Source organism: Microcebus murinus, chromosome 31 (assembly GCF_040939455.1).
Source record: "Microcebus murinus isolate Inina chromosome 31, M.murinus_Inina_mat1.0, whole genome shotgun sequence".
NCBI lineage: Eukaryota > Metazoa > Chordata > Mammalia > Primates > Cheirogaleidae > Microcebus > Microcebus murinus.
In genome coordinates, this window is record NC_134134.1 from 4,453,048 (window position 1) to 4,525,136 (window position 72,089).

Consider the following 72,089-nt stretch of genomic DNA (forward strand, 5'->3'; position numbering starts at 1 on the left):
GAACCCCTGGTTTTAGTAAGTACCTAAATACTGACTTTAAGGCCTGTGATTTTCCTCACTATATTTTTATTCATTCATTTATTAATTCAGAAAGCAATGTTCCACAATGTATTTAGGACTTAAAAACACAGTGTGGAACATATGAGCTCTGTAGACATTTACGCAGTTTTAAGAGTCCAACAATCTATTCCATAATTCCTCCCTTATTACCTCTTGTTCTTTTACCTGAAGGCTTCATACCTTCCATTTTTAACATCTGTCTGGAGAACAAACAACAATGGTTTCCAGACTTTATGGCCCACATTTTTATGTTTATTTGTGCTATGCTCTACCTGAAATCTATAGGTACTTTATTAACTGTATTTTTGAATGTAAGTTACTTAAAATCAACAAATATGTCTGATCAATCTCTGTATTACTAATGCCTGACACAGTATGGAGATGTGTGTGTTGGGTAAATGCTTGCTGGCTGACTGTGTGTGTGACAAGTCAGCACTGTACTTTTATTCTTCTGCTTATATCATTACATAAACCAAGTGGTTAAAAAAATCAATAAATTAAACAAAATTATCTTTTAATAAAACTAATACTTTCATTTTAAATCATTTTTATTAAAAATTTTTGTATAGATTGTTTCCGTTTCATTCCATTGATACAGTTTAGTTAGCTGTTGATTGTTTAAAGCAGGTATGGTGAAGGCAAATATTTTTCTATCAAATATTTGCAAAAGGATAGTAAAAACAGTCTTTTAAATTTATTATTATCATATGCCAATCCTTAGCCAAAAACCTTTAGATAAATTTTAATATCAGTTCCAGTATTTATAAGTCCAACAAAAGATTTGTCATTTAGCTTAATTTCTAATTGAGGTTTTTGGTCATTAATAAAGTTTGCCGGCCGGGCGTGGTGGCTCACGCCTGTAATCCTAGCTCTCTGGGAGGCCGAGGTGGGCAGATTGCTCGAGGTCAGGAGTTCAAAACCAGCCTGAGCAAGAGCAAGACCCCGTCTCTACTATAAATAGAAAGAAACTAATTGGCCAACTGATATATATATATAAAAAAAAATTAGCCGGGCATGGTGGCGCATGCCTGTAGTCCCAGCTACTCGGGAGGCTGAGACAGAAGGATCGCTCGAGCCCAGGAGTTTGAGGTTGCTGTGAGCTAGGCTGACGCCACGGCACTCACACTAGCCTGGGCAACAAAGCGAGACTCTGTTTCAAAAAAAAATAAAAAATAAAAAATAAAATTAAAAAAAAATAAAGTTTGCCAATAAACTTTTATTCCAGTACTTCCAAACCCTCCTTGTCTTAAAACATTAGATTTTTTAATTTGCATATTAATAGCAGAAGTTGTGCAATACATTCTCTAGCCTGAATAACATAATCAGAAGTGAAAATCATCATAACTGAAATTTCATTCGAATAAGCTGAATCAATTATATCTAAATGTATTATTACTCTTTTTAATGTAACAGAGATATGACCAAATTATTAACTAATATTAATGTGCTTGTAGGATCAGGCCAAATATATCTATAGGTATGTATATCTCAGTAGATGGTGTTAAGAGTCCGTTGTCACAAGATGATCTTTGTTCTCTGAAATTACTTTTTGGGCCAAGAGTCTCAGCCAAAGTTGCATTTTAAATGTCTGATAAGACCTTTTGGTAATTTCTTAAAAGTTTTTTCCACAGCCAGGTGCTCCCCTTGGGCCATAAGGTGCCATTGGGTTGCGGCGGTGGGGAGCTGGTGCTGGGCTGCCTGGCTGAGCACAGCCACAGCCTGGGTGGCTCAGCAGCCATGGCAGTGGTGGCACCATGCAGTTTAATTTTGCTGGACATAAAGCTGCTGGCATTTAGAATTAACATTATTAAAAGCCAGTATATGTAAAGTGATACTGCTTAAATTAGGAGGACTTACTATTTCTTGAACCTGATATTTCTTGCAATTTAGCAATTAAATCTATATAAGTTTCATTAACATTTTGTTTAACATTTATATGGAAAGATACAGCCAAAGAGAAGCTATCTTTTCCCTACTTTAATACAGCACTGTTGAATTTGAGAAATAGCCTGATCATATTTTAATTGCACATTAATATCAAACCAATATTCATGGCCCATAATTTGAGTCAGAAATTTTTATTCGTGGGTCCATAGACCCATTTAGCTAGGGTTGCTGATGCATCTTTTCCCTACACCAAGTGGCAAACTATAAAATTTAGGCAAAGATTTGTTTAGGCAAACAGTTTAGGCACAACTGTTTAGGCAAACAGTTGTGCAAACTGTTTGCACAAAAGATTTCCAATCACAAGGGATTAACATTTCTAATTGAGCCAATTCTTTAATGGAGTTCTTGGTATAATGACGGTTTGTGTTGGCTGGGAGCAGTGGCTCACACCTGTAATCCTGGCACTCAGAGAGGCCAAAGCAGGAGGATCACTCAAGGAGTTTGAAACCAGCCTGAGCAAGAATGAGACTGTCTCTCTACTAAAAATAGAAAGAAATTGATCAGCCAAATAAAAATATATAGAAAAATAAGCAGGTCATTGTGGCATATGCCTGTAATCCCATCTACCAGGGAGGCTGAGTCAGAAGGATTGCTTGAGTTCAAGAGTTTGAGGTTGCTGTGTGCTAGGATGAGGCCATGGCACTCTAGCCCAGGCAACAGAGTGAGACTGCTGCTTTTGTCATTCCATTCGTCAGTCATAAGCAAGGGAACTCTGGTATTTTCCAATAAATTCATAATCCAGCACAGAACATGAAAGGGCTTTTAATGCTTTTATTTGAAGCTCAATACACCTGGACTTCCTGGTGCTGATGATTATGGTATAGAAGAGACTGAAGAGGTATGTGGTGCTCACTGTTTCACCTCTGGCCACTGTGACCATACAAAACAGGATTGGATCCAAAATCACTAATGAAATATTCAATCAAAAAGTGGCCATGAGGCCGGGCGCTGTGGCTCACGCCTGTAATCCTAGCTCTTGGGAGGCCGAGGCGGGCGGATTGCTCAAGGTCAGGAGTTCAAAACCAGCCTGAGCAAGAGCGAGACCCCGTCTCTACTATAAAAATAGAAAGAAATTAATTGGCCAACTGATATATATATAAAAAAAAATTAGCCGGGCATGGTGGCGCATGCCTGTAGTCCCAGCTACTCGGGAGGCTGAGGCAGAAGGATCACTCAAGCCCAGGAGTTTGAGGTTGCTGTGAGCTAGGCTGACGCCACGGCACTCACTCTAGCCTGGACAACAAAGCGAGACTCTGTCTCAAAAAAAAAAAAAAAAAAAAAAAAGTGGCCATGATCCCTGAGATAACCCTAGAGAGAATCACCAAATTGTTGGCCAAAGGTAGATGACTAAAAATGAGAACTGTGTACTGCACCCTGCACCTACTAAAATAAAGGAAGATAAAGTTATGTAAATTAAATTCTCTAAGATTGAAATATCAGAAAAAGATTATTCCAAATATTTTCTATCCAGAGAAATCATTCTATTATATTCTAAGACTGAAAATACACATTCATAAGTAGATTCTAGATGGATGCATATGTTGTACTATAAGTAATTCATAGAAAATTAAATTCAATCCTATTTACCTAAACTCCCTATTGAGATATTGGCAAATTCTCATATTTTTATATAGTACTTAAGATATGCATCGCACACTTACTAATGCCTCACTTATTGTAATTATTTTCATATTTATGGCATTATATGTTAGGATCTAGTAACAGTTTGCTTTTAAAAAGCAAACAATGCTGAGTTCTTCATTTAATCCTCTGGCCTTCAGAATTGTTTATCTTTCATAGGACTAAGGCTCTTAGATTAAACTTAGGACAATGAATTTCTCTAATCTTAATTACATAACCAGAATGCTATATGTATAGCCTGTAAATGGTCTCAAGCTTTCTAGTTAAAATGTTTTTTTCCTGCCGGGCGCTGTGGCTCACGCCTGTAATCCTAGCTCTTGGGAGGCCGAGGCGGGCGGATTGCTCAAGGTCAGGAGTTCAAAACCAGCCTGAGCAAGAGTGAGACCCTGTCTCTACTATAAATAGAAAGAAATTAATTGGCCAACTGATATATATATAAAAAATTAGCCGGGCATGGTGGCGCATGCCTGTAGTCCCAGCTACTCGGGAGGCTGAGGCAGAAGGATCACTCAAGCCCAGGAGTTTGAGGTTGCTGTGAGCTAGGCTGACGCCACGGCACTCACTCTAGCCTGGACAACAAAGCGAGACTCTGTCTCAAAAAAAAAAAAAAAATGTTTTTTTCCTCCAAATTAAAAATACTCTACACTTCTCATCAAAACTTTTTAAATACTTTGTGAACTGGCTGTTGTTGAGTACAACAGTGAGAATATCATAGCCCAAGAACAGTCAGAAATAAGAATGAGTTAGATACAGTTGTAGAAGGGAATGAAGATAAAAAATGGGAAAAACTGGAGATAATTATGAAATGAAAGAAGCAGAATTTCCACTTATAAATTTCGAGAGTTGGTTGTTCTGCTCGTCCCTTCGCTCCACATGAAAAATCAATGACTTTTTTTACCCTGGACATTTTCAATCTCTTCTCTGGAGCCACAAACTCACTCCCACAGAAGTATTGACTGCTAACACAGTCCTGTACTTATTTCTCCTATTTAAATATAAAATCAACTCCATAATTTATAAATCCTTCTAATGTTTACCTGAACAAAGATGCCTGATAAAGTCAATAAATCACATACTTCTATGACCAAAAGTAAAAGAAAAAGTAACCAAAAAGTGCTTTCAATGTGATTCCCTAATTAGAATGAAAATATAGAATGTACTAAGTAAAATTAAATTACTACATGGTGGAATTATTCATATCTTCAGGTAATTTTATGAGCACCATTAAGTTTTATAACAATCCTTGTTGTAATTTCAGATCTGGTCATATAAACAATACTTAATGAACTTTGAAATAATAAAATAACATAATAGGCCTAGCATGAGTAATAAGCATGTAAGAACCGGGGATTGGCATGGGAAAGTTCCCATTCAGAAGCTTTAGGGTTTTAAACAATTAATTCAAATAAAGCGAACAAAATATCTCCTTTCAGAATCTTTGAAGTTTCTAATTTGCTAGTAAATCCTCGACACTTTTGAAATTACCCATTTTGTCTAATATTTCTTCTTTTCTGCTCAAAATAAGTATACATCCACAGTCACACAAACATAATTACTTATTCTGTAAATATGCTACAACTCTAATTCAACTTAACTGTGATGTATTTATATATTTGATTCAATGTAAATAAAAAATATGCTTATTTCTGTTTCACTGACAGGAAGGTCACATGTTGAAAGAAAAATGTAGGACAGAATGTAACAACTACTCATTCCATGTTCAGAAATGTATGGATTTTCATTAAGTGCAAAATCTTTATTATAAGCATTACAGCAACAATGTAATTATAAATATAATGAAAAAAATCTTTGGAAACATTATTCTTCAAAGTAGAGCCACTGATAAAAAGGATCACAAATGATGTCTTTGTACTGTGTAACCCAACAGTACATTTTTACAATTCATGATCTCCAACTACGACTAACATGGGATAGGTTAAAGTTGGTGCAAAATAACACTTCATTCTATCTACAACATGTTTGACACATTAAAAGTATTTTTAATTTAATGAAACACATTAAGTTTACATGTCATCTAAAAACATTCCAAATATCATTCTATTTTATTATTGTAATGTGCAATTATAAAACAATTTATTTCTAATATTGTAATTTTTTCATTCTGATCATAATAAGAATATGGGTCTGTATACCTACATCATACATCACTTGAAATACTGTTTGTTATATGAAAACTCCATAGTACCTCTCCATTTCATAAATCTTACATTTCAGTGTTTTAAATTTTCCATGGAAAAGTACATGAATAATGCCTACTTAATATAGAAAGACTGTATTCTTAAGATAGAATAAATGTGATGTAGCTATCATTAACCACACACATTCACATACCCGCAAAGAATGAAAGCATACCATCTACTGTATTTAAAGTTGAATAACATCAGTATTTGCATGTCAAAAATAGCAAAAAATCATGCTTTATTACATTTTAACCGCACCCTGACCAGAAAGTATATTTTACATGTAATTATAAGTCTCAAAAAATATCCCAATTTTTTAAACCTGACATACAAAAAAATCAACTATTTTAACTGGGTTGTTCTGTATAATAAAAAACTTGGTTTAAGGAAATGTGAGAATATGTTAATGACTCAGTGCATTGCTCTGTGAGTCCTCTGATATCTGTTTAGACTTGATTCTTGATTAAGTGCGTTCTGAAATTTATTATATCTGTTTGTAGTTTTTTTTTTTTTTTTTTTTTTTTTTTTTTTTTTTTTTTTTGAGACAGAGTCTCACTTTGTTGCCCGGGCTAGAGTGAGTGCCGTGGCGTCAGCCTAGCTCACAGCAACCTCAAACTCCTGGGCTCGAGTGATCCTTCTGCCTCAGCCTCCCGGGTAGCTGGGACTACAGGCATGCGCCACCATGCCCGGCTAATTTTTTATATATATATCAGTTGGCCAATTAATTTCTTTCTATTTATAGTAGAGACGGGGTCTCGCTCAGGCTGGTTTTGAACTCCTGACCTTGAGCAATCCGCCCGCCTCGGCCTCCCAAGAGCTAGGATTACAGGCGTGAGCCACAGCGCCCGGCCTGTTTGTAGTTTTAAGTATCAATTCTTTGTTGATCTCTAAGGTATAACTTTTGCATAAATATATTTTCACATTCATTATATTTGTAAGATTTCTATTCCTTAAAATTTTTGTGATGTTGAGCAATGTTAGATAAAATATTGGAGCATTTCTTTCAGTGTACGTTCTCCCATGTCCGATAAGATATCTGTTATAACTAAAGCTATTGTCGCTCTCTACATTATTATAGTTTACTTTAAGTACTGTTGTGCATTTTAAGGCTAATACTTTGGGAAAGCACTTTCATAAACATTACATTTATCTAACTTTTATCTAGTATGATTTCTTTGATGTTGATTAAGATGTGAGCAGTTATTAAAGATTTTGCTACAATATCCACATATGTAGAATTTTTCTCTGATATGAATTCTTTTATGTAGATTAAGGTGTGAGCACTGGGACAATGTTTTGCCACATTCCTCACATTTGTATGGTTTCTCTCCTGTATGGATTCATTTATGCAGAGTGAGGTCTCTTAGCCAGGTAAAGGCTTTGCCACATTCTTCACATTTTCAGGGTTTTTCTCCAGTATGAATTCTTTTATGTTGAGTAAGGTTTGAGGAGTGGGTAAAGGCTTTGCCACATGCTTCACATTTGTAGGGTTTCTCTCCAGTATGGATTCTTTTATGTTGAGTAAGGGTTGAGGATTGTGTAAAGGCTTTGCCACATTCCTCGCATTTGTAGGGTTTCTCTCCACTATGGATTCTTTTATGTTGAGTAAGGTGTGTGCACCGGGTAAAGGCTTTGCCACATTCTTCACATTTGTAGGGTTTCTCTCCAGTATGGATTCTTTTATGTTGAATAAGGTTTGTGCACTGGGTAAATGCTTTGCCACATTCTTCACATTTGTATGGTTTCTGTCCCATATGAATTCTTTTATGTACAGAAAGTTTTGTACACCAGGCAAAAGCTTTGCCACATTCTTCACATTTGTAGGGTTTCTCTCTAGTATGGGTCATTTTATGTTGACAAAGGTGTGTGCACTGGGTAAAGGCTTTGCCACATTCTTCACATTTGTAGGGTTTCTCTCCAGTATGGATCCTTTTATGTTGAGTAAGGGTTGATGACTGGGTAAAGGATTTACCACATTCCTTACATTTGTAGGGTTTATCTCCTGTATGAATTCTTTTATGTTCAGTAAGGTATGTGTACTGGGTAAAGGCTTTTCCACATTCTTCACATTTGTAGGGTTTCTCTCCCATATGAATTATTTTATGTACAGTAAGATTTGTACACCAGGTAAAGGCTTTGCCACATTCTTCACATTTGTAGGGTTTCTCTCCACTATGGATTCTTTTATGTTGAGTAAGGTGTGTGCTCTGGGTAAAGGCTTTGCCACATTCTTCACATTTGTAGGTTTTCTCTCCCATATGAATTCTTTTATGTAGAGTAAGGTTTGTACACCAGGTAAAGGCTTTGCCACATTCTTCACATTTGTAGGGTTTCTCTCCAGTATGGATCCTTTTATGTTGAGTAAGGGTTGATGACTGGGTAAAGGATTTACCACATTCCTTACATTTGTAGGGTTTATCTCCTGTATGAATTCTTTTATGTTCAGTAAGGTATGTGTACTGGGTAAAGGCTTTTCCACATTCTTCACATTTGTAGGGTTTCTCTCCCATATGAATTATTTTATGTAGAGTAAGATTTGTACACCGGGTAAAGACTTTGCCACATTCTTCACATTTGTAGGGTTTCTCTCCACTATGGATTCTTTTATGTTGAGTAAGTATTGAAAACTGGTTAAAGGCTTTGCCACATTCTTCACATTTGTAGGGCTTCTCTCCAGTGTGAATTCTCCTATGTATAATAAGTTTGGAGCAACAGTTAAAGGATTTTCCACATTTTTCACACTTGTAGAATTTCTCTGTCATATGAAATTTCCTATGTCCAGATACATTAGAGATGTGATTAAAAATTTCGCCATATTCATTAAGTTTGAATCTTTTTTCTCCAGTATGTCTTGTCTTCTGTCTATTTAGATTTGATGATTTACTAAAGACTTTTATACATTTATAACATTTGAAGATTTTTCTATGGCAACTTGACAGACATTGGATAAGACCATCAGAACATACTTTCTGCTTCTTACACTCAACCACAAAATCCCATTCTCTTTTTAAGTGTACATTTTCAAGGCCACAGCTTCCATATAGTCTCAGTATTGATTTCTGAAATGGGCCTTTTATGCCCTGCTCTGGCAATAGGTCTTTGGAGCAATGGGAAGAAAGTTCTGAAAGAAATAAAAATAAAAAAGTATCTCACTAACTAGACTAGTATATTCAGGTGAATATACTTCACAGTTTGAATATATAAAACTGTAGAAAGCACATTAGCAATAAAGCACAATAGAATACCACGGTATTACTTCCATCATAGATGTATGACCTTAAAAATATACTGACAACCATGATTCTTTTAGCAATAATAACTGGTAATTGTTCATAGAAACCCAAATTAGAATAACCCCAAAAACCACATGGAAGGGGAAGGAAACTTTGTTGCATTTACCCACCATAGCCCTTCCTCCATGCTGATACTGAGTTATCACTTTAGTAGAAAAATCCCATGTCCTGGATTTTCTATGTAAAGAGAAAGAAACTATAGGCACATGTCCACACGTCTGTTTATTTATAGCCTTTCCAAAGGCTGGTTTCTATCTCCCAGGAGAACTACATAACTCTATGGGAAAACTATGCACATATCAATAATAAAATTCTGCATTATCATAATGTTGGTGCAAAATATTTAATTATGCTATAAAATATGAAAGGAAAAATAAAAAATATTATTTCCTTATGTTAATTTGTATACAATATAAAGAGATGTAATTATTGACATCAATATCATAAAGGTGAGGGCAGAGATAAAGATTAAGGATTTTTGTATGCAACCGAAGTTAAGTAGTTATCCATTTAACATAAGTTGCAAGTTCAAAAGATTTTTCATAGTTTTCACAGTGAATATCAGAAAAAAATGTTTATAGAGATAAAAAAAGAAAGCTAGGCAAGAAACAAAATATGTCACTAATAATCAGTGAGGTACAATGCAGGACAGAAGGAGAGGAAAGAAAGAAAAGATAGTGACAAAAGTCATATGAAACAATTAACATTATAAAAATTGTAAATCCTTTCTTTGAGAAAATTATGTAAATATTTATGTACTAGTGTTTCCAGTCAGAAGGCACAGTTAAATAAAGGGATTTTAAAAATCCAACTCTATTCCATCTAAAGCGACATGACTTCATACCTGGTAAGAAAATAGACTAAAACTAGCAGAATATAGCAAGATATATTAGGAAAACATTTAGTATCTAAGAACAGTGGAGTTCAAAATTATATTAGGCATATTATTTTGAAGTGAAAAACATTATAAGTTTTAAAATATTAGTTTAAGTCAAAACTGTCACAAGAGACAAACGAGGGCATTAAATATAAAAAATGGTCATTGACTGAGGGCTTATGAAAATAATACATATATATAATATCTATCTTTATCTCACATCAATATTTTCAAATATATTTTAAATAGCATTGACATAATTGAAGCAAGGAATGGACAGCAAAACAGGATATTTTGATATTCCACTTTCAACAATAATAAAGCCAGTCAAATTATTAATAAGAAAACAAAAAATTTGAAAACACTATAGAGCAATTAGACCTAATAGATGTATTGGAAACACTCTATACAATAATTGCAGAATATACAATCTTCTTGATAGCTCACAAAACATTCTTCCTAAAAAACTACCTGTTCAGCCACAACTCTTACCCAATTTTAGAAAGTTGAAATTTTACACACTTTAATTTTTGACTAGAATGAAATGAAACTGAAAATGAATTATAGAAGAAACATAGAAAAATTCACAAATATAGGAAAATAAACAACATACTCCTGAGTATGTTCTTCTTCAAGGGAAGTAGACCTAATGTTGTGAAGATGTCCAAATTGATCTACAGATTAAATGCAATTCCTTTCAAATTCTCAGTTTTAGTTTTTGAATAATAAAAAAAAAACAAACTCTTCCTTTAGAAGTTGCATTAAATATAAGTTGTTTAGACTCTCTAATGAAAAATAAGATGAACGTATCAATAAATACAAACAGAACCCTACAATATGCCACCTACAAAAGCCTTCCTTTACCTCTAAAAAGTCAAACTGGTTGAAAGTAATTGTAAAAAAAATCTACATAAAAAATAAAAGGAGGATATTTTGGCCATAATTAAAGACAATACACTTTAAGTCAAAAACCTTCGAAAGTGACAAAGACTTTTATAAGGACAAAATGGCTCATTTAGGAGAAATCTATGGCACAGAATACACTTAGATAATATACATGGAATGTACATATTTTAGCATAGAGGTTTTAAAAATATATATCAGGGCTTCTAAATATATTAAGAAAATATGAACAAAAGTATGGACAGAAGTGTGGCAAGAAACACCTAGTAACACACTAGTTATAGAGACTGCAAGACCTCACTTTCAATGGTGAATACAAAAATTTCACAGAAGATAAATAAGAAATCAGATAATGGGAAAAATTTGTAGACCAGTTAGATGTCAAAGATGTTTACAGAGCTCTTCAGTAAAAAGCAGCAGAATACACTATAGTTTCAATCATTCATGCTAAATGCTGTTAGGACAATTAAGTCTCATGAAGTTGAAGAAACCTAAAAACATACAACATATATTTTTTGACATAAATGAAGTGGAACTAGAAATCAAAAGCACAACTGAAACTGGCTAAAACAAAAATATGTCAAAATTAAACACACTCTTTAATGCATTCATGCTCAATGGTCAGATGATTTTAAAAAGTTAAGATGTCAATACTATCCACAGTGACATACAAATTTAATCAATGTCTATAATACTCCTATCATACTTCTTTTAAAGAAATATAAAAATAAATTCTAAAGTGTATTGGAACAATAAATAGCCAGACTGTTTTAGAAATACAAACAAGGAGGAATAGCACTTCTTGATATGAAAACAAATCTACAGGAATGAAAAAATGAGCTACTGCCACAAAGACAAACAATGAGATGAAACAACAGAATGGAGAACCCAGAAATAAACCTTTGTATCCATGACAAAACTTAGGTTCCTGAAGATTGGAATGACCATGCAATGAAAAAGAAGAGTCACTTCAACGAATGTTGTAGAAAATTGAATATTTCTGAGAGAAAATAAATGATGTTGGTACCTTCCCTTGCACTATATAGAATATATCTTAAATAAATTAAATATTAAAACATTAGAAATACATGTATAAAACTCTTAGAGAAAATATAAAGGAAATATCATGATATTGGTCCTGGCAGTGTTTTAGCAGATGTACCATCAAATGCATAATCAAGAAAAAGGAAGAGAAGAAAAATGGGATTCTATCATTCTTCAAATTTTCTGCACAAAGGAAAAACTTAGTGGAGTAAGAATGCCTCCTACAAAATGGGTTAAATAGATGCAAATCACATATTTGATTGAAGTTAACATCGTGAATAAATGAACAATGGTTAAAATTCTAAAACAAAAGTGAATAACTTGACTAACTAATGGACAATAGATTGATCTGGCATTTCTGCAAAGAAGATATATTAATAGCCAAACATAATTTGAAAGCAACCTAAAAGTTGTTAATCTTTAGATACATGCAAAACAAAATCACAATGAGATATCACCTCACATCCATTACATTGATAACTTTTAAATAAATAAAAGCATATGCAGATATATACATATGGTGAGAATGTAGAGAAACTAAAATGCTGCTATGTTATTCTGAACCTTTGATTTTAAAAATTATAAAAATTGAAATACAACAGATCACAAATTTAAACTATATAAGGAGGAAAATAAACAACACACTCTTGAATACGTTCTTCTTCAACAGAAGAAGACCTAATGTTGTGAAGATATCCAGATTGATCTACAGATTAAATGCAATTCCTTTCAAATTCTCAATTTCAGTTTTTGAATAATAGAAACAGCAAACTTTTCCTTCAGAAGTTTCATTAAATGTAAATGGTTTAGTCTCTCAAATGAAAAATAAGATGAATGTATGTATAAAAACAAACAGAACTCTACAATATGCCACCTACAAAATCCTTCCTTTAAAAGCTCTAAAAAGTCAAATGGTTGAAAGTAATGTAAAAAACACTACATAAATAATAGGAAGACGATATTGTGGCCATAATTAAAGAAAATACACTTTAAGTCAAAAACCATCAGAAGAGACAAAGACTTTTATAATGACAAAATCGGTCATTTAGGAGAAATCTATAGCACAGAACACACATAGACAGATGATATACATGTAATGTACACATTTTAGGTTAGATATTTTTAAAATATATATTATATATCAGGGCTTTGCATGATATGTGATTATTTCAATGATGAATATATAAGGCTATGCCTCATATATATGATTTCAATGATGAATACAAAAATTTGACAGAAGATAAATAAGAAAACAGATAATGGGAAAGACATTATAGACTAGTTAGATGTAAAAGACATTTAAGGAGGTCTGCAGTCAAAAGCAGCAGAATACACTATGGTTTCAATCATACATGGTAAATGCTATTAGGACACTTAAGTCTTATCAAGTTGAAGAACCCTAAAATCATACAACATATATTTTTTGACAAAATTGAAGTGGAACTAGAAATCAAAAGCACAATATAAACTGGCTAATACAAAAATATGTCAAAATTAAACACATTCTTTAATGCATTCATGCTCAATGGTCAGATGATTTAAAATTGTTAAGATCCTGACACTGTTTTAGTAGATGTAACATGAAATGCATAATAAAGAAAAAGGAAGAGAAGAAAAATGGGATTGTATCACACTTCAAATTTTTTTGCAGAAAGGAAAAACTTAGTAGAGTAAAAATGCCTCCTTTTAAATGGGTAAAAATAGATGCAAATCAAATATTTGATTGAAGTTAACATGGTGAATAAGTAAAAAATGATTAAAATTCAAAAACAATGGTGAATAGTTTGACTAATAAATGGACAATAGATTGTTCTGGCATTTCTGCAAGGAAGATATACTAATGGACAAACATAATTTGAAAGCATCCTAAAAATTATTAAACTATAGAGAAATCAAAACAATATCACAATGATTTACCATCTCACATGCATTACATTGAGAACTTAAAAGTAAATAAAAGCCTATGCAAATACATACATATGGTGAGAATGTATAGAAAGGGAAATGCTGCCATGTTATTCTGAGCCTTTGATTCTAAAAATTACAAAAAAATTGAAATAGAACAGATCACAAATTTAAAATATATGAGGAATCAAAATCAGCTCTATGGTGGGTAAAGAAGGATGCACTTGTTTTTCCCCCAAAGAACAAAAAAATTTGACAGCCATCCATGGAAAATTACAATTATCTGAATTTGGGGACTTAAATGGAAGGTCATTAAACTCTAGTGGAACCATAGATCTGGGAAGGTGATTTAGAATATTCAGGCTCTCATCCAGCTGACAAACTTAAGGACCCATTGTCCTGAATACAGACTGCAACATGGGTCAACCATCTTAGATATGCAGTCTCCAATGGTTCCCTGTGACAAAGTTGGAGTGGTGTTTCTCATCCAGAGACTTTGGGAGAGACACAGCTATCTGCAGCCATGGAGGCAGACTTGAATAACTTGGTCTTGCTATCATCTGTAAAGCAGAACTGTGACTCTGTTACAGCAGTCTGAACTATAGTCCATGTCCAGTTCTTTCAGTGCATAGATCCACACAGCGACCTGCAGGGACTCTTCCAAGGTACTCGTTGGGAGCCACACTCAGCAACACATATAGTATCAGCCCTAAAATATGCAGACTGAAATGCACAACCATACCCTAGTATGTGGCATACACATCCTAATCCTGAAGGCAACCAGTTTACCCAGAAACAAGAGAGGATTGGAAACTATCCAAGCCCTTTGGAACTGGCCCACCAGATGCAGACTCCACTGCAGAACAAGGGGCAGCCTTGTGACCTAGCTACAGAAACTCTTCATTGTAAACCCAGTGGAGATTCCTTTAGCCCAAATACTCAAAAGAAAAAAATCTTTACCTTCCAAAACCAGTTTATAAAATCTGGGAAAGCTATTTAATCCTTCATATGCACAGATACCAATATAAGGTTAATGTGTAACCTCTCTTAATGCTTCTATTTTATCAAATTAGTACAAGACCTAAGCAGAAAAATTAGGCAATAACATGACCAGATCCACTCAAATTAGAAAGGAAAAAATAAAAATAACACTATTTGCAGATGACATTATCATATATATGAAGAACAATAAAGAAGATAGGAAGAAAGCTTTAAAAGTAATAAAACCCCCACTTAAGTCACGGGATGTAAAATTTACATACAGATATCAGTTTCTTTTCTATACACCAATAAAGTACACAATAAAAAAGGAAAATACTCTCATGTACAATACCATCAAGATAATAGATTTCTGAGAAAAAAAAATTAACATTTGGTTAAAAAAACCTCTTACACTGACTACTCTATGATATTAATAAAAGAAATTGAAGATGACATGAGGAAATAGAAATACATTATCCAAAAGAATGTATACATTCAATGCACTCCCTATCAAAATTCCAGGGGCATTACTTGACAGTATTAACCAAAAATTCTAATATTTATATGATCTCACAAACACCATTGATGAACCCTATACATAATTAGAAAGAAGAAAAAAGGTTCCAGCATCACACTTTCAGATTTCAAAATAAATTTTAAGGTGGGAGTAATAAAAACAGCTAAATATGTGCCTAAAATCCAACACAAATAACAATGGGAGAGAATGGAGAACTCAGAAATAAACCAAAACATATAAGGTCAAGTAACATTTATGTGGGCACTAGTAATGCACAATGCAGAAAGTATGGCTCTTCAATGCTTGGTGCTTGAAAACTGGATACCCAAAAACTAATGAATAAAAGCAGACTATTTTTTTCTTATATGACACCCAAAATGTAACTCCATATGTAATAAAGATTTAAATGGAAGATATAAAACTGTAATATATCTTAGAAAAATTGTATAAAGAAAAGGAGAAATATGAGAAAACCTTGACCTAAGACTTGCAATTATCTTTTTTTTGGATATGACACAATAAGCACTGGACCAAAATATGAACAATTTTGGCTGCATCAAACTTAAAATCCTCTGCACAGCAAGGAAAAAAACAAAATAAGAAAATATATAGGATGGGGGAAAATATTTTCAATGTTTATATTGTATAAAATGTTAACACCCAAAATATATAGGAAACTCATATTTTTCAAATGCAAAACAATGTCATCACCCACTTAAAAATAAGCAAAAGTTTATGTAGATTATTTTCAAAGAAAACATACCAGTTTTCAACAGGAAACATGAAGAGTAACACAGCATAACCAAAACATCATGTAAACACAAATGAAAACTATGATAAGGGATCACCGCACAAGTGTTAAATGGCTAATGTTTGAAACAAGAGACATAACATGTGAGGACAAGAGTGTACAGGAAATCAATCCCTATAGACTGTTACTGATTGTAAATGGATAGTGTTGTCATAGAGATTTGTTAAAAATATAAATAACACAACTGCCTTATCATTCACCAATTCTACCTATAACCATGTAATATCAGTATCTGAAGAAGATTTTGCACCCCATATATATCGCACCATTATGCACATTTTCCAAGAAAATGGAAACAAACTAAATGCCTGCTTTGATGAATAGATTAAAAAATGACTGCACAAACACATACCATATAATATTACTAAGACATGAAAATGATAAATATCCTGCCATTTCAACAACATAGATGGACATAGTAGGCATTATGCTAAGTAAAATCAGCCATTCCCAGAAAGATAAATACTGCTATGGATAATTATTTTTAAAAAGTTGAATTTACAAAAATAAAGAGTACAACAGTGGTTTCCAGGGTGTAGAGTCAGGAAAAATGAGGAGATGTTTAAGAGTAAAATCTTTTAGTTATAAGATGAATAGATCTTGGAGATCTATTGTATGGCAACATGATTAGGGTTATTAATAATGTTTTATATGCTTAAAATTTGTTAAGACCATAGACCTCTCTATTAATAAATTTTCTCAGTATAATTAAATGGTAAATATGTGAGATGATGGAATAGTTTATGCCCTTTATTATATTGTTTTACTATTTATACACACATCTGATCACTACAGTGTGTACAATAAATATATACAGTTATACAATTCTTATTTGTGGAAACTTCCACCCATTAAACATCCCATACACAGAAATATATGCACACATACACACATATGAATGGCACAATTCTGATGCTACTAAACAGGGGGAAATTATGGAATATAAGTTATCAAAATAGTGTGAATCAATTGGGAATATAAATATATTCATGTATGTGAAGCACTGAATGAGACAGATTATTTTGGAATTCTATAGGGTGAGAGTGCAAAATAAACTATATTATAGTTTTGGTATTTGACTATAATAAAGTTGAAAATTTACTCTTATACTAGAAAAAGATTAGTTAGAAGTGAAATAACATTAGATTTTCTTACATTTAGGCAGAGGCTATGCATTTGTACAAAGTTAGTGAGCCTCACTTTCTGTAGACTTTCCTCTGAAAACTTAGAATTGGAAATCATGATGCAGAAAATATGACTATCTGTCCCTAGGGTTTCTGGTATTACAGAAACAAATCCAAATATCCCCACTGTTCCCCTTTACACATTTCAGAAATGACGCATCAAAAGGAACTTAAAACAGGGAGCTGGGCATGGAGGATCACACGTATAATCCCAGCACTTTTGGAGGCCAAGCAAGAAGGATCACTTGAGGCCAGGATTTTATACCAGCCCTAGCAACATAAGGAGATTCCATTTTTACCAGATAATAATAATAATGAAAAATAATGGCTGGCCATGATAATTCATACCCATAGTTCTAGCTACTTGGAAGACAGAGGTTTTAGGATCCCTGGAGCCCAGATGTTTGAGTTTGCAGTGAGCTATGATCAGCCACTGTAGTCAAGAAATGGCAGGAGAGCAAAACCCTGTCAAAAGATGGTTTAATGTCGTGGTCTTCAAAATATGCACAGATAGTCCCATAACTCATAAACTCCGCCTGCACAGATAGTCCCATCTATTAGCAATGCTAATAGATAATGTAGTCCCTTATAAGCTATCACAAGAAGTATGGCTCTCACTGACTTCTAAGGATGATCACTTCATGGGTAGAATTCTTAGAGAGTTAAAGAGCCTGGGACAAAAGATTTCCTTCTGGAAGATAAAGAGCAACGTACACAGGCTTCTAAAAATCATTTCCAACTGAACAGAATATTCCAAGCCACTTTTAAATATCTGCCTTCCTCTTTGAGATATACCTCTCTGACATTAGTTATGTGCTTCACTGAATCTCACCTACCTGGATATTTAACTATTGTTTCCTCTTTCTTCATAATCCAGGGCTCTATCCTTTGCTCCAGACATGCAATCAGCTCTGGCTTTGAGACAGCAAAACCTGTTTCATTAGAAAAATTTCACATGACTCTTACTGAAGACTTTCCAATTACTAATGCAGTACTATCCTTAGTAAACACAACATTACAGAAAATTCTATAAAATTCATTTGCAACATATTGTTTTCTCACACACCCTGTAGAATGATAAAAAATTATTTCTAATTTATGATGAGGGCACCAATTCCCACTAGCACTAAATAAATAAAAGGTGGAAATTCTATTCTAAGGTGCAGGCAACAATTATATACCCTGATTTCTAGTGTAACTACTAATCTAGTGTGAAATATACATATCACTCCAAGAAAGGGTAAGGTTCAACGTAACATGAGACATCTACTGATTTTATTTTACACAACAACAATCTTCCAATTTTCTGTAAAAGCATGGATATAAAATTCATTCATGTAAAGTTGATACTTTTAAGGAACTATCTACAAAAATATACTAATGGCCTTAATGTGGAATAGGAATTCTGTACATAAGTGATCCTCACCAAGTGAGACCAGGTTTCCATAGTTCTCCAACATCACATCCCTATACAAATTCCTCTGAGCATTGTCAAGGCATGCCCACTCTTCTGGAGAGAATTCTACAGCCAAATCCTGGAATGTCACCATCTCCTGTAAAAAGACACATATTTCCCAAGTGGCCATAGAGAGAGTTATTCATTTGACTACAAGGAAAATGAGTTATGAGAACTTTTTCTGACATATGAGTGACTAGAATTATCCAATGAGATATTTTTTAGCATATTGATATTCTTGAACATATTCTCTTATTCACACGAATGAGGATCAGAAAAGATGTATGAAACTGTGTGCATATGATTCTGCTTTAGAGGATAAAGTATTTAATACAAAATTAAAGGCCTCAGTACAGAAATATAAATTTATGGGTGTTATATTTACATCATATCAGTAAATTGTGCATATTTCTCACATAGGGAAACAGAGATTTAGAAAGTATCACATAATTTTGATCAGTACAATAAAGAACTGGAGATTTTTTTTTTTTAAAGCAGGCTCTGATTCAGTAGATCTGGGGTGTAGTCTGAATCTCTGCCTGTCACATAATATAACTACTGATAACAATGCTGCTTGCCTAAGGAGAGTATATTGTCAATATCCAATAAGTGGTAGACTTTGAATTTATCTCAGTTCATCTGAACAGAACACAGAGAATAGCCCTCATTTTTCAAAGCAATGTATAAGAATAAATTAGAGCTTCCGGATTTAATGTGATGCCTCATGCACATCAGTCAGTAAATCTCCACAAGACACTTAACAATAAAGAAAAAAAACAATTAACTTTATATTGGATGAATCTGTCAGAGAGCATCTTAAGCAAGTGAATGAAATTAACATAACTTTAGCTGCACAAATTGGTGTTAGGCATCGTTGCAAAGAGGAGGACACAAATCACTGCTGGGATGGTAGTGGCCAACAATATGTAACCATGAAGAATCATCAATTTATGCAAATTTCAGATACTGATACTTCCTATATTTTGTTGTCTTTAATAATGTATCTAAATAGTTTAGCATCATACAGAGCAACTCTTCTAGTTTCGTTTTTCTCCATAATTTTGTGGTTATTCTTTTCAATCAATGCTATTTTCTTTCGAAATTTTCCTAAGGATATTTTATGTAGAGCTAATGAAGCATCCAGATCATACATTGAGAGTACATGTTTCCCTTCCTCACTCAACTCCAAAGACTCTATCCCATCCCCAGGACGAATCTCAGACATTCACACTATTCCATCTTGACCTGTCACAATGGGAACATTTTCAATATTACATGTCATACAGTTCTTATGAAACTTGATTATTGTAGTAAGAAGCTTGTAGGAGAGAATATAGAGCAGGTTCTGTTATATAGGGAGGAAGGATATTCCAGAGCTCCTTGACTATCATAAGAAGAAAGAAAAAACATGTAGTTACAAAACTTTTTAGGCATATACATCAGAAGTAAAGAAGTAAAGGTTTACAAGTTCAAAAAATTGAGGTTCTACATGACTTTCTAGGAGAAAGAGTGGACACAACCCCTTAATTGGGACACACTTACCTGAAAACCAGCCATTTCTTCTCCCTCTTCTTCTACTCTGATATTCCTTTTCAGGTGAGATTGTGTAGAACGATTATAATTAAATCTTCAGACTACGCTTAAAGGAGTCAGCACAATTTCTTCCCTTTTTTCCACAATATTCACAAGCAGGAGGAACATAAAATGCAGAAAGGCTACACTCACTTGTTGTTAGTCATAGAAAAGATTCAGCTATGATCAGCTCCTTTATGGAGACCAAAAAGTGAGGTTCTTCTATCTTTTCTTCTGGTTACCTTCTCCTGCTACAATTGCCAGGAGTTTCTGCTACAGGAATGGGAATCTGGACCAAACTGATCTGCCTCTACCAAACCCAGAGAGCAGAACCTGTGACTTCCCTCTAAAATAAAGGCTAAACTCAATTCACATGAATATATGCAGAAGTCCTAATGCTTGACGCTGGTATCAAATTAGAATTTTGTGGGGCACAATTAATACCACATGGATGTTCCCACCCAGCCCAACAGGCAGGTGATGGTGTTTCTTCAATCTAGCCAGGTTATCCTAACTGAAAGCCTGGGCTGAGAGGTAATTATCTTAAAATTGTCTCTGACACATCACTGTGAATATAAATCATGTGGTACAGTGGGCCTCACTCTAAGAAATGTGGTCTGGTGGTGTGGAAGACGGACATTAATTGGGTTCTTTGACATGTCCTCTTTTAGTGGTGATGTTGTTCAATCTAGATCCATTATTATTGGAACTCAGGTAAAGACAGCAAGCACAGCATACATACTGCCTTTTGCCCTACACTCATCACAACATATACTTAATTTCCAAAGTGAAGAGCAGCATAATGCAATGTCTACTGAGCATGTGCTATGTGCTCAGAAGTATAGTATGTTGCACTGTAAAGAAGCCTTTACATTGTGTGATTTAATCCTTGCTGTGCCAGAAAAGGTGAGTACTAAGTGTCCAATAATTTACAGAAAATTTTAGATGTGGTGTCAGCCTTTCTATTCTTCTAACACAATTATAATACGACATTACACAAGACATTATAAGACATTATAATACGATATTACAGAAGATCTAGAAAATTGTCTACACTCACCCCAAAAAGGTTTTTTCAAACTCAACTTACAAGTCCATGTTGATCTCTAACACTGCAGCATATGTCTCCCCTGAGTTTTTGGTACATCCTTATTCCAGAGTATGTCCCTGTCTTGCGAATTCTAGGTTGAGGCCAGGTCTAGTTTCCTTCCCTCTCTGTAAAAGCAAAGGATACACAACATGTGTATACAATGTGTGTATACATGTGTATACACTTGTGTATTCTTTGCTTTTACAGAGAGGGAAGGAAAACAGGAAGAGAAATTCCTCTTTGCAACCTGTCTAATGCATCTTGAGGAACCTTAGACCTTTCATTCAGAATTCAAATCTGCAGATTTAGGTCTCTAAAGAGGCATGGATTCAGTAGCACTCATGCACACTTCCTGGCATTTGGGCAAAACAGAAAGCAGAAAGGGAGTTTATGTGTCACACACAGTGCACAGTATCTTGTTCCCATTTCTGTCTGAGCCCCATGGTCTCTGAATCCATTTCAGTTCTAAAGATGTGAGATGCATTTAGAGAAAGGACAAAACTGATTTTTATCCTATGAGAGTGTATTCACAGGAATCTGGTCTAAGTATGCTCCGGAGGGACAGTAGACACCAAAGAGGCCTAGAGAACTTACTGTGTGCAGATGTGGGGACAGTGAAGCTCTGTGCTTCAGAGTTGCAGGTTACAGACTGGAAGCTCAAGAAGGAATCTAGTGTTCAAAGCCCTTCTAATTTAGAAGTGGTGGGCACATTTTATGTTTATGTTGCATTTTTAATTCTGGAAAGTGTTCAAGAAGTATTAAAAGTAAAGAGTCTCCAACTCAGAAAACCTATCCACAAAGTTAAAAGAGAATTGAAAGAAAACCCTTTTATCTCTCAATTAAAGCAGAATGTGATGTGCACAGTACCAATCCACTGAGACATTTCAAAGGCACAACATAAAGTTGTTACTGGACATAGCTAGGCAAATCCTTTTACATACATGTTATCTAGATAATAATTTTCTGTGAACAAAGAAGAAAGAAGACTGGACAGCCCTATTTGTCATAAACGGTGCACCCTAAACTTACTTGGTTATCAGTGAGACTTTCTTTTTTTGGTAATTGGTTAATTTCAAATAAAATACATGGGGGTGAAGTTATTGCAGGAGGAGATAATTTTGCAACTTAAAGAAAAATGCAGGATAGAATGTAATAAGTAGTCATGGTGTGTTAAGAAATGTATGGCTTTTCATTAAGTACAAAATCTTTATTATAAGCATTATAGTAACAATGTAATTATACATATAATGAAAAAGAGCTTTGGAAACATTATTCTTCAAAGTAGAGACACTGATAAAATGGATCAGAAGTGATGTCTTTTTACTCTGTAACCCCACAGTACATTTTTACAACACATTATCTCCAACTCTGAGTTACATTGATAGGTTAAAGTTGGTGCAAAGATAACACTTTGTTCAATCTACAACATGTTTGACACATTAAAATTATTTTTAATCTAATGAAACAAATTAAGTTTACATGTAATCTAAAAATATTCCAAATTTCATTTGATTTTATTATCTATCATAATGTATAATATTAAAACAAGTTATTTCTAATATTGTAATTTTTCATTCTGATTATAATGAGAAGAATATTAGCCTGTATACCCACATCATACATCACTTGAGATACTGTTTGTTATAAGAAAAATCCATAGTACCTCTCCACTTCATAAATCTTACATTTCAGTGATTTTAATTTCCCATGGAAAAGTACATGAATAATGCCTACTGAGTACACAAAGACTACTAATAAATGTGATGTATCTATCATTAACTACACACATTCACATACACGCTTAGAATGAAAACATACCATCTACTGTATTTAAAGTTGAATAACACTAGTATTTGCTTGTCAAAAAGGAAAAAAAAAATTATACCTTTTATATTTTTACCCTACCCTGACCAGAAAGTATATTTTACATGTAATTATAACTCTCACAAAATCTCTCTCTTTTTAAAACTGACATACAAGTAAATCAACTAACTATTTTAACTGGGTGGTACTCTGTAATCAACAACCTGGTTTAAAGAAATTTTTGAATGTGTTATTGCATTAGTGTATTACACTGTGAGTCCTCTGATATTTGTTTAGACTTGATTCTTCATGAAATGTGTTCTGAAATTCATTATATCTGTAGAGTAATTTTAACTATCAATTCTTTGTGGTTCTCTAAAGTATATCTTTTGCATAAATATTTTTTCACATTCATTGTATTTGTAAGATGTCTATCTCTTAAAATTTTTGTGATGTTGAGGAATGTTGGAGAAATTTTGGAGCATTTTTTTCAGTGTAAGTTCTCCCATGTCCAGTAAGATCTCTGTTGTAACTAAAAGTATTGTCAGCACTCTACATTATGATTGTTTACTTTAAGTATAAGTACTGTTGTGCATTTTAAAGCTAATACTTAGGGAAAGCACTTCCATACTGATTACATTTATCTCACTTTTATCAAGTATAATGTATTTGGTGTTGAATAAAATGTGAGCAGTTATTAAAGACTTTGCCACAATTCTCACATTCATGGAATTTTTCTCTGTTATGCCTTCTTTTATGAAGATTAAGGTGTGAGGACTGGGAAAATGCTTTGCCACATTCCTCACATTTGTATGGTTTCTCTCCTGTATGGATTCATTTATGTAGAGTGAAGTCTCTGAGCTGGTAAAAGACTTTGCCACATTCTACAACATTTTAGGGTTTACCTCCAGTATGAATTCTTTTATGTTGAGTAAGGCCTGAACACTGGGTAAAGGCTTTTCCACATTCTTCACATTTGTAGGGTTTCTCTCCAATATGAATTATTTTATGTTGAGTAAGGTTTGAGGACCGGTTAAAGGCTTTGCCACATTCTTCACATTTGTAGGGTTTCTCTCCGGTATGAATTCTTTTATGTAGAGTAAGGATTGAGGACTGGGTAAATGCTTTGCCACATTCTTCACATTTGTAGGGTTTCTCTCCAGTATGAATTCTTTTATGTAGAGTAAGGCTTGAGGACAAGTTAAAGGCTTTGCCACATTCTTCACACTTGTAGGGTTTCTCTCCAGTATGAATTCTTTTATGATTAGTAAAGATTGAGAACTGGTTAAAGGCTTTGTCACATTCTTCACATTTGTAGGGTTTCTCTCCAGTATGGATTCTTTTATGTTGAGTAAGGATTGAGAACTGGTTAAAGGCTTTGCCACATTCTTCACATTTGTAAGGTTTCTCTCCAGTATGAATTCTTTTATGTACAGTAAGGTTTGTGCACCAGGTAAAGGCTTTGCCATATTCTTCACATTTGTAGGGTTTCTCTCCGGTATGAATTCTTTTATGTAGAGTAAGGTTTGTGCACCAGGTAAAGGCTTTGCCACATTTGTCACATTTGTAGGGTTTCTCTCCAGTATGGATTCTTTTATGTACAGTAAGGTTTGTGCACAAGGTAAAGGCTTTGCCACATTCTTCACATTTGTAGGGTTTCTCTCCAGTGTGAATTATCCTATGTCTAATAAGTTTTGAGCAACAGTTAAAGGGTTTTCCACATTCTTCACACTTGTAGGATTTCTCTGTGGTATGAATTTTTCTATGTCCAGAAACATTAGAGCTGTGGTTAAAAGTTTTGCTACATTCTTTAAGTTTGAAACTTTTCTCTCCAGTATGTCTTGTCTTGTGTCTATTTAGATTTGATGATTTGCTAAAGACTTTTATACATTTGTCACTTTTGAAGATTTTTCTCCGGCAAGTTGACAAACTTTGGGTAAGACCATCAGAACATACTTTCTGCTTCCTACACTCAGCCACACACTCCCCATCTCTTCTTAAGTATATATTTTCAAGTTCAGAGCTTCCATATAGTCTTGTTATGGATTTCTGAAAGGGGTCGTTTGTGCCCTGCTCTGGTAATAGGTCTTTGGTGCAATAGTGAGATAGTTCTGAAAGAAATGAAAATAACAAAGTGTCTCACTAACCAGACTCAGGTGAATGTACTTCACAAATTGTATAGATAAATCTATAGAAAGCACATTAGCAAGAAAGCACTATAGAATACCATGGTCTTACTTCCATCATAGCTGTGTGACCTGAAAAATATACTTACAACCATGATTTGTTTATAAATCATAACTGCTAATTGTTCATAGCACCCCAGATGAGAAAAACACCAAGAACCACATGGAAGGGGAAGGAAACTTTGTTGCATTTACCGACCAAATCCCTTCCTCCACGCTGACACTGAGTTATCACTTTAGTAGTAAAATCCAATCTCCTGGATTCCCTTTCAACAGAGAATGAAACTATGGGCACATGTCCACACATGTGTTTTTTGTGGCCTTTCCAAAGGCTGGTTTCCACCTCCCTTGACAACTACATAACTATCTGGGAAAAATATGCACATATTAAGAATAAAATTCTGCATTATCATAATGATGGGGCAAACCATTTAATTATGCTATAAAATTTGAAAGGCAAAATAAAAAAATGATCATTCCCATGTTTTAATTTGTATATATTATAAAAGACATAATTATTCACATCAATATCATAAAGGTGAGGGCAGATGTAAAGATTAAGAATTTTTATATGCAACCAAAGTTAAGTAGATATTCATTTAACATAAGTTGCAAGTTCAAAAGATTTTACATAGTTCTCACAGTAAACATAAGAAAAAAAATATTTATAGAGATAAAAAAGAAAGCTAGGGAAAGAAACAAATGAAATATGTCACTAAAAATCAGTGTGGCACAATGCAGGACAGGAGTGGAAAGAAAGAAAAGATAATGACAAAAGTTATATAAAACGATTAACATTAGAGGAATTGTAAGTCCTTCCTTTGAGAAAATTATGTAAATATTTATGTACTAGTGTTTCCAGTCAGAAGACACAGTTAAATAAAGGGATTTACAAAATCCAACTATATTCTATCTAAAGAGACTTGACTTTATACCTGGTGAGAACAATAGACTACAACTGGCAGGATATAGCAAGATATATCAGGAAAACATTTAGCGTCTAAGAGCAGTGGAGTTAAAAATTATATTAGGCACATTATTTTGAAGTGAAAAATGTTATAATTTGTAAAATATAGTTTAAGTCAAAACTGTCACAAGAGACAAACAAAGGCATTAAATATAAAAAGTTGTCATTGACTGAGGGCTTATGAAAATAATACATATATATGATATCTATCTTTATCTCACATCAAGGGTTTCAAATATATTTTAAATAGCATTGACAGAATTGAAGCAACAAATGGATATCAACATAATACAATATTTTGATATTTCACTTTCAATAATAAAACGATTCAAATTATGAATAAGAAAACAAAAGTTTTGAAATCACTATAGAGCAATTAGACCTAACAGATATATTGGAAACACTCTACAGAATACTAGTGGAATATACCATCTTCTTGACAGCTCCCAAAACGTTCTTCCTAAACAACTATCTGTTCAGCCACAAATCTTACCCAATTTTAGAAAGTTGAAATTTACACACTTTAATTTTTGACTAGAATGGAATGAAACAGAAATAAATAAATAAATAAATTTAAATTTATAAATAAAATAAATAGTAGAAGAAACACAAAAAAATTAACAAATATAGGAAAATAAACAACACACTCTTGAATATGTTCTTCTTCAAGGGAAGAATACCTAATGTTGTGAAGATGTCCAAATTGATCCACAGATTAAAGGCAATTCCTTTCTAATTCTCAATTTCATACTTTGAATAATAAAAAACAGCAAACTCTTCCTTCAGAAGTTTCATTAAATATAAATCGTTTAGAGTATCTAATGAAAAATGAGATGAATGTATGAATAAAAACAAACAGAACCCTACAATATGCCACCTACAAAAGCCTTCATTTACTTCTAAAAAGTCAAACTGGTTGAAAGTAATTGTAAAAAAAATCTACATAAATAATAAGAGGAGGATATTGTGGCCATAATTAAAGAAAACACACTTTAAGTCAAACACCATCAGAAGAGAAGAAGACTTTTATAATGACAAAATGGGTCATTTAGGAGAAATCTAAGGAGCAGAATACACATAGATGATATACATGTAATTTACATATTTTAGCATAGATATTTAAAAATGTATATTATATATCAGGGCTTTGCCTGATATATGAAGACTTCAATGATGAATATAAAAATTTGACAGAAGATATATAAGAAAACAGATAATGGGAAAGATATTATAGACCAGTTAGATGTAAAAGACATTTACAGAGCTATTCAGTCAAAAGCAGCAGAATACACTATGGTTTCAATCATACATGGCAAATGCTGTTAGGACACGTAAGTCTTATCAAGTCAAAGAAACGTAAAAACAAACAACATATACTTTTTGACAAAAATGAAGTGAAACTAGAAATCAGAACTAGAAATCAAAAGCACAACACAAACTTGCTAATACAAAAATATGCCAAAATTAAACACAATCTTTAATACATTCATGCTCAATGGTCAGATGATTTAAAATTTTTAAGATGTCAATACTATCCACAGTGATATACAAATTTAATCAGTGTCTATAATAGTCCTATTATACTTGTTTTGGAGATATATAAAAATAAATTCTAAAGTGTATTGGAACAAAATAAAGCCAGACTGTTTTAGAAATACAAACAAGGAGGAATAGCACTTCTTGATTTAAAAACAAATCTACAGGAATAAGAAAAACATGCTACTAGCACAAAGACAAATAATGACATGAAACAACAGAATGGGGAACCCAGAAATAAACCTTTGTGTCCATGACCAAAATTGTGTTCCTCAAGATTGCAATGACCATGCAATGAAACAGAAGAATCCCTTTAAAAAATGTTGTAGAAATTGAATATTTATGAGAGGAAAACATGATGTTGGTACCTTCCCTTGCACTATATAGGATATATCTTAAATAAATTAAATACTTAAACATAAGAAATACATATATAAAACTCTTAGAGAAAATATTAGGGAAACATCATGATATTGGTCCTGGCACTGTTTTAGTAGATGTAACATCAAATGCATAATCAAGAAAACGGAAGAGAAGAAAAATGGGAATGTATCACACTTCAAATGTTTTGTAGAAATGAAAACTTAGTGGAGTAAAAATGCCTCCTACAAAATGGGTTAAAATAGATGCAAATCACATATTTGATAGAAGTTAACATCTTTAATGAAAAAACACTGATTAAAATTGAAAAACAAAGGTGAATAGCTTGAATAACAAATGGACAATAGATTGATCTGACATTTCTGCAAAGAAGATATACTAATAGCCAAACATAATTTGAAAGCATCCTAAGAATTGTTAATCTTTAGAGAAATGCAAACAATATCACAATGAGAAATCACCTCCCATGCATTACATTGAGAACTTTTAAATAAATAAAATCATATGCAAATACATACATATGGTAAGAATGTAGAGAAATTGAAATGCTGCCATGTTGTTCTGAGCCTTTGATTCTAAAAATTATAAAAATTGAAATACAACAGATCACAAACTTAAAATATATAAGGAGAGCAAAACAGCTATACGGTGAGAGGGGAAGGATCCACTTGTTTTATTTTATTTTCTCCTAAAGAACAAGAAAAATTTGGCAGCCATCCATGGAAAATTACAATTATCTGAATTTGAGGAAATGGAAGGTCATTAAACTCTAGTGAAACCATAGATCTGGGAGAGTCATTTAGAATATTCAGACTCTCATCCAGCTGACAAACTTAAGGACCCATTGTCCTGAATACAGACTGCAACATGGGTCAACCATCTCGGATACACAGAGTCTCCGATGGTTCCCTGTGACAAACTTGGAGTGGTGCTGCTCATCCAGAGACTTTGGGAGAGACACAGCTATCTGCAGCCATGGAGGCAGACCTGAATACCTTGGTCTTGCTATCATCTGTAAAGCAGAACTGTGACTCTGCTACAGCAGTCTCAACTATAGTCCATGTCTAGTTCTTTCAGTGCATAGATCCACACAGTGACCTGCAGGGACTCTTCCAAGGTACTCGTTGGGAGCCACACCCAGCCACACATATAGTATCAGCCCTAAAATATGCAGACTGATATGCACAACCATGCCCTAGTATGTGTCATACAGATCTAAATCCTGAAGGCAACCAATTTACCCTGAAATAAGAGAGGATTGAAAACCACTGAAGCCCTTTGGAATTGGCCCTCCACATTGAGACTCCACTGCAGAACAATGGGCAGTCTTGTGACCTAGCTATAACAACTCTTCATTGAAAACCTAGAGGAGATACCTTTAGCCCAAGTACTCAAAAGAAAAAAAATCTTTACCTTCCAAAACCAGTTTATAAAATCTGGAAAGGGTATTTAATCCTTCACATGCACAAATACTGATATAAGGATAATGTCCAACCTCTCTTAAAGCTTTTATTTTATCATATTACTTCAAGACCTAAACTCAAAATTTAGGCAAGAACATGACAAGATCCACTCAAATTAGAAAGCAAAAAATAAAAATAATATCATTTGCAGATGATATTATGTTATATATCAAAAACCATCAAGAAGATAGGAAGAAAGCTTTATAAAGTAATAAAACCCCCAGTTAAGTCACAGGATGTAAAATTACATACAGATATCAATTGTTTTTCTATACACTAAGAAAGTAAACAATAAAAAAGGAAAACACTCTCATGCACAATACCATAAAGATAATAGATTCCTAAGAAATATATTTAACCAAAGTGGTTAAAAAAACCCTTTACACTGAGTATTATACGATATTAATAAAATAAATTGAAGATGACATGAATAAATAGAAAGATATTATACAAAACAGTGTATACATTCAAATTCCAGGGGCATTACTTGACAGTATTAACCAAAAAATCCTAATATTTGTATGATTACACAAATACCATTGAGGGGCCCTATGCAATAATGAGAAAGAAGAAAAAAAGTTCCAGTATCACACTTTCAGTTTTCAAACTACATTTTAAGGTGGGAGTAATAAAAACAGCAAAATGTGTGCATAAAAAGCAACAGAAATAACAGTGGAAGAGAATGGAGAGGTCCAAAATAAAACAAAACATAAGGTCAAGTAACATTTATCTAGGCACTACCAATTCACAATGCAGAAAGTATGGCTCTTGAATCCTTGGTGCTGGAAAACTAGATACCCAAAAACAAATGAATAAAAGCAAACTATTTTTGCTTATATGATACCCAAAAACTAACTCCAGATGTAATAAAGATTTAAATGGAAGACATAAAACTGTAATGTTTCTAAAAAAAATAGTATAAAGCAAAGAAAAACTTATGGAAAAACCTTGACATAAGACTTGCAATTTTCTTTTTTTTTTTTTGGATATGAAACAATGTGCACTGGAAGAAAATCTGAACAATTTGGGCTGCATCAAACTTAAAATCCTCTGCACATCAAGGAAGAAAACAAAATAAGAAAGCATATAGGACGGGAGAATATATTTTCAAAGTTTATATTGTATAATATGTTAATACTCAAAATATATAGGAAGCTCATATTTTTCAAATGCAAAACAATGTCATCACACACTTAAAATAAGCAAAAGTTTATGTCGATTATTTTCAAAGAAAACATACCAGTTTACAACAGGAAACACGAAAAGTAACTCACTATCACCAAAACATCATGTAAACACAAATGAAAACTATAATAAGGTAGCCCCTCCCAACTGTTAAAATGGCTAATCTCCAAAACAAGAGACATAATACGTGAGGACAAGAGTGTGCAGGAAATCGATCCCTGTAGACTGTTATTGATTGTAAATGGATAGTGTCAACGTAGAGATTTGTTAAAAAATGTAAATACTACAACTGCCTTATCATTCACCAATTCTACCTATGAGCATAACCATGTAAAATCAGTATCTTAAGAGGTTCTGCACCCCCATATATATCGCAGCATTATGCATGTTTGCCAAGAAAATGGAAACAAACTAAATGCCTGCTTATGATGAATACACTAAAAAATTACTGTACAAACAAATACCATATAATATTACTAAGCCATGAAAATGATAAATATCCTGCCATTTCAACAGCATGGATGAACATAGTAGGCATTGTGCTAACTAACTAAAATCAGCGATTCCCAGAAAGATAAATACTGCTATGGATAAATTTTTTTTAAAAAGTTGAATTTACAAAAATAAAGACTACCACAGCGGTTTGCAGCATGTGAAGTCAGGAAATGTGAGGAGATGTTTAAGGTACAATCTTTCAGTTATAAGATGAATAGATCTTGGAGATCTAATGGATGGCATCATGATTAGAGTTATGAATAATGTTTTATATGCTTAAAATTTGTTAAGACCATAGACCTCACTATTAATAAATGTTCTCACCATAATTAACTGGCAAATATGTGAGATGATGGATATGTTTATTACCTTAATTATATTCTTTTACCATTTATACACACATCAGATCACTACATTGTGTACAATAAATATAAACAGCTATACAATTCTTATTTGTGGAAACTTCCACCCATTAAACACACCAAACACAGAAATATATGCACACACACACACACACACACATGAGTGACACATTTCTGATGCTACTAAATAGGGGGAAATTATGGAACATAAGTTATCAAAGTATTATGTATCAATTGGGAGTATAAATATATTCAGTTATTTGAATCACTGAATGAGACAGTATATTTAAGAATTCCATAAGGTGAGCAGGGAAAATAAACTATATTATTAGTTTGGGAATTTGGGTATAATAAAGTTGAAATTTTACTCTGATTTTATACAAGAAAAAGAGTATTTACAAGTGAAATAACATTAGATTTTCTTACATTTAGGAAGAGGCTATGCATTTGTACATAATTAATGAGTCCGACTTTCTGTAGGATTGCCTCTGGAAACTAAGAATTGGTAATCATGATGCATAAAATATGAACTTGTGTCCTTAGTGCTTCTGGCATTCCAGAAACAAGTCCCAATATCTCCACTATTCCCCTTTACACATTTCAGAAATGAGGCATCAATAGGAACTTAAAACATGGAGCTGGGCATGGTGAATCACACCTATAATACTAGCACTTTGGGAGGCCAAGGTAGAAGGATCACTTGAGGCCAGGATCTTGATACCAGCCCTAGCAACATAAGGAGACTCGATTTTTACAAGAAAATAATAACAATTAAAAAAGGGCTGGCCATGGTAGCTCATGCCCATAGTTCTAGCTACTTGGAAGACAGAGGTAGTAGGATCCCTGGAGCCCCGATATTTGAGGTTGCAGTGAGCTATGATCAGCCACTGTACTCCAGAGAGGGCAGGAGAGCAAAGCCATGTCAAAAGATGGTTTAATGTCGTGGTCTTCAAAATATGCACAGATAGTCCCATAACTCCTAACCAATAGAAATGCTAATAGATAATGTAGTCCCTTATAAGCCATGAAAAGAACTTTGGCTCTCACTGAATTCTAAGGAAGATCACTGCACTCACTCTTAGAGTTCTTAGAGTTTAAGGACATGGGACCGAATATGTCTTTCTGTATGATAAAAAGAAACATACACAGGCTTCTAAAAATCATTTCCAAAAGAGCAGAATATTCAAACCCACTTTTTAATATCTGCCTTCCTCCTTGAGTTTTGTCTCTCTGACATTTTTTATCTGCTTCACTAAATCTCACCTACCTGGATACTTAGCTGTTGTTTCCTCTTTCTTCAAAATCCAGGGCTCTATCCTTTGCTCCAGGCATGTGATCAGCTCTGGCTTTGAGAAGGCAAGACCTGTTTCATTAGAAAAATTTCACATGACTCTAGCTGAAGACTTTCCAATTACTAATGTAGTACTATCCTTAGTAGACAGAACATTATAGAAGATTTTAGAAAATTCCTTTGCAAGATATTGTTTTCTCACAAACCCTGTAGAATGATAAAAAATTACTTCCAATTTATGACTAGAGCACCAATTCCCACTAGCACAAAATAAATAAGAGGTCAAAATTCTATTCTAAGGTGCCAGAAACAATTATATACCCTAATTTTTAGAGTGACCACAAATCTAGTTGAAATATACATATCAGTCCAAGAAAGGGAATCGTTCAAGATAACATGAGACATCTAATGATTTTATACACCAAAAATCTTCAATTTTCTTTGAAAGCAGGAATATAAAATTTCATGTAAAGTAGAAACTTTTAAGAAACTATCTACAAAAATAAAATAATGGCCTTAATGTGGAATAGGAATTGTGTATATAAGTGATCCTCACCAAGGGAGACCAGGTTTCTGTAGTTCTCTAACATCACATCCCTATACAAATTCCGCTGAGCATTGTCAAGGCATGCCCACTCCTCTGGAGAAAATTCTACAGCCACATCCTGGAATGTCACCACTTCCTGTAAAAAGACACATTTTCCCAAGTGGCCATACAGAGACTTCCTAATTTGACTACAAGGAAAATGGTTATGAGAACTGTTTCTGACATATGAGGGACTGAAATTATCCAATAAGATTTTTTTCAGCACATTGATATTCTTGCACATATATTCTTATTCATAGGAATGAGGATCACAAAAGATGTATGAAACTGTGTGCATATGATTATGCTTTGGATGATAAAGTATTTAATACAAAGTTAAGGGCCTTACAACAGTAATATAAATTTATGGGTGTTATATTTACATCACATCAATATATTGTGCATATTTCTCACATATTGTGCATATAGAGGAACATAGTGAGTTAGAAGGTTTCCCCTAATTTTACGAGTAAAATAAAGAACTGGAGATTTTTTTAAAGTAGAGATTCAAAGATTTGGGGTAGGGTCTCAATCTCTGTATGTAACATAATACAACTACTAAAAAAATGCTTTTTGCCTAAGGAGAGTATTTTCTCAACATCCAGTAAGTGGTAGACTTTGAATTTATCTCAGTTCATCTGAACAGAACACAGATGATAGCCCTCATTTTTCAAAGCAAACTATAAGAAGAAAGAGGGGTTTCCTGATTAAATGTGATGATTGATGCACATCACTCAGTAAATCTCCATGAGACACTTAATGATAAAGAAAAAGAAACAATTAACTTTATATTGGATGAATCTGTCAGAGAGCATCTTAAGCAAGTGAATGAAATTTACATAACTATATTGGGACAAATTGGACTGAGGCACCATTGCAAAGAGGAGAATATGAAATCACTGCTGGCATGGTAGTGGCCAACAATATGTAACCATGAAGAATCATCAGTTTTATAAAATTTCAGATACAGATACTTCAAATGGTTTGTTATCTTTAATAATGTATGTAAATACTTTAGCATCATACAGAGCAAGTCTTCTATTTTCTCTTTTTCTCATAATTTTCTGGTTATCCTAGGTAATCAATGCTATACTGTTTCTGATTTTCCTAATAAAATTTTATGTAGAGCAGATGAAGCATCCAGATCACACTTTGAGAGTACTTGTTTCACTTCCTCACTCAAATCTAAAGACTCTATCCCATCCCCAATGGGAATCTCAGACATTCACATTATACGCTCTTGATCTGTCACAATGGGCACATTTTCAATAGTACATGTCATATATTTATTAGGAAACTTGATTATTGTATTAAGAAGTTTGTGGGAGAGAATGTAAAGCAGGCTCTGTTATATAGGGACGAAGGATTTTCCAGAGCTCCCTTGACTATCATAAGAAATAAAAAAATGTAGTTACAAAAGTTATTAGGCATACATATCAGAAGTAAAGAAGTAAAGCTTTACAAGTTTAAAAATTGAAGTTCTACATGACTTTCTAGGAGAAATAGTGGATACTACCCAAATATGGGACACACCTGAAAACCGGCCATTTCTTCTACCTCTTCTCCTACTCTGAAATTTCTTTTCAGGTGATATTGTGTAGAACAATGAGAAATAAATCTTGAGACTGCCTTTAAAGGACACAGAAAAATTTCTTTCTTTCTTTACACAAAGTTCACAAGCAGGAGGAACATAAAATGCAGAAAGACTACACTCACTTGTTCTTAGTCACAAGAAAGAGTCAGCTATGAGCAGCTAATTCACTGAGACCAAAATGTGAGTTTCTCCTGTGTTTTCTTCCAGTAAGAAAAAAAAAATGTACTTACAAACTTCTTAGGCATACACAACAAAAGTAAAAAATTAAAGGTTTACAAGTTCAAAAAACTGAAGTTCTACATGACTTTCTAGGAGAAACAGTGGACACAACCTCTAATCTGGGACACACTTACCTGAAAACCAGCCATTTCTTCTTCCTCTTCTCCTACTCTGAAATTTCTTTTCAGCTGAGATTTTGTAGAACAATTAGAAGTAAATGTTGAGACTGCGCTTAAAGCAGTGAGCACAATTTCATCCCTTGTTTCCACCACATTCACAAGCAGGAGGAACATAAAATGCAAAAGGGCTACACTCAATTACTCTTGCTCACAGTAAGAGTCAGCTATGATCAGCTCATTCATGGAGACCAAAATGTGAGGTTCTCCTGTTTTTTATTGTGGTTACCTTCCCCTGCTACAGGTGCCAGGAGTTTCTGCTACAGGAATGGGAATCTGACCACAGTGATCTGCCTCTAACAAGCCCAAGAGACCAGAACCTGTGACTTTCCTCTACAACAAAGGCTAAACCCAATTCTCATGAATATATGCAGGAATCCTAATGCTTGACCTGTTATCAAATTAGAATTAGTTGGGGCACAATTAAAACCACATGGATGTTCCCATCAAGCCCAACAGGCAGGTGATGGTCTTTCTTCAATCTAGCCAGGTTATCCTAATTGAAAGCCTAGCTGAAAGGTAATTACCTTAAATTTGTGTCTGAAACATCAATGTGAATATAAATCATGCGGTACTGTAGGCCTCACTCTAAGAATTGTGGTCTGCTGGTGTGGAAGGGGCACATTAATTGGGTTCTTAGCCATGTCCCTTTTAGTGCTGATGTTGCTCAACATAGATCCATTATTGGTAGCACTCAGTAGAGACAGCAAGCACAGCATGCATACTGCCTTTTGCCCAACACTCATCACAACATATACTTAATATCCATATGAAGAGCAGCATAATGCAATGTCTACTGAGCATGTGCTATGTGCTCAGAAGTATGGTTTGTTGCACTGTGAAGAAGCCTTTACATTGTGTGATTTAATCCTCATTATACAAGAAAAGGTGAGTAATAAGTGTTCAATAATTTACGGAAAAATTTAGATGTGGTGCCAGCCTTTCTTTTCTTCTCATGCAACTATAATATGACACTACACAAGATCTGGAAGATTGTTTACACTTATCCCTAATAGGTCTTTTCAATGTCCGCTTACAAGTCCATGTTGATCTCTTACACTGCAGCATATTTCTCCCCGGATATTTTGATCCATCCTCAGTCCAAAGCGTGTCCCTGTCTTGCAAATTCCAGGTTGAGGCCAGGTTTAGTTTGGATCAAATTTGTGTATTCTTCGCTTTTACAGAGAGGGAAGGAAAACAGGAAGAGAAATTCCTCTTTGGAAGCTGCTCTAATGCATCCTGAGGAAACTCAGACCTTGGATTCAGAGTTCAGAGCTGCAGATTTAGGTCTCTAGAGAGGCATGAATTCAGTAGGGCTCACTGCCCATTTCCTTGCATTTGGGCAAGAATTGAAGGCAGAAAGGGAGTTTATGTGTCCAATTCAGTGCGCATAATGTTGTTCCCATTTGTGTTTGAGGCCGATGGTATCTGAATCCATATAAGTTCTAAAGATGTGAGATGCATTTACAGAAAGGATAGAACTACTAATTATTATCCTATGAGAGTGTATTCACGGGAATCTGGTCTAACTATACTCCGGAGGGACAGTAGACACCAAAGAGGTCTAGAGAACTCACTGTGTTCAGATGTGGGGACAGTGAAGCTCTCTGCTGCAGACTTGCTGGTTACAGACTGGAAGCTCAAGAAGGAATCTAGTGTTCAAAGCCCTTCTAATTTAGAAGTGGTGGGCACATTTTATGTTTATGTTGCAGTTTTAATTCTGGAAAGTGTTCAGGAAGTATTAATAGTAAAGAGTATCAAACTAAGAAAACCACTCCACAAAGGTAAAAGAGAATTAAAAGAAACCCTTTTATTACTCAAATCACAATGTGATGTGCACAGTGCCAATACACTGAGAGATTGCAAAGGGACACATAAAGTTGTTCCTGTACATAACTAAGCATATCCTAACTTTTACATAAATGTTATCTAGATGAATAATAATTAGCTTTGAAGAAAGAAGTCTAGACAGCCCTATTTGTCCTAAACAGTGCACCATAAACTTACTGGGTAATTAGTGAGACTCTCTTTTTTGGATAATTGGTTAAATTCCAATAAAAAAAACAAGCTTCTGAAGTTAATACAGGAGGAGATAATTTTGCAACTTAAAGGTAGGTGCTCACTGCACTTTGGATCCCATCTTCAGATGGAAATTGTGGGATAGGGAGCTATTTTCCTTGATAACTGAAATTTCTTTCGAATAAGCTGAATCAATTACACCTAAATGCATTAATACTCCTTTTCATGTAACAAAAATATGACCAAATTATTAATATTAATGTGCCTGTTGCACAAGGACAAATAATGGCAAATTCTTGAAAGTTTTTTCAGCAGCCAGGTGATCCCCTTCCTCCATAAGGTGCCATTGGGGTACGGTGGTGTGGAGCTGGTGCTGGGCTGCCTGGCTAAGCACAGCCACAGCATTGGTGGCTCAGCAGCCATGGCAGCGGTGGCACCATGCACTTTAATTTTGCTGGGCATAAAGCCGCTGGCATTTAGATTTAACATTATTAAAAGCCAATATATGTCAAACCATATTTCTTAAATTAGGAGGACTAACCATTTCTTGCACCATATGTTTCTTACAATCTAGCCATAAAATCTACATGAGTTTCATTAACATTTTGTTTAACATTTATACAGGAAGCTACAGTCTAAGAGAAGCTATCTTTTTCCATTCTTTAATACAGCACTGTTGAATTTGAGAAATAGCTTGATCATCATATTTTAGTTAAGCATTAATATCAAACCAAGTTTCCTGTCCCATCATTTGTGCCATCAATTTTTACTGGTGGGTCCGTGGACTCATTTAGCTAGGGTTTCTGACACATTTAATCCCTGCACTAAGTGGTGAACTTTAAAAATTTACACGGAAATATAATGGTTCGCACAAGAGATTTCCAAACCCAAGGAATTAATCTTTCCATTTGAGCCAATTCTTTAAACGAGTTAGTGGTGTAAAGAGTTTGTGCTGACCGGGTGCAGTGGCTCACACCTGTAATCCTAGCACTCTGTGAAGCTAAGGCAGGAGGATCACTCAATGTCAGGAGTTTGAAACCAGCCTGAGCAAGAGCAAGACTGTGTCTGTACTAAAAGTAGAAAGAAATTAATCAGCCAAATAAAAATATATAGATAAATCAGCAGGGCATTGTGGCATATGGCTGTAATCCCAGCTACTAGGGAAGCTAAGGCAGAAGGATTGCTTGAGCCCAAGAGTTTGAGGTTGCTGTGAGCTAGGCTGATGCCATGGCACTCTAGCCTGGGCAACAGAGTGAGAGTGCTGTTTTTGTCATTCCACCTGTCATTCATAAACAAGGGAACTCTGATATTTACCAACAGATTAATAATGCAGCACAGAACATGAAAGGGGCTTTAACAATTTTATTTGAAGCTAAAGACGCCTGGACTTCCTGGTGCTGATGATTATGTTATGAAAGAGACTAAATATGTATGTGGTGCTCACCATCTCCCCTCTGGCCACTGTGAACATAGAAAGCAGGATTGCATCCAAAATCACTAATGAAATTTTCAATCAAAAAGCAGCTATGATCCATGAGATTCCTCTAGAGAGAATGACCAAATCGTTTGTCAAAGTTAGATGACTAAAAATGAGAACTTGCACTGTGTACTACACCCACTAAAATAATGGAAGATAAAGTCATGTAAAATAAATTCTCTAGATGGAAATATCAGATAAATAGTATTCCAAATATTTTAAATACACAGAAATAATTCTATTATATTCTAACCCTGAAAATACACACTCATAAGTAGATTCTAGATGGATGCATATGTTGTACTATAAGTACTTTATAGAAAATTAAATTCAAACTTCTTTATTTACCCAAACTCTCTATTAAGAGATTGCCAGATTCTCATGTTTCTTTATATAGTACTTACTGTATGCATCACACACTTATTTATGCTTTACTTATTGAAATTATTTTCATATTTATGGCATTATATGTTAGGATCTAATAACAGTTTGCTTTTACAAAGCAAACAATACTGAGTTCTTGATTTAATCCTCTGGCATTCAGAATTGTATATCTGTCTTTGTTCTTAAGGCTTTTACTTTAAGCTTAGGATTCTGAATCTCTCTAATCTTAATTAAGTAATCAGAATACTGCATGTATAGCCAATAAATTCCCTCAAATTCTATAGTGAAATGTTTTTCACCAAATTAAATTAATTCTACAATTCTCATCAGAACCTTTAAAGTATTATGTGAACTCTCAGCAGGTGAGTACAACAGTGAGAATATTGTAGCCCAAGTGCAGGCAGAAAAAAGAATGGCATAGATACATTTGTAGAAGGGAATGAAGATAAAAAGAGACAAAAAAAAAAAAAAACACTGGAAATAATTAAGAAATGAAAGAAGCTGAATTCCCACTGATAAATTCTGAGAGTTGTTTGTTCTGCAGGTCTCATCACTCCACATGAAAATCAGTGACATTTTTCACCCTGGACATTTCAATCTCTTACCTGGAGCCACAATTAAATTTTATAGAAATCATTCTTATAATTGCAGAGTAGGTCAAATATACAATAAATACAAACTTTCAATTAATAAAATAATATATTAAGCCTAGCATGAGTAATAACCGTGTAAGAACAGAAGATAGGCATGGGCAGGTTCTGAATTAGATACTTTAGAATTTTAAACAAATTGATTCAACATAAAGCAAAAAAAATTGCTCTCAGAATCTGTGGAGTTTCTAGTTTGCTAGTATATTCTGAACAATTATTAAATTAACTATTTTTTTCAATATTTCTACTTTTCTTTTCAAAATAAGTATACATCCATATTCACACAAACATAATTACTTACTCTATAAATCTACTGCAACCAAAGTTCATCTTATACGTGATGTATTTGTATATTTGATTCAGTATAAATAAAAAAAGTGTGTTTATTTCTGTTTAACTGGCCAGACAGGTGGCACGTTGAAAGAAAAACGTAGCATAAAATGTAACAAGTACTCATTCAGCGTTCAGAAATATATGGCTTTTCATTACGTGGACAAACTTTATTATAAGCATTACAGTGACAATGAATTATAAAAGTAATAAAAAATAAAACTTGTGGGAACATTATTCTTCAAAGTATTAGAAATTTGAAGCCACTGAAAAAAAGATCACAAATGATTTAATTTTACTGTGTAACCCAATAGTACATTTTTACAATCCATTGCCTCCAAATTTGAGTAACATGGAATAGGTTAATGTTGGTAACAAACTAACAGTTCATTCAATCTACAACACGTTTGACACAACAAAAACCTTTCTTAATTTAATAAAACAAATTAGGTTTACATGTAATCTAAAAATATTTAAAAATTCACTGTTTCATTATTCGAATGCACAATTAGTAAAACAAATTATTTGTAATATTGTCATTGTTTTATTCTGATTTTAATGAGAAGGATATTAATCTGTATACCTACATCATATATCACTTGAAATACTGTTTGTTAGAAGTGTACCACACAGCACCTCTCCATTTCATACATCTTACATTTCAGTGATTTTAGTTTTCTATGGAAAAGTAGATGAATGATATGTACTTAATACACAAAGACTTCTAATAACTGTGATGTAGCTATCATTAACCATAGACATTCACATACACACTAAAAATGAAGCATAGCATCTACTGTTTTTAAAGTTGAATAACATCAGCATTTCCTTGTCAAAGGTTGCAAAAAAAATTATACTTTATTGCATTTGCATCCCCCCCTGATGAGAGTATATTTTACACATCATTATAATTTTGAAAAACTCTTGTGTTTTTAAAACTGACATAAAAATAATTTATCTAACTATTTTAACAGAGTTATTCTCTATACTCAACAACCTGGTTTAAAGAAATGTTTAAGTGTGTTAGTGCCTCAGCACATTTTCCTGTGAGTCCTCTGATATCTGTTTAGACTTAATATTGATTAAATGTGTTCTGAAATTTATTATATCTGTAAAGGAGTTTTAAGTATCAGTTCTTTGTTGTTCTCTAAGGTATACCTTTTTCATAAATATTTGTTCACATTCATTATATTTGTAAGGTTTCTATCTATGGAAATTTTTGTGATGTTGAGCAATGTTTCAGAAAATATTGGAGAATTAATTTCAGTGAAAGTTCTCCCATGTCCAATAAAATCTCTGTCATAACTCAAGATATTGTTGGCACTCTACATTATTATTGTTTATATAAGTATAAGTACTGTTGTGCATTTTAAAGCTAATATTTTGGGAAAGTACTTCCAAAGTCATTGCATTTATCTCACTTATATCTAGTATGATTTCTTTGATGATGAGTAAGATTGGAGCAGTTATTAAAGACTGTCACAATTTTCATTTATACAATTTTTTTCTGTTATGAACTCTTTCATATAGATTAAGGTGTGAGCACTGGATAAAAGCTTTGCCACAATCCTCAAATTTGTAGGGCTTCTCTCCATTATGATTTCTTTTATGAAGAGTAAGTGTTGAGCACCGGGTAAAGGCTTTGCCACATTCCTCACATTTGTAGGGTTTCTCTCCTGTATGAATTCGTTTATGTCGATTGACATGTCCAATCTTGTTAAAGGCTTTGCCACATTCTTCACATTTGTAGGGTTTCTCTCCACTGTGAATTCTTTTATGTTCAGTAAGGTGTGTGCTCTGGGTAAAGGCTTTGCCACATTCTTCACATTTGTAGGGGTTCTCTTCACTATGAATTCTTTTATGTTGTGTAAGTTCTCTGCACCGGGTAAAGGCTTTGCCACATTCCTCACATTTGTAGGGTTTCTCTCCACTATGAATTCTTTATGTCGATTGAGGTCTCCATTCTTGATAAAGGCTTTGCCACATTCTTCACATTGGAATGGTTTCTCTCCACTATGAATCCTTTTATGTTCAGTAAGGTGTGTGCTGTGGGTAAAGGCTTTGCCACATTCTTCACATTTGTGGGGTTTCTCTCCACTATGAATTCTTTTGTGTAGAGTAAGAGTTGAGCACCAGGTAAAGGCTTTGCTACATAACTCACATTTGTAGGGTTTCTCTCCTGTGTGAATTCGTTTATGTCGATGGACATGTCCAATTTTGTTAAAGGCTTTGCCACATTCTTCACATTTGTAGGGTTTCTCTCCACTATGAATTCTTTTGTGTAGAGTAAGGGTTGAGCACCGGGTAAAGGCTTTGCCACATTCTTCACATTTGTAGGGTTTCTCTCCTGTATGAATTCGTTTATGTCGATGGACATGTCCAATGTTGTTAAAGGCTTTGCCACATTCTTCACATTTGTAGGGTTTCTCTCCACTATGAATTCTTTTGTGTTCAGTAAGATATGTGCTCTGGGTAAAGGCCTTGCCACATTCTTCACATTTGTACGGTTTCTCTCCACTATGAATTCTTTTATGTTGTGTAAGTTTTGTGCACTGGGTAAAGGCCTTGCCACATTCTTCACATTTGTAGGGTTTTCTCCAGTATGAATTATTTTATGTAGAGTTAGGGTTGAGTACCAGGTAAAGGCTTTGCCACATTCTTCACATTTGTAGGGTTTGTCTCCTGTATGAATTCGTTTATGTCGATTGAGGTCTCCAATCTTGATAAAGGCTTTGCCACATTCTTCGCATTTGTAGGGTTTCTCTCCACTATGAATTCTTTTATGTTGAGTAAGGTGTGTGCTCTGGGTAAAGGCTTTGCCACATTCTTCACATTTGTATGTGTTCTCTCCATTATGAATTCTTTTATGTTGAGTAACGATTGAGCAATGGGTAAAAGCTTTGCTACATTCTTCACATTTGTAGGGTTTCTCTCCTGTGTGAATTCTCCTATGTATAGTGAGATTTGTGTAGCAGTTAAAGGGTTTTCCACATTCTTCACACTTGCAGGGTTTGTCTATAGTGTGAAATTTCCTATGTCCAAGAACTTTTGAGCTGTGCATAAAAGGTTTGCCATATTCATTATGTTTGAATCTTTTCTCTCCAGTATGTCTTATCTTAGGCTTATTTAGATTTGAGGACTTGCTAAACATTTTTATACATTTATAACCTTTCAAGATTTTCCTATTGTTACCTGACAAACATTGGATAAGACCATCATAACCTACTTTCTGCCTCTTACACTCATCAACACACTCCCAGTCTTTTCTTAAAAGTACATTTTCCTGGTCAGAGCTTCCGTATAGTCTTATTATTGATATCTGGAATGAATGTTTTATGCCCAGCTCTGGCATTGGGTCTTCAGTGCAATGAGAAGAGAGTTCTGAAAGAAATGAAAATAACAAAGTATCTCACTAGTTATACTTAGGTAAATATACTTCATAATTTTTATATACAAAACTATACCAAGCACATTAGCAAGAAAGTGCAATAGAATACCATAGTCTTACTTCCATCATAGATGTATGACCTTCAAAATATATTTGCAAACATGATTCATTGAGAAGTCATAAGTGATAATATTTCATGGCACCCCAGATGAGTATGACACCAAGAACCATATGGAAGGGGAAGGAACATTTGTTATATTTACCCAGCAAAACTCTTCCTCCCCACTGATACAGAGTTCTCACTTTAGCAGTAAAATTCCATTTCCTGGATTCCCTTTCAAAAGAGACTCAAACCAATGGCACATGTGTCCATACATCTGGTTTTTGATGGCCTTTGAATGTCTGGTTTCTATCTTCCAAGACAATTACATAACATTCTGGGAAAGATATGCACATATCAAAAATAAAATTCTGCAGTATTATATTGATGGTGCAAAAACATTTAATTATGCTATCAAATTTGAACGACAAAGTAAAAATGATCATTCCCACATGTTAATTGACATAATGTAAAGAGACATAATTACTGACATCTATATCATGAAGTTGAGGGCAGATATAAATATTATGAATTTTCATGTACAATTGAAGTTAAGTAGTCATGAGTTTAACATAAGTTGCAACTTCAAAACATTTTAGGTAATTCTCACAGTGAACACCAGAAAAATGTTTAAAGCAATACACAAATGAAGGTGGCCACAGAAACAAAATATATCACTAAAAATCAGTGAGGTGGAATGAGGAGAAAAGGAGTGGAAAGAAAGACTAAATAGTGACAAAAGTTAAATAAACAATTAATATTAGGGCAATTTTGAATCCGTCCCTTTTAGACAATTATGCAAATATTTATGTACTAGTATTTCTACTCAGAAGACACAGTTAAATAAAGAAATTAAAAAGTCCAACTCTATTCTCTCTAAAGAGACTTGACTTCATACCTGGTGAAAGCAATAGACAAAAAGTGACAGGAAATAACAAGACATACCATGAAAATGCTCAGCATACAAGAGCAGTGGAGTTCAAAATTATATTAGGCACATGACTTTTGTGCCTATGTTACAGGCACAAAATGTTATAGTTTATAAAATATACTTTAAGTCAAAACTGCCACAAGAGATAAAGAAGGACATTTAATATAAAAAGAGGGCATTCATTGAGAACCCTTTAAATATAATAGATATATCTGATATCTATCTATTTCTCGCATAAATGTTCTCAAATATATAAAAAGCATTGACACAATTGAAGGAAGAAATGGACATAAAAATAATAGGATAGCATGGTATTCCACTTTAAATACTAATAAAGACAGTCAAATTACTAGTAAGAAAACAGGAGATTTGAAAACACTAGAGAGCAACAAGACCTCACACATATATAGAGAACACTCTGCTAAATAATAACAGAATATACAATATTCTTGATAGCTCATAAAAATTCTTCCTACAAAATCTACCTGTTCAGACACAAAACATGTCTTAACCAATTTTTGAAAATTGAAATTTTACACAATTTCTGATCAGAATGAAATGAAACTGTAGATAAGTGACACAAAAAACACAGAGAAATTCAAAAGTATAGGAAAATAAACAACACACTCTTGAACACTTTCTTGTTCAAGGGAAGAAGACCTAATGTTGTGAAGATGTCCAAAGTGATCTACTGATTAAATACAATTCCTTTCAAATTCTCAATTTCATTTTTTCAAAAATAGAAATAGCAAACCCAAAAATAATATGAAATCTCAAGAGACCACAAAGATGTGAGCAGTCATCACAAAGAGAAGCAATGCTATAGGTCCCACGCTTACCCATTTTAAAACACTAAAAATGTATACTTTGGAGTACTATTCAGCTATAAGAAATAACAATGGTATAGCACCTCTTGTAATATCCTGGATAGAGCTGAACCCCATTATCCTAAGTTAAATATCCCAAGAATGGAAAAATAAGCACCACATGTACTGACCAGCAAATTGGTTTCACTGATCAACACCTAAGTGGACATATAGGAATAACATTCATCGCATGTCGGGCAGGTGGGAGGGGGAGGAGGGGTTGGGGATATACAAACATAATGAGTGTGATGTGCACCATCAGGGCATGGACACGCTTAAAACTCTGACTCCGGGGGTGAAGGCAACACACTTAACCTAAACATTTCTACCCCCATGATATGCTGAAATAAAAATAGAAAAAAAATGATATATTAGTCAATGAAGTTATCTAATGGCAGAAAGACAGACATCTGGACCAATGAATGAGAAAGAAACACAAACTCTTGCATATATTGTAAAATAAATAGTTATCTTCACATGCATATTTATTTCACCATCGTTTACAAAAGTCTGTAGATGAAAGCAACATAAACTGCCTTTGCCAAATGAACAGATAAATACAATTTGAAATGTAGAAATAATGGATGATTTCTCAGCTTAATAAAACAGATTCTCTGATAACATCCACAGTATAGGTAAACCTTGATGACTTTATGCTTAATGAAATGTCAGTCACAATAAGTCAGATGTATTTTTATTATATTTATAGGATATTTCTAAGCTGTTATGCTCCTAGGAACAGAAAACATAATGCTTTTTGTCAGCAGTTAGGCAATTGACAAAATGGGTACTTTTCCCAGGTGTACTGAATTTTAGTTTTACTTCATACATACATTCTAGACATATATTGCATGATGTTGTAAATATAGCTAACATGACTGATGTGAATAACTAAAGGTAATTAAGATTGCTACTTTTGTGATTTTACAATAATTAATATAAAATTAATATCTTAAAGAGATATGCAGTGATCTTTTCAAAACTTTCTTACAGATTACAAAATTTTTTTTTTCATTTCAAAATATTATGAGAGTAAATCATTTAGATTACGTATACTGCTTTTGCACCAACTGATCAAAGCTACAACTGTGCCCATCCACAAATCGTATGCGCCACACCCATTAGGAGTTAATTTTCCCAACACCTCCACCTCCTTCCAACTACCCAATACCCACTGAATTTTAGTTCCACTTGTTCACATATGTGTTGATCCATTAGTGACAATTTGATAGTGACTATTTGTGGTGTTTGTTTTTCCATTCTTGTGATAGTTTACTTCAAAGAATGGCCTCTAGAACAATCAAGGATAATACAAAGGGTGTTATTTAGCCACTGAATTTGAGGCTCAGTAGTACTCCATGGTATACATAGATCACCTTTTATATGTATTTATAGATATAGTTATATGAATGTATTTATAAGTACCTAGGTTGTGTCTACCTCTTTGCAATTGTAAATTTGGATCTTATAAACATTCAAGTGCAGATGTATTTATTATAGGATGACGTTTTTACATTGGTTAGATACCAAGTAGTAGGATTTCTGGATCAAATGGTAGTTCTAAATTTAGTACTTCCATGTGTCTCCATATAACTTTCCAGAGAGATTGTACCAGTTTACAGTCCCACTAGTTCCTACCTGTCTACATCCACACCTACACTTATTTTGGGCTAAATGATAAAACCCATCTTCACTGGAGTAAGGGATATCCCACTTTGGTTTTCATTTGCACTTCCCTGTTCATTAGAAATGTACACACTTTTTTCATATGCATCTTGGCCATCATACATGTCCTTTTTAAAACTTTCTGTTCATATATTGGCACACTTTTAATCAGGTTATTTGATTTTATCTTCCTGATTTTCTTGATTTATGTATACATTCTAGTTATTAGCAATTTATTAGATATATAGCATGCAAATATTTTCTCCCATTCTCTAGGTTGTCTGTTTGCTCTAGTTATACTTTTAATGGCTGTGTAGAAGCTTTTTAGTTTGAGGAGTCCTGATTTATTTATTTTTGTTGGTGATGTGATTGCTTTGGGGTATTCTTCATAAATTCTTTGTCTAGGCTGAAGTATGTAAGAATATTTTCAACATTTTCTTCTAGAATTCTTATGGTTTCATGCCATAGGATTAAGTCTTTCATCCATTGTGAGTTGATTTTTGTGAGAAATGAGAGGTGTGGATCCTGTTTCACTCTTCTACATGTGGCTATCCAATTTTCACTGAACCATTGATTCAAAAAGTATTCCTTTCCCCAATACACATTCTTGTCTTCTATTACATGGTGATATGAGAATGGTTTTATGTCTGGGATCTCAGTTCTGTTCCTTTGTTCTATGTCCTGTTCTTTTGACAGTGCTATGTTGTTTTGGTTATGATAGTCTTGTACTATAGCTTAAAGTCTGGTAAACGGATGCCTCTTAATTTGTTCATTTCTCTTAATGTTGTTTTTGTTTTATTGTGTCTTCTCTGTTCTATGAATTATAGAATTACTTTTACTAAATCTGAAAAAAAATGATGTTATTATTTTAACATGGATTGTATTGAATCTGTAGATTACTTTGGGTAGTATATACATTTTAACAATGTTGATTCTGCTTATCTATGACCATGGAATTCCTTTCCGTATGTTTCTATTCTCTTCTATTTCCTTCCTCGTTTTGTAATTCTCCCTGTAGAAGTCCTTCTCATCCTTAGTAAATATATTCCTATGTATTTCATTTACTTTGTTACAATTATCAAAGGTATGCATCTTTGATTTGGTTCTCAGTTTCACAGTTGTTGACCTGTGTGAAAGTTACTGATCTGTGTGTACATTGATTTTGTAAGCTGAGACTTGGCTGAACTTATTTATCAACTCCAGTAGCTTTAGGCAGAAACTTTGGTGTTGCTAAGATCATTAATCTGTAAAGAGTGATGGTTTGACCTTTTCTATTCTGATCAAGATTTCCTTAATTTCCTTCTCTTGCCAGATGCTCTGGCTAAGATTTCCAGTACTATCTTGAAAAGAACATAGAGGGATATATTATCTGTTTATAAGCAGGAATGCTTTCAATTTTTCCCTGTTCAGTGTGAGATTGACTGTGGGTTTGTGATATGAGAATTTTATCATTTTGAGGTAAGTCCCCTCAATGCCCATCTTGTTAAGCATTCTTACATCTAAGAGGCCTGATTTTGTCAAATTCTTTTTCTGTGTCTCAAATCTACCTTGTTAAGGAATTGGTAGAATCAATATTGTTCAAATGTCAATATTACCTAAAGTGATCTACAGAATTAATGCAATCCTCATCAAAGTACCACCATTGTGGTTTACTGAGAGGATTATATGGTCTTTGTTTTCACTTCCCCTTTATGTATATAGTTACATTTATAGATTTTCCTACATTTAATCATGCCTACATCTCTGGGATGAAGCCAACATATTCATAATAGATTATTTTTTTAAAGATCAGGGGAATTTGATTTTTTGTGTGTCTTAGTTTTTTTTTTTAATTTCATCATATTATTGGGATACAAATATTGTTAAGGTTAGATATATTGCCTTTACCACCCACTCCCTGCCGAGTCAGACCTTCTAGCACTTCCAACCTCCCGGTTTTGTGCATTGCACTTATGATGTAAGTACACACTCATCCTCTCCTCCCTCCTGCCTCACACCCAATGAATATTTTATTTTTTTTTTACTTTTTGCTTACATTTTATATCTTTGCCTCTCCCTAGAAAGAGTTAGAGGTATGCCCTTCAAAATGCTAACCACATCCCTAAAAGGTGAGTCCACCCCCAACCCCCGAATCCCTGGTAAACACTATCACAATTTGAGCACCATAATTTTTATCAGTCAGTACCAATTTGATGGCAAGTACAAATGGAACCCACTTTCCTAATCTTTTGTCAACTCACTTGGGATAATGGGCTTAAGCTTATTCCAGGATAGTATAAGTGGTTCTAGCTTTCTGTCGTTTTCTAGAATTGAGTAATATCCCATTGTAAATGTATACCAAAGTTTAATTATTCACTCATGAATTGATGGGCACTTGGGTTGTTTCCATATACTTACAACAGTGAATTGTGCTGTCATAAACATTCAAGTGCAGATGTCTTTATAACAGAATGTCTTATGCTCTTTGGAGTATATGTGACAAAGTCCAACACGCCTTTGTGATACATACTCTTAACAAAATAGACATAGGCTTCTCATACCTCAAATTGATCAAGTCCATTTATGACAAACCCATTGCCAATATCATTCTGAATGGGGAAAGATTGAAACCATTCCCTCTTTGAACTGGAACTAGACAAGGATGTTGACTATCTCCTTTTCTATTGAACATAGTGCTCAAAGTCCTAGCCATAGCAATCAGGCAAGAGTGGGGTATTAAGGGCATCCAAATGGGAGCAGATGAGATCAAACTATTGCTCTTCAGCAATGATATATTATACCCAGGCAACCCCATGTATTCATCCAAGAGACTCCGGGATTTGATAAATGAATTTGGAAAAGTTTCAGGTTACAAAATCAATATATACAAATCAGAAGCATTCATATATGCCAAGAATCATCAAACAGAAACTCAAATCAAAAGCACAATACCTTTTACTATAGCCCCAAAGGAAATTAAATATCTAGGAGTATATTTAATGAAAGATATGAAAGACTTATATAAGGAGAACTGTGAGACACTAAAGAAGGAAATTGTAGAACATGTAAACAGGTGGAAAAATCTACCTTGTTAAGGAATTGGTAGAATCAATATTGTTCAAATGTCAATATTACCTAAAGTGATCTACAGAATTAATGCAATCCTCATCAAAGTACCACCATCGTGGTTTACTAATCTAGAAAAAATAATTCTTCACTTTCTATGGAACCAGAAAAACCTTCTATAGCCAAAGAATCTTTAGTAAAAAGAACAAACTGGGAGGCATCAGTCTTCCTGACATCAAGATGTACTATAAAGCAATAGTAGTTAGTTATATTATAAATAGTACTATAAATGATAGTAGTTAAATCAGCCTGGTATTGGCACAAGAACACAATCATCAATATTTGGAATACAACTGAGATTCCAGGGATGAAACCATCTGCGTACAGTAACCTCATCTTTGATAAAGCAGACAAAAATATGCAATGATGAAAATACTCTCTCTTCAATAAATGGTGCTGGGAAAACTGGATAGCTACATGGACAAGATTGAATCAGATTTCCTACCTCCCACCTCTCACAAAATATCCACTCAAGATGGATAACAGATTTAAACCTAAGGCATGCAACCTTAAGAATCCTAGAAGAAGATGTTCAGAAAATCCTATCAGACATAGGTATAGGAGACTGCAAGATCTCACTTTCAATAATAAGTACAAAGATTTGATAGAAGATCAATAAGAAAACAGATAATGAGAAAAACATTATAGACCATTTAGATGTAAAAGACATTTTCAGAGCTCTTCAGTCCACAGAGGCAGAATACACAATAGTTTCAATCATACATGGCAAATGCTATTAGGACACTTAAGTCTTATCAAATTGAAGAAGACTAAAAATATACAACATATATTTTGTGACAAAAATAAAGTGGAACTAGAAATCAAAAGCAAAACATAAACTGGCTAATAGAAAAATATGTCAAGATTAAATACACTCTTCAAGGTATACATGCTCAATGGTCAGATAATTTAAAATTATTAAGATGTCAATACTATCCACAGTAATATACAAATTTAATGCAATGTCTATAATATTCCATTAATACTTGTTTTGGAGGTATATAAAAATAAATTCTAAAGTATGTTGGAACAATAAATACTGAGACGGTTTTAGAAAATACAAACACAGACATTGCATTTCTTGATTTGAAAACAAATCTACAGGAATAAAAGCAACATGGTCCTGGCACAAAAACAAATAATGAGATGAAAGAACACAGTGGAGAACCCTAAAATAAACCTTTGTGTCCATGATCAAATTACATTCCTCAAGATTACAATCACCACACAATGAAAAAGAAGAGTGCTTTCAACAAATATTGTGGAAAACTGTATATCTATGACAGAAAATAATGATGTTGGGCCATTTCCTTCCATGATACATAGAATATATTTTAATTGAATTAAATCCTTAATCATAAGAAATACAGTATAAAACTCTTAGAGGAAAATATAAAGGAAAGGTCATGATATTGATCCTAACACTGCTTTAGTAGATGTAACATCACATGAATATGTAATAAAAATGAAGAAAAAAATGAGATTGCATCAAACTTCAAAATTTCTGCACTAAGAAAAAACTTAGGAGAGTAAAAATGCTTCCTACAGAATGGGAAAAATAGATGGAAATCACATATTTCATAAGACTTAATATCCTGAATATATAAAAAAAAGACTACAATTCAACAACAAAAAGTGAATGGCTTGATAATTAAATGGATGATGGATTGATCTGGCATTTCTGCAAAGCAGGTCTACAATGGCCAAATGGAATTTGAAACCGTCCTCAAAATTATTAATGTTTTGAGAAATGCAAAGCAAAATAACAATGAGATATTACCTCATATCCATTACATTGAGAATTTTTAAATAAGTAAATATATATACACATATATACATACATATATATGGTGAGAATATAGATAAATTGAAAAGCTGCCATGGCATTCTGAATCTTGGATTCTAATATTATAAAAAATAGATATAGAAGTGATCAGAAATTTAAAATACATAAAGAGTAAAATGATTTGCATTTCCCTGATTATTAGAGATGTTGAGCATACTGTAATGAGATAGCACTTATCTCCCGTAAGAATGGCCTTTATCAATAAGTCCCCAAACAATAAATGTTGGCCTGGATGCGGAGAGATAGGAACATTCCTAAACTGCTGGTGGGAGTGCAAACTGGTTCAGCCTCTGTGGAAAGCAATATCGAGATACCTTAAAGCAATACAAGTAGATCTACCACATGATCCAGCAATTCCACTACTGGGCATCTACCCAAAAGATCAAAGACACTCTACAAATGGGACATCTGCACTCAAATATTTATTGCAGAAGAGTTCACAATCGCAAAGGTGTGGAAACAACCCAGGTGCCCATGAATACATGAGTGGATTAATAAAATGTGGTATATGTATACCATGGCATACCATTAAGTATTAAGAAACAATGGTGATATAGCACCTCTTGTATTTTCCTGGATAGACCTGGAACCCATTCTATAAGTGATGTATCTCAAGAATGGAAAAACAAGCACCACATGTACTCACCAGCAAATTGGTATTAACGGATCAACACTTAAATGGACATATAGGAATTTCATTTACCGGGTGTTGGGCAAGTAGGAGAAGGGAGCGGGGAAGGGGCAATATATATAACCTTAACATTTATACCCCTATAATATGCTGAAATTAAAAAAAAAATGAGCAAAATGAGCAATATGGTCGCAGGGGAATTATCCACTTGTTTTATCCCAAACAACAAAAATTTGGCAGCCATCCACAGAAAATTACATTTATCTGAATTGGGGGACTTAAATGGATGATCATTAAACCCTAGAGGGACCACAGATCTAGGAAGGTCATTTTCAATATTCAGGCTCTCATCCAGATGGCAAAATTAAGGACTCCTTGACCTCAATACAGAGTATAACATGAGTCAACCATCTGGGATACACAGAGACCTCAATGATTCCCTGTGACAAAGTTGGAGTGGTGCTGCTCATCCAGTGACTTTGGGAAAGACACACCTACATCCAGCCATGAAGGCAGGCCTGTATAAATTGGTCTTGCTATCATCTGTGAAGCAGACCTGTGACTCTGCTACAGTAGTCTCAACTACAGTCCATGTCCAGTTCTTTTAGTACGTAGATCCACATGGTGACCTGAAGGGAAAATTCCAAGGTACTCATTGGGAGCTGCACCCATCCACACAGCTGGTATCAGCCCCACCATATGCAGACTCACTATACAACCATGCCCTAGTTGGTGTCACACAGATCAAAATCCTGAAGGAAACCAGTTTACCCAGACACAAGAGAGGATTGAAAATGGCCCGAGTACTTCAGAAGTGACCCACCAAATGCAGACTCCACTGCAGAGCAAGGGGGAGCCTTGTTACCTAGCTACAGCAATGATCCAAAGAAAATCCAGAACCCTAAAGAAAACATCTTTTTTTTTGCCTTTTTTTTTTAATTTCGGCATATTATGGGGGTACAGATTATAAGGTTTCAATAAATGCCCATTTCCCCCTCTCCCCCCACAAGTCTGAGTCTCCATCATGACCATACCCCAGATGGTGCACATCTCACTCATTATGTATGTATATACCCACCCCCCTCCCACCTCCCGCCTGCCCAATACCCTATTACTGTAGTACCTATGTGTCCACTTAGGTGCTACTCAGTTAATACCAGTTTGCTAGAGAATATATCTGGTGCTTGTTTTTCCATTCTTGGGATACTTCACTTAGTAGTATGGGTTCCAGCTCTAACCAGGAATATATAAGATGTGCTATATCACTGTTGTTTCTTAGAGCTGAATAGTACTCCATGGTATACATATACCACATTTTAATAATCCATTTTTGGATTGATGGGCACTTGGGCTGTTTCCACAGCCTTGCAATTATGAATTGTGCTGCTATAAACATTCGAGTGCAGGTGTCTTTTTTGTAGAGTGTTATTGGATCATTTCGGTAGATGCCCAGAAATGGGATTGCTGGATCAAATGGTAGATTCACTTGTATCGCTTTAAGGTATCTCCATATTGCTTTCCACAGAGGTTGAACTAGTTTGCAGTCCCACCAGCAGTGTAGGAGTGTTCCTCTATCTCCGCAACCATGGCAGTATTTATTGTTTGGGGATTTTTTGACATAGGCTATTCTCACTGGGGTTAAGTGATATCTCATTGTAGTTTTGATTTGCATTTCTCTGATGATTACAGATGTTGAGCATTTTTTCATATGTTTGTTGGCCATTCTTCTGTCTTCCTTAGAAAAGTTTCTGTTCAAGCCCTTTGCCCACTTTTTACTGGGGTTATTTGATTTTTTCTTCCTGATTTTCGTGAGTTCTAAGTATATTCTGGTTATCAGTCCCTTATCGGATGTATAGGATGCAAAAATTTTCTCCCATTCTGTAGGTTGTCTGTTTACTTTCATGACTATTTCTTTGACTGTGCAGAAGCTTTGTAGTTTGATCATGTCCCATTTATTTATTTTTGTTGCTGCTGTGATTGCCTTTGGGGACTTCTTCATAAACTCTTTGCCCAGGCCGATGTCTAGGAGAGTGTTTCCAACTTTTTCCTCTAGAGTTCTAATAGTTTCATTCCTTAGGTTTAAGTCTGTTTTCCAGCGTGAGTTGGTTTTTGTGAGAGGTGAAAGGTGTGGGTCCTGTTTTAGCGTTCTACAGGTGGCTATCCAGTTTTCCCAGTACCATTTATTGAAAAGGGATTCTTTTCCCCAGCGTATGTTTTTGTCTGCTTTGTCAAAGATTAGATGGCTATATGAGGATGGTTTTATATCAGGATTCTCACATCTGTTCCACTGGTCAATATTCCTATTTTTGTGCCAATACCATATTGATTTAATTACTACAGCTTTGTAGTATAGTTTGATATCTGGCATATTAATGCCTCCCATTTTGTTTTTGTTGCCTAGAATTGCTCTTGATATTCGGGGTCTTCTTTGGTTCCATACGAAGCGTAAAATTATTTTTTCTATATCTATGAAGAATGCTGATGGGATTTTAATAGGTATTGCATTGAATCTGTAGATCAGTTTGGGTAGTATAGACATTTTGATGATATTGAGTCTGCTGATCCACGAGCATGGTATGGACTTCCATCTGTTTACAACCTCTGCTATTTCCTTCCTCAGTGTTTCATAGAGGAACAGTTCTCTCTATAGAGGTCTTTTACATCCTGGGTTAAGTATATTCCTAGGTACTTTAATTTCTTTGTTGCTATTGTGAAGGGAATTGAGTCTTTGATTTGGTTCTCAATTAGATTGTTGTTGGCGTATATGAATGCCTCTGATTTCTGTGTATTGATTTTGTATCCTGAGACTTTACTAAATTCATTGATCAGTTCCAGGAGTTTCTTGATTGAATCTTTGGGGTATTCTAGATACAATATCATATCATCAGCAAACAGTGAAAGTTTGGTCTCTTCTGCCCCTATTTGGATACCTTTGATTCCATTTTCCTGTCTGATTGCTGTAGCCAAGACTTCCAGCACTACGTTGAACAGAAGTGGAGATAGTGGGCAGCCTTGTCTGGTTCCAGTTCTAAGTGGGAATGATTTCAATTTTTCCCCATTCAGTATGATGTTGGCTATGGGTCTGTCATATATGGCTTGCATCATTTTTAAGTATGTCCCTTCTATGCCTATTTTCTTAAGTGTTCGTATCATGAAAGGGTGCTGAATTTTGTCAAAACCTTTCTCTGCATCTATTGAAAGAATCATGTGGTCTTTGTTTTTGCTTCTGTTTATGTGGTGAATTGCATTTATAGATTTATGTATGTTGAACCATCCCTGCATCCCTGTGATGAAGCCCACTTGGTTGTGGTGGATTATTTTTTCGATAAGTGTCTGGATTCAGTTAGCTAAGATTTTGTTGAAAATTTTTGCATCTATATTCATTAGGGATATTGGTCTGTAGTTTTCTTTTTTTGTTGCATCCTTTCCTGGTTTTGGTATCAGAGTAATATTCCCTTCATAAAAGGTGTCGGGGAGGTTTCTGTTCTTCTCGATGTTGTGGAATAGTTTCTGCAAGATAGGTACTAGTTCTTCTTTGTAAGTGTGGTAAAATTCAGGTGTGAAGCCATCTGGACCGGGACTTTTCTTTTTAGGGAGATTTTTAATTGCTGTTTCTATTTTAGCAGTTGAGATTGGTCTGTTCAGGAAATCTATTTCTTCTTGGTTGAGCCTAGGGAGGCTGTGTTTCTAGAAATTTGTCCATTTCCTCCACATTTTCCAGTTTTTGTGCATAAAGATTTTTGTAGTATTCATAAATTGTATCTTGTATCTCTTTGGGATCAGTTGTGATATCTCGTTTTTTATTCCTGATGGAGCTTATTAGAGATTTCTCTTTTCTACTTTTCGTTAGCTTAGCCAATGGTGTGTTGATTTTGTTTATTTTTTCAAAGAACCAAGTTTTTCTTTTATTAATCTCCTGAATAACTTACCTATTTTCAATTTCGTTTAGTTCTGATTTGATCTTGTTGATTTCACTTCTTCTGCTGGGTTTGGGGTTGGTCTCTTCTTCTTTTTCCAGCTCTTTGAGTCGTTCCATTAGATTGTCTATTTGTGATCTTCTTGACTTTTGGTTATCGGCATTTATGGAGATAAACTTTCCACTCAGAACTGCTTTAGCTGTGTCCCAGAGGATTTGATAACTTGCCTCTCCATTGTCATTTTCTTTACAGAATGTTTTTATTTCCGTCTTGATTTCTTCATTTATGAAGAAATCGTTTAGTGGGAGGTTGTTTACTTCCACGTTTTTGTGTAGAAATGTGAGTTTCTGTTAGGGTTGATTTCTAGTTTTCTTCCACTGTGATCTTAGAAGATACATGGTATGATTTCTATTTCTTTTAAATTTCTTGAGGTTTACTTTGTGTCCTAGGATATGGTCAATCTTAGAGAATGTCCCGTGAGCTGATGAGAAGAACATATATTCAGTGGATTTTGGGTAGAATGTTCTGTAGATGTGTGTCAGACCCAATTGTTCTAGAGTTTTGTGTAAGTCCATTATTTCTTTATTAATTTTCTGTTTGGAGGATCTGTCTTGTGCCGTCAGTGGGGTGTTGAAATCTCTGGTGATTATAGAGTTCCTATTAATCCATTTGCTTATCTCCAGTAAGGTTTGCTTTATGAATCTGGGTGCACCTAAGTTGGGTGCATATATATTTAAAATTGTTATCTCTTCTTGTTGGACTGTGCCCTTCACCATTATATAATGACCCTCTTTGTCTTTCACTACTTTTGTTGGTTTAAAAACTAAATCGCCTGAAATTAGAACTGCCACACCAGCCTTCTTTTGGCTTCTATTTACTTGGAATATTGATCTCCACCCTTTTATTTTTAATCTATATGCATCCTTGCAGGTTAGATGTGTTTCCTGAAGACAGCATATACTTGGCCTGTATTTTCTTGTCCATTCAGCCAGCCTGTGTGTCTTGAGTGGAGAGTTTAAGCCATTCACATTTATTGAGAGAACTGATAGGTAAGGTAGATTACTGATCATTCTGTTGGGTTGGATGTTGTTGCTATGATTTCTGTCTTGAGCCATTGTAATATCTGGCCTTTAATATCTCTGGGTTTTGGTTGTTTTTATATTCGTGGGTTATTATTATGATGTTCCGTGCGTAACGCTGTTTTAAGTACTTCTTGTAGGGCTGGTCTTGTCTTGGTGAATTCTCTGAGCCTTTGCTTGTCTGAGAATGTCTTTATTTCTCCTTCATATACGAAGCTTAGTTTTGCAGGGAATAATATTCTAGGCTGGGCATTGTTTTGTTTTAAAAGAGTGAGAATGGGGCCCCTGTCTCTCCTTGCTTGTAAAGTCTCATTAGAGAAGTCTGATGTTATTCGAATTGGCTTTCCCTTGTATGTCACTTGCTTCTTTTGTCTTATAGCTCTTAGAAGGGCCTCTTTAGTTGATACTTTGGTCAGTCTGATGACTGCATGTCGTGAAGTCTTCCTGTTTGCATTGAATCTCCCAGGGGTCCTCTGAGCTTCTTGAACTTGTATATTAAGATTTTGAGCAAGGCCTGGGAAATTTTCTTGTATTATATCTTCAAACAGCTTGTCCAACCCTTGAGTGTTGCCTTCTTCCCCTTCTTGTAACCCTATGACCTTTACATTAGGTTTCTTCACATAATCCCACAGCTCTTGTAGGCTTTGCTTTTTTCTCTTCTCTGCTCTATTTCTGTGATTGATTTATTTAATTGGAGGGTGTTATCTTCAAGCTCTGAGATTCTTTCTTCTGTTTCATCTACCCTGTTCTTGAGACTTTCCACTGTATTTTGTAGTTCCTTGAATTGATTCTTCATTTCCAGGAGTTCGGTTAAACTTTTCTTCATTGTGTCTATTTCTTTTTCCAAATCCTGGAGGCTTTTTGTGGTTTCTTTGTGTTGGTTATTGAGTTGTTGTTGCAGCTGGGTGAGTGTTCTTATGATCCACATACGAAATTCCTCTTCTGTCATATTCGTTGCCTGAATTTGGTTGGTGTCCATTTCTACGGGGCTGGTGCTCCTCTTTGGGGGTGTGTTTTCCGTTTGGTTCTTCATATTTCCTGAGTTCTTTCGCTGATTTCTTCCCATGTCGATCAGTTGTTATTTCTTTCCTTTAGGTTTTAGTTTGGGTATTCACACACCTTGTTCAATTTCTGAGGCATTAGGTGGTGTCTGTGGGTGAGATTGGACCACTCCCTGTATATTGAGTCAGTGGGTGCCGTGGAAAGGCTGTGCAGGATGCCGTCCCTGTCAGTAGGTGGCATTTGCTTGGCAGAATAGGCTATGCTGTTGATTTTGTGTCCTATTTCAGCTCTTGTTCTGGGCGGAGCTGGGTTGGGTAAGCCTGCCCTCAGGCAGTTAGCAGGGGTCAAAGTTCTGTTCTCTCCTTCCAGGAAAAGCTGTCAGGACGGGGCTGGAATGGTCCCGATCAGCCAGAAAGTCCGGGTGTGGGGGTGGGTTCTCTGAGACCCACAGTCTGGAGTGGGCCTCACTTCTTTCCATCCTCCCCAATTCCGCGGCTACTCCTGGGTCTCTGCCAGCAGGCCAGACCACAAGCCACCAGGCCTCCCCAGACTGTGATGCCGGCGGGGAGGTTCCCTGCACAGGAACACCACTTGTGCTGTGCACACGGCCTCCTTCTGAGAGGAGGGTTGCCCTCTAGGATGCTGATTCGCCCCTGGAGGCACACACACCTCAGTAGGCTGTTTACATATAATCCTTCTTTGCCCCAGGCAATGCTAGCCCTCGGTGCAGGGGATCTGGTCTGCAAGTCCGACCTCTGGGTCCCAGAGTTCAAACTGTATCCCCACCAGGGGGAGGATTTCCGGTCCCAATTCACCCACAGGGAACCCAAGCTGGGTCTATGTCTCTCAGCCTCTGAGTCGGCACCATTCTCCTGGGAACACCGTGCCAGCAACACCCAGGAGAGCTGGCAGGTAGGGAGCTCACAGTCTGAGTTCCCCTGAGTCAGCTGTAGGGTCCCAAAAGGGAAGGTCCCATTCCCTGGAGGTGCCTCTGGCTGGTGGCTGTATTGTCTCTCTGGGCAGCCGCGGGTAGGGTCGGTGGAGGGGAGGAGGAGGCAATATGGCGCCTGCCGCGCGGCTCGGGACTGTGCACACGGAAGTACCCGGAGGAAGTTGGGAACCCAGTTCCACGTCTGTTACAGGCTCACCGCTTGCTGGCGGTGGCTGACTCTGGGCTGGCGTCCGCAGGTCTCTCCACCTGCTGGTGAGCCCACCAGCAGTCCCAAATGCAGGGGAGGGGAAACAGCAAATCCACCTACCCTTCCTGCTGGTCTCCAGGCTGCTCTGGTGGTCTCTGCCTCCAGTTCTCCTCTGCAGCCTCCTCCCGTGGAATCTCCCAGGGTCTCAGGTACCCCTCCTTCTGGCCCTCATCTGCTGTATGCTCGTCTTCTTGCTTCTGTTGTCTAATTTCTGCTAGAATCTGTCTTTTCTGCAGAGACACTCTGTCCTGCGGTGCTATTCGTCCGCCATCTTGCTCCACCCCTCGATATGTTTATTACTTTAACTCTATTAATTTACATTGTATACACGCATCAAATCATTACAGCATATTCAATAAATGTATACAGTTATACAATTCTTATTTGTGCAAAAGTCCACCTGTAACACACACACACACACTTAAATATACACACACAAACACACACTCATAGACAAATAGGAATAACACATTCCTGATAGTTCTAATTAGGGGAAAATTAGAAAATATAAGTTATCAAAATATTATGTATCAATTGTGAATATAAATACATTCAGCAATTTGAAGCACTCATTGAGAGTATGTTTAAGAATTCCATTAGGTGAGTATGCAAAATAAACTATATTACTGTTTGGGAATTTGGGTATAATGACATTGCAATTTTACTCTTATTTTGTACTGGAAAAAAGGATATTTAGAAGTGAAATAACTTTAGATTTTCTTATGTTTAGGAAGAGGCTATGTATTTATATAAAATTGGTGAGTCTGAATTTCTGTCATTTGCCTCTGAAAGCTTCCAATTGGAAATTATGGTGCAGACAGTAGGAACATCTGTCCCTACTGATTCTAGCATTACTGAAACAAATCCTAATATCTCTAATATCCCCCTTTACAAATTACAGTAATGAGGCAACAAAAGGAACTTAAAACATGGAGTTGGGCATGGTGGATCACACTTATAATCCCAGCATTTTGGGAGGTCAAGGAAAGAGGATCACTGGAAGCCAGAATCTTGAAACCAGCCCAAGAAACATAAGGAGACTCCATTTATTCAAAAAACTATTAATAACAAAAATTAGCTTGCAGTGGTAACTCCTGCACATAGTTAGTCCTAGCTACTTAGAAGACTGAGGTAGTAGGATCCCTGGAGCACAGAAGTTAGAGGTTGCAGTGAGCTATGATCAGCCACTGTACTCCAGAAGGGGCAACAGAGGAAAACTCTGTCAAAAGATGGTTTAATATAGAGGTCTTCAAAATATGTACAGATATTCTCATATCCCCACATACAATAGAAATACAGACAGATAATAGAGTCCCTTATAAGCCAGACAAGAAGTTTGGCTCTTACTGAATATTAAGAAAAATCAGTGCATGGGTAGACTTTTTAGAGAGTTTAAGAGCATGGGACCGAAGATGTCCTCCTGTAAGTTAAAGAGAAACATACAGAGGCTTCTAAAAATCATTTCCAACAGAGCAGAATATTCCAGGCCACTTTTTAATATCTGCCTTCTTCCTTGAGCTTTACCTCTCAAACATTTGTTATCTGCTTCACTGAATCACACCTACCTGGATATTTAGCTGTTGTTTCCTCTTTCTTCATAATCCAGGGCTCTATCCTTTGCTCCAGACATGTGATCAGCTCTGGCTTTGAGACAGCAAGACCTGTTTTATAAAAAAAACAAATTCACATGACTCTTGCTGAAGTCTTTCCAATTACTAATACAGTACTGTCTTTAGCAGAGAGAACATTATAGAATATTCTAGAAATATCTTTGCAAGATATTGTTTTCTCACAGACCTTGTAGAATGATAAAAAATCATATCTAATTTATGACTAGAGCACCAATTCCCACTAGCACCAAATAAATAAGAGGTGGAAATTCTAAAGTGTAGGGAACAATTATATACCCTGATTTCTAGAGTAACCCCTAATCTAGTGTGAAATATACATATCAGCCCGACAAAAGGAAATGTTCAAGATAACATGAGACATCTAATGATTTCATTTTGTACACCAAAAATCTTCAAATTTTCTTTAAAAGCATTAATATACAATTCATTCATGTAAAGCAGAAACTTTTTAAGAAACTATCTACAAAAATAAATTAATGGCCTTAATGTGGGATAGGAATGGTGTATATAAGTGATCCTCACCAAGGGAGACCAGGTTTCCGTAGTTCTCTAACATCACATCCCTATACAAATTCCTCTGAGCATCGTCAAGGCATGCCCACTATTCTGGAGAGAATTCTATAGCCACATCCCTGAATGTCACCATCTCCTGTAAAAGGACACATATTTCCCAAGTGGCCATAGAGACAGTTATTCATTTGACTACAGGAAAATAAGTTATGAGAACTGTTTCTGATATATGAGTGACTAGAATTAACCAATAAGATATTTTTTAGCATATTGATATTCTTGAACATATTCTCTTATTCACAGGAATGAGGATCAGAAAAGATGTATGAAACTGCATGCATATGATTCTGATTTGGATCATAAAGCATTTAATACAAAATTAAGGACCTCACTACAGTAATATAAATTTATGGGTGTTATATTTACATCATATCAGTAAATTGTGCATATTTCTCACATAGGGAAGCATAGAGATTTAGAAAGTATCACCTAATTTTTATCAGTACAATAAAGAACTGAATTTTTTTTTTAAAATACAGACTCTGATTCTGTAGATCTGGGGTGTGATCTGAATCTCAGCATGTCACATGATATAACTACTGATAACAATGCTTCTTGCCTAAGGAGAATATTTTGTCAATATCCAATAAGTGGTAGACTTTGAATTTATCTCAGTTCATCTGAACAGAACACAGATAATAGCTCTCATTTTTAAAAGCAATGTATAAGAATAAATTAGAGCTTCTGGATTTAATGTGATGGCTCATGCACATCAGTCAGTAAATCTCCACAGAATACTTAACGATAAAGAAAAGAAATTAACCTTATATTGGATGAATCTGTCAGAGAGCATCTTAAGCAAGTGAATTAAATTAACATAATTTTAGCTGGACAAATTGGTGTTAGGCACTACTGCAAAGAGGAGGATACAAATCACTGCTGGAATGGTAGTTGCCAACAATATGTAACCATGAAGAATCATCAATTTATGCAAATTTCAGATACCCCAGATACTTCCTATATTTTCTTATCTTTAATAATGTATGTAAATACTTTAGGATCATACAGAGCAAGTCTTCTATTTTCTCTTTTCTCCATAATTTTCTGGTTATTCTTTTCAATCAATGCTATCCTCTTTCTAAATTTTCCTAATGATATTTTATGTAGAGCAAATGAAGCATCCAGATCAAACATTGAGAGTACATGTTTCCCTTCCTCACTCAAATCGAAAGACTCTATCCCATTCCCAGTATGAATCTCAGGCATTCACACTATTCTATCTTGACCTGTCACAATGGGAACATTTTCAATATTACATGTCATACAGTTCTTATGAAAGTTGGTTATTGTAGTAAGAAGCTTGGGGGAGAGAATATAGAGCAGGTTCTGTTAGATAGGGAGGAAGGATTTTCCAGAGCTCCTTGACTATCATAAGAAGAAAGAAAAAAAATGTAGTTATGAAACTTTTTAGGCATATACATCAGAAGTAAAGAAGTAAAGGTTTACAAGTTCAAAAAACAAAAGTTCTACATGACTTTCTAGGAGAAAGAGTGGACACAACCCCTAAATTGGGACAACTTACCTGAAAGCCAGCCATTTCTTCTCCCTCTTCTCCTACTCTGAAATTCCTCTTCAGGTGAGATTGTGTAGAACGATTATAATTAAATCTTCAGACTATGCTTAAAAGAGTCAGCACAATTTGTTCCCTTGTTTTCACAATATTCACAAGCAGGAGGAACATAAAATGCAGAAAGGCTACACTCACTTGTTCTTAGTCATAGGAAAGATTCAGCTATGATCAGCTCATTCATGTAGACCAAAATGTGAGGTTCTCCTATCTTTTCTTCCAGATACCTTCCCCTGCTACAGGTGCCAGGAGTTTCTGCTACAGGAATGGGAATCTGGACCAAACTGATCTGCCTCTACCAAACACAAGACAGCAGAACCTGTGACTTCCCTCTAAAACAAAGGCTAAACTCGACTCACATGAATATATGCAGAAGTCCTAATGCTTGACCCTGGTATCAAATTAGAATTTTCTGGGGCAAAATTAAAACCACATGGATGTTCCCACCCAGCCCAACTGGCAGGTGATGGTGTTTCTTCAAGCTAGCCAGGTAATCCTAATTGAAAGCCTGGGCTGAAAGGTAATTACCTTGAAATTGTCTCTGAAACATCAATGTGAATATAAATCATGTGGTGTTGTGGTCCTCACTCTAAGAAATCAGACCAGCTGGTGTGGAACAAAAACATTAATTGGTTTGTCAAGTCCATTTTAGTGCTGATGTTGCTCAACGTAGATCCATTATTAGTAGCACTCAAGCAGAGACAGCAAGCACAGCATACATGTTGCCTTTTGCCCAACACTCATCACAACATATACTTAATTTCAAAGTGAAGAGCAGCATAATGCAATGTCTACTGAGCATGTGCTATGTGATCAGAAGTATAGTTTGTTGCACTGTGAAGAAACCTTCACATTGTGTGATGTAATCCTTGTTATTCCCCAAAAGGTGACTAGTAAACCTCCATTGATTTACAGAAAAATTCAGATGCAGTGCCAGCCTGTCTATTCTTCACACACAAATATAATACAATACTACACAAGATCTAGAAAATTGTTTTCCCTCACCCAAAAATGTCCTTTCAAAGTCAACTCAAAAGTCCATGTTGATCTCTTACACCACAGTGTGTGTCTGCCCTGAGTTTTTGGGACATCCTTGGTCCAAAGTATGTCCTCTGTCTTGGTAATTCCAGGTTTAGGCCAGGTCTAGTTTGGAAAGAACTTGTGTATTCTTTGCTTTTACAGACCTTGGATTCAGATTCATTCATTTTACAGACCTTGGATTCTTGGATTCAAAATTCAGATCTCCAGGTTTAGGTCCCTTGAGAGGCATAGACTCAGTAGCACTCACTGTACATTTCCTGGCATTTGAGCAAGAAGAGAAGGCAGAAAGGGAGTTTATGTGTCCAACCCAGAGTGCATTATCTTGTTCCCATTTGTGTCTGAGCCCTACGGTCTCTGACTCCATTTCAGTTCTAAAGATGTGAGATTTGTTTAGAGAAAGGATAGAACTAGTGATTATTATCCTATGAGAGTGTATTCACAGGAATCTGGTCTAAGTATGCTCCGGGGGAACAGTAGACACCAAAGAGGCTTAGAGAACTTACTGTGTGCAGATGTGGGGACAGTGAATCTCTGTGCTGCAGAGTTGAAGGTTACAGGCTGGAAGCTCATGAAGAAATCTAGTGTTCAAAGCCCTCCTAATTTAGACGTGGTGGGCATATTTTATGTTTATGTTGCATTTTTCATTCTGGAAAGTGTTCAGGAAGTCTCCAACTAAGAAAATCTCTTCACAAACTTAAAAGAGAATTTAAAAAAACACTCTTTTATTATTCAATTAAGCAGAATGTGATGTGCACAGTGCCAATCCACTGAGAGATGTCAAAGGCACACATAAAGTCATTACTGTACATAACTAAGCAAATCCTGACTTTTACATATATGTTACCTGGATAAATAATAATTAGCATTGAAGAAAGAAGACTACACAGCCCTGTTTGTCTTTAAGAGTACACCATCAACTCACTTGCTAATTAGTGAGATGCTCTTGTTTTAGTAATTGGTTAAATTCTAATAAAAAAACAAGTGTCTCAAGTCAATGCAGGAGGAGATAATATTGCAACTTAAAGCTAGGGGCTCACTGAAGTTAGGATCCCATCTTCATGTGGGAATAGTGGGGGAGGGAACTGTTTTCCTTGACATTTCATTTCAAAGAGAGGTTTCTCAGTTTCAGAAAAAACATTTCTTAAAAAAAAAACCTTTTTAAAAATATTTCAAAACATTTACATATCTCAGGCAGATAGCTAGGATCTCTTTCTCTTCTCAGGACAATGGTGCCCTGTTTTGGTGTTGTTTCCAGCAATTGCTCCAGCAGGGAGATGGATCAGGCTGCCATTCCATTTTGGTGCTGCTACACCCTTAATTCTACCCTGAGCCACTTCCACACCTGAGGAAGGAGGGAATGCTTTATCAATCTAGCATTTCCCCAGCCAAGGCATAATAATATTTACAAAGTGACCTAGGGTATCCTAAGGGTAATTAATATGTCATTAGCTTTCATCTGGATTTTAGTTCACCTTCCCCCATTGGCTTTTTTAGAGGGAGCTACTATAGATAGAGGAAATTTTCAGGACACCTTTTGATTATTTGATAAGAACCTACACCTCCAAATATACAGATTCTGATGAAATAAAATTAATGAGCATGTCACAATTTTAAAGTAAAAAAATAAAAACCAACCAAGAGCCTGTCAATTAATGAGTGGATTATTAATATTTGGTATATGTATACAATGAAATATTACTCAATTTTAAGAAATGACAGTGAGCTAGCACTACTCATATTTTCCTGGATTGAGTCAGCCCATTATCCGAAGTGAAGTGACACAAGATCAGAAGAATGGGCTCCACATGTACTCTCCATCAAATTGGTACAGGCTGATTAACAGTATGGTGCTCAAATGGTGGTGGGTTCACCAGAGATTCAGGGGTTTGGGGGTAGACCCACATCTGAGGGATGCCTTGATCATCATGGAGGGGAAAGGCATACCTCTAACCCTTGATAGGGAGAGGCAGAGATATAAAATGTAACTAAAATGTTTATACTCTCATATTTTATTTAAATAAGAAACATAAAAATAAAAGGCATACATCTTTACTAAACTTTATAAAAATACCAAATATTGGGTCACAAATCAAATATAAATGTCAATCAAGTAATTATTTCAAAGTAACATAACCAATAATGTCAAATTTATTTAAAAATTATAAATGTATCAATAAATTTTGATGTAGTAATCTCATGCCACGAAATTAGGGTTAGCATGACTTTAGGGAAAATTTTGAATTTGGGAAAAAGTATACATTAAAAAATATAAATTATTATATTAACTATAAGGGTATTGATAGAAGATTACTACATTTTAATAGAGATAATTATGTAAGGATACCATGGTTCTTCTATTTAGAGGTCTATGAATTTTAAAAAATGCAAAAATGGATACTTTGTACCCTTTGATTTTCTCTTTCCCCAGCCCTCTCTGTGGTAACCACAGTTCCCACTACGAAATCAGCTTTCTTTAGATTCCATGGATAAGTGAGATCATACAGTATTTGTCTTTCTGTGCCTATTTGTCTGATTTTATTTAGCATCATGTCCTCCAGTTCAAAACATGTTGTCACAAATGACAGAATTTCAATCTGTTTGAAGGCTCATTATGTAAATGCACCTCATTTTCTTTATCCATTCATGTGCTGGTGGACACTTAAGCTGCTTCTATACCTAGAATAGAATGAATATTGTTTGAATGAATATGGAAGGACAGATAGATCTTCTACATACTGGTTTTAATTCAACTGAATATGAATCTAGAAATGGGAATGATGGATCATATGTTAATTCAATTTTCATTTTTGAGGAATCACTATAATATTTTCTACAACGGCTGTATTGGGAAAATAGATTTTTAAGACAGAAGTGAGGATTGTGATTGTGATTGAGGGATCAAATCTTACCTACTGGGTGAAACCTACATTCGTTGAATGAATGACACACTCAATGTCCTGAATACAACACTATATAATTCATACATTCATCAAAGAAATAAACACGATTGGTACCCCCTAAATTTATTGAAATACAAATAAATTAGTCTATCCCGATTTATATTCACAGCAACATTATGCAAGTGTTTCCTTTTCTCCACATCCTGACCAGCACTTAGCAATCATCATATTGAGAATAGGCATTCTCACAGGTGTGAGTTAATAGCTCATTGTGGCTTTAACTTTCATTTCCATGATGATTAAATAGGTTGAGCATTTTGACATATATCTGTTGTACATTCATTTCTGTCTTTTGAGAAATGTCAATTTGTTTTATCATATCTTACTCAAAGTACGTCTAAATAAAATCATCACACTGTGTCAGACAGATACATATATAATTATCTGTCAATTAAAAATATAGAAAAATAAGTAACAATGACCAATTAAGATGATTGCACAAGAATAAGGAATGGATATTTGATATAGTACACAAATAAGCCATATTCCAAATATATTATATTGGAGTACAGATACAGAAATGAATAAAAGGAAGAAAATGACCAATTTATATATAAACCTTGATGACAGAATCATTTCTTTTTGTCTATTATCTGTTCCTCAAAATATATGCCTTTATAATTAAATGCATATGAATATGTCTCTCTACATACCATAAATCCCCCCATTTCAATGTATGTGTTTCATTGTTTTAGATTTGGATTTTCAGTGGAAAGTTAAATATGTCATATTTCCTATTTTCTGAGAACTCTCCAGGGGTCTCCAGAGATATCTCTGTTTGTCAGACTGTAGATGAGCAGGTTGAGCATTGTCATTAGGATGGTGTAGATGGCAGAGACCACTTCTCCTGCTCAGGAGAATGAGACTTTTGTAGAAGGGACTTGGTAATGGCAGCCACATAGAATAGAGACTCCAGGGACATGTGAGAGAAGTAAATAGCCAGGGTTTCCATGTACCCTAGGCATGAGACTGTCACCAGTCGAGTTGACAGTATAAATATATAGGAGGCTGTAATAGCTAAGATAGGAAGGAAGAGAAAAATAACACCATGGATACAAAGACCCTGATATAGAGGGAAGTGTCAACAGAGACTAGTTTAAATACAGCTGGGATCTCAGAAACAAAATGACAACCTTCCCTGGAGGTGAAATAATGGAAAGTCAGAGGGCAGAGCACATGGATCAAGGCATTGAGCACTGTGCTCAGCCAAGATGGAAGCACTAGGAGAACACAGAGAACATGGGGAATGTGGATGGGGTAGCACAATGGGTGGCAGGTGGCCATATAGCAGTCTTAAGTCAGGATGGGCAGCATCTCACACTGTTGCCAACAGGGTGATGAGAAGGAAGAAATTAATACCAGTGAGAGATATTAAATTAATATCTCACTGAAATTAATATCAGTGAGAGATATTTAATGATCACTAGAGAGAAAGTTGAGGGCCATTTGAAGAACAAACATGGCCATATAGAATTGGTATATGAGGGATGGGTTGCTGATCAGAAAATATATAGGGCAGTGTAGAAGTGGATAGGGCCGAATGTGGAGGATGACTGTGGTGTTTCCAGAAAGGACCAGGAGTTCCAGCATGGTGAGGACAAAAAGAAGCCAGGGATGCTGGGGGCTGTGAAACAGGCTTAAAGGATGACATCACCCTTGATGTCTGGTTGTTCTGCCGTGCTTGTTCCTTGTTTGTTAACTTTGAAGACAGTTTGAAAGAGCATTATATTCACAATCTGTACATAATTACACCAAATTAAGTCACAAGGCACATTTCAGCATTTAAAATTCATTTTTGCCCTGCCCTTCTTCTTTTAGCTTCAGTAAATAATTACATTTGCATTTCACCAGTATTTACTAAGGAATAATAAAAGCATTCTAGACTATGGCACTTGCCACACTGGAAGAGAGAACATAATCACTGTTGTATTTGGACATGTACTTTTGAAAAATTTTTTCCTTAATTAAAGATCTAGAAGTTGAAATCCTCTCGCAATTACAGTAGAATTCTTAAGAACTAAATACAATAAAAAATTTAGTGTTTTAGTTACACTAGACACTTTCCAAGGGTTAAATAGCCACATGTGGTTAAAGACTATAGCTTGTACTACAGCATGGATACAGAACAGTTTCAGTATTGAAGAATAGTCTCTTGGATGCCAAGCAGAAACCAGCCATGGGAAGAGACAGTATTGGCCAATACATAAGACAAACCCACAAGGCAGCCAAACAAGTTTAGCCAAAGTATGATCTACACTCAAGAGTGTACATGGTAACAGAAGAGCAAAATCTACATTCATCCATTCAGGCCATAATTCCTACTGCACTGGAGAAAATGCTGGAAATAAAACAGAGAATGCTCCCAGGCTCCCTGAGCTTTCATTCTGTTTGTGGTGATTGACACAAATATGTAATGTCAGGTAAATGTAACTGTGATGGAGAGGAGTAAAGCAGGATAAGTGGAGGGAGAGCATGGTTATAAGTACCACTTTTGGGCAAATCTAGCTCCTCTACTTGCTGTATAATTTTGAACAAGTTCTTTATGCTTACTGACTCTCACTTTTCTCATTTGTAAAATGGGAATTGGACTTAATTTTTTTCCTGAAATTTGCGACTGGGGGCTCCTAAAAAAATCAGGTAAGTTATAATTAAAGAAAACACACTACATTTTATCTCTGTAGTCAGGCCTCTGTGGACTGTAGTTAATTAGGCACAGGAGTTGGGGAAGGAGTTCAGGAAGAAAGAAAAGCCAATGTTTGTATATATAAAGTAGTAGAAAATAGCATGGTGTATTTAGGAAATCCATTTATTTGTAAATGGCGAGAGAGAGTATGGGACATGTGTAGGATCCTTAAGCAGTGCCTGGTGCATAGTAGATAATTAAACATTTATTAAAATAAAACAGGTGGAATGATGGAGGGGAGTATGGAAGGAAACTATGCAGGAGTCAGAGCCTGATCCAAATTAGCTTTATATACTGATTCTGATAGCCCAGAAACTGTGGAGTCCTCTTAAGGTGTTAATGGAGGAATTGAGGTGATCAATCTGGCATTCTTGGGATCCTGTAGCTAGTAGAGGTTTAGAGGATAAGTTGGAGCGGCCAACTTACAGAGAAAAATAACAATTGGGAACCATCAGATCAATCCACATGGCACTGACGAGGGCCCTGCTGAGGCTTTGGTATTGAGGAAGTAGAGAGGTAGATTGAGGTAATTTTAGAGGTGAGATGATGTGCACAATGGTGTCTTTTTCTGAGGTAGGAACAGATGGGTCAGGTAAGAGAAATGTTAAGGAATCCATGGGACTTATGCCTAGTTAAGAATATGAAGTGAAGGATAGGCCTTGACAATGGCACTTAGGCTTCCAAATTGAGAAGGTGAAAGATTGTGGTGTCTTTTGCTGTGACAATATGTTCTGAAGTACCACAGGGGGTTATGAAAGAAGCTGGAGGGTGAGCCTAGCTTTTACCTGATAAGTTTGAGTTTCCTATTGGTTGCCCAGGGAACACAGCTGAAAGGTGGTTTGGTGTTTGGATCAGAAGCTGCATTTTAGCTGCATTTAGCACTTGTAGCATTTAGGGGTGCTGATGTGACAGGATCAGATAAAACTGCTTAAGGCGTGTGCACAGTGAAGAGTGGAGGGTAAGGTTGTTTTATCAGGGGAGCAACAAAGCACTAGAGGCTACTATCTCAGGAATTTCAAAGATCTAAGACAATATCAGAAGGCTTATACAAAATCTCTAGCTTATTAACCACTTTGGTACCAGTGTTAACTATATTGATATCCACAGATGAATGCGCACAGCTGAGCATCGACTATAGTCCATAGCCACAGATGAACATGCAGAGCACCTTAGCCAACAGCCGTGATAGGAAGGCACACAGCTGAGCATCAACTCAATGAACAGCCATGAGATGACTTTTCTAATTTTTCATTTATCAAAATAAAATTGTGAACATTTAAAAATAATGTAATAAAAATATATATGTATATGTTACCTATTCT

At 35.1% G+C, this 72,089-nt stretch overlaps 1 protein-coding gene across 1 annotated transcript; it reads right to left on the bottom strand.

Annotated features, from left to right (window-relative positions):
* Window positions 1–7,180: 7,180 nt before the first annotated feature.
* On the bottom strand, window positions 7,181–59,093 carry LOC142865692 (uncharacterized). Its single transcript, XM_075998886.1, is given in 5 exon segments — window positions 7,181–7,575; window positions 7,741–8,604; window positions 24,191–24,946; window positions 25,109–25,396; window positions 59,045–59,093. Coding segments are annotated over 5 exon segments (2,283 nt in total). The 3' UTR covers window positions 7,181–7,249.
* Window positions 59,094–72,089: the final 12,996 nt, after the last annotated feature.